This window comes from Balaenoptera acutorostrata, chromosome 10, assembly GCF_949987535.1.
Source record: "Balaenoptera acutorostrata chromosome 10, mBalAcu1.1, whole genome shotgun sequence".
Lineage (NCBI taxonomy): Eukaryota > Metazoa > Chordata > Mammalia > Artiodactyla > Balaenopteridae > Balaenoptera > Balaenoptera acutorostrata.
In genome coordinates this window covers 69,403,653-69,475,025 of record NC_080073.1, presented here as the reverse complement: position 1 = coordinate 69,475,025, position 71,373 = coordinate 69,403,653, and the positions used below count along the sequence as shown (strand labels likewise).

Here is a 71,373-nt window from a genome sequence, read left to right as displayed (position 1 = left end):
CTGTATTCCCTAGACCACCAGGTACAACACCCAACACATGGTATTTTAAAAATTATTGTTAAACTCTATCAATATAATTGTATATGCTAATACACAAAATGTCCAGTTCTAGATTCAGCGTAAGATAGTATACCTCCACAGAGAGGCAAAAAGCTAGATGCTATTTTTACATATTTATAAGGCCCGAACAGGTTAATGTATATTCTTGACATCACAGATTTATTTCTATGTTAATTCACTTTCAGAAAGCATGTATATCCATAATATACATGGTGAGAAAGTAATTTTATTCATATGTTTGGACATAAAAAATATCATTATGCAGTGTAATAATCCCAGTTGACAGTCAGAATCTTTTTTTTTTTTTTTAAAAACAGATATATTAAGAAAGAATTCAAGAAAAGCAACAACCAAGCCCTGATTGGGCTCCTCTGTTTTGCCGGGTGGCACTGATTTATACCAGCTGTGTACAGTCATTTGTGAGTTCATTTCATGATCAATGCCTGGCCGAGTCTGCTTTTATACATTATGAAAGGTCATCTCAACATTTGCATTTGTGCAAGCAGGCCTGCTAAAGAACTCTGCCTCTGCTTTGCAGGCAACTGAGAAAGCAGTTCATCTTTTTTTTTTTTTTCCCCTGTTTTATTTACATACTGAATATTTTTTTTACCCTGTGATGACAGCGCAGGTATTGATCTCTGGAGAGACACCGAGGTTCTACTATACACCATTTCAAAAGCTTAAATGGGGTTATTTTAGATGTCGGTGCAAATCATTCCCCAAAATAAGAAAGGACATTTTTATTCTGTTTGGGTAACTCTGAGATTTTTCTAAAGAGATTTAACCTAGAAGGCGTGAAAGTCAATCAGGGAATGCTGCTCTTCACTATCTTTGCCAAGAGTGGGGCCCCAAGGTCAGGCCAGCCTCCAGCCAGCCCACAAGCTGTGGGTAAATCGTGCGCTTCTCGGGCAGAGCTGAGCCCCTACACTTCCCACACGCCCCTACACTTCCTACACGCCCACGATGAACACAGAGAGAAAATGGCTCCATTCTTTGGAACCACAGACCATTGAGAGAACTTCGTGGGATGGCTTTTTTTCTTCCTTTTGAGAGAAAAGGTAAGTATTAAAAAAGAGAAGACACTAGTCATAAAAGATCAAGACAATGAAACAAAGGAATAAATATAGAATCTGAAACAGAGAACCTAACAAATGGAAAAGAAAAAGTAGTCATTTTAAAGAAAATACAAACCACCTCCCCCGGAATGAAGAATGGAATTGCAACTCAAAAAAGCACACCTTGGGAATTCCCTGGCGGTCCAGTGGTTAGGACTCGGCGCTTTTGCTGCAGGGGCCCGGGTTCAATCTCTGGTCGGAGAACTAAGATCCCCCAAGCCACGCGCAGTGTGGCCAAAAAAAAAAAAAAAAAAGCAGACACCTTTTTCCAGGAAAACTGATAAAGAACAAGAAAGAAAGAATTCTTCAGGCACACAGATGAAGAAGAAGAAGGAGGAAAGGAGAAGAAGGAGAGGAAGAAGAAAGGGGGGGGAGGGGAGGAAGAATAAGAAAGAAAAAAAGAAAGGCACCTTCATTTTAAAGGGGAAACTTGGGCTGGCCTGTCTTGTCCCTACCAACAGTCAATGCTGCCAAATGACAATGGAGAAATGCCTCCAAAGTTCTGAGCAAAAGGAAATGTGATGCAAGAATACTTTACTCAGCCAAGTCATATTCAAGCATAAAGACCACAGAAACATTCTCAAACACAGAAAACACAGCGTCGATGAGCCATCCTTGAAAAACTTAGTGATGCTTCAGCCAACTGAGAGTTTAAAAACAACTCAGGAATGAAGAAGTGATGGTAAAAGTACTGGTGATGAGTCACAAATCATTTTAAATATAAAATGAAGGCTAAATAACTGAGAATTATGGTTTCAGAGCAGAACGAAACGCAATAGACCCTGATAATGTCAATGTAGTTATAATTCACACAAATTGGGAAGTAGAGGAAGAGATAAGGTTGGAAAAAGAGCAGGCTATTTCCTTATCTTCAGAACCTTGAACCATGCCATCCAAAAAGGAAACCTTATTAAGAACAGCTGTAGTTTCTCAATGTTTCTCATCATCTTAACTTCACAGAGATCTTTTAGGAATTAATATTTTTTTTGTGGGAAAGAAATGTCTACTTCACTTTCTTTTTCTTCTGTTACCTTCACATAAAATTGATGTAGTGTTTTTATTCTTTAAATGGCATGACTGGGCCCATTTTAATAAAAGCATTTCTATCTAGCCTTCTAACTAGAAATACCCTCGAGATACCTAGAATTCTGTTCACCTGAAGTCAGTAGTTATCGCTGGGTGGAGGTTTTCATAAGATCACTCAAACTGTCTTCAATTCTTTATAAGATGAATCATTTTTACAGAAATAATAAAGTCATTATTATGAAAAATAAGATTGGTGAAATATCTATCTTCAACATGGTACCTAGAGGCTTGTCAGTCTGATTTATTAAGAAAGCCTAAAGTACATGTGTCATGTTGAAGGAATGTGCCCTAATACAATGGAATTCAAACTGAGCAAAAGGACATATTGGAGTGCAAAAATATTATCATGGGATAGGAATTATAACTTCTAATTTAAAACAACCTGGATGCAACTAGATCTGCAGAGTCAACGCAATCTCAATCAAAATTCCAGCAAGTTATTTTGTGAATTTTGACAAACTGATTCTGAAGTTTACGAAAGGCAAAGGACCCAGAATAGCCAACTCAATATTGGAGAAGAATAAAGTCAGACAACTGACACTACTGGACCTCAAGACTTACTATAAAGCTACAGTAATCAAAACAATGTGGTATTGGAAAAAGAAGAGACAAAGTATCAACAGAGCAGAGTAGGGAGCCCAGAAATAGATCCACATAAATATGGCAAATTGATCTTTGAGGAAGGAGCAAAGGCAATACAATGAAGCAAAGATAGTATTTTCAACAAATGGTGCTGAAACAACTGGACACCCACATGCAAAAAAATGAATCTAGACCCAGACCTTATACCCTTCATAAAAATTAACTCAAAATGGGTTATGGACCTAAATGTAAAATGCAAAACTATAAAACTCCTAGAAGATAACATAGGTGAAAACCTAGGTGACCTTGGGTATGGGGATGACTTTTTGGATACAACACTAGAGTCATGATCCATGACAGAAACAATTGATAGGCTGGACTTCATTAAAATTTTGAATTTCTGCACTATGAAAGATAATGTCAAGAGAATGAGAAAACAAGCCACCAACTGGGAGAAAATATTTACAAAACATACGTTTGATCAAGGACTATTATCCAAAATATACATAGTCTTAAAACTCAACAATAAAAAAATGAACTACCTGGTTACAAAATGGGCCAAGGTCTGAACAGACACCTCACTGAAGAAGATACACAGATGGCAAGTAAGCATATGAAAAGATGTTCAACATCATACGTTATAGGGAATTGCAAATTAAAACAATGAGGTATCACTGTACAACTATTAGACTGGCCAAAATCCAGAACGCTGACAACACCTACTGCTGGTGAGGATGAAGAGCACAGGAACTCGCATTCATTACCAGTGGAAATGCAAAATGGTACAGCCGTTTTATAAGAGCTTGGCAGTTTCTTACAAAACTAAACATTACTCTTCTCATACGACCCAGCAATTGTGCTGTTTGGGTATTTACCCAAAGGACTTGAAAACTTATGTCCCCACAAAAAGCTGCACATGGATGTTCATAGAAGCTTTACTCATAATTGCCAAAACTTAGAAGCAACCAAGGAGGTGAATGGATAAACTGTGGTACATTCAATGGAATATCATTCAGCGCTAAAAAGAAATGAGCTTTCAAGCTATGCAAAGACACGGAGAAAACTCAAATGCATATTTCTAAGTGAAAGAAGCCAATCTGAAAAGGCTACATATTGTGTGATTGATGTCAACTATATGACACTCCGGAAAAGGCAGAACTATGGAGACAGTAAAAAGATCAGTGGTGGCCAGGGGTTAACAGGGAGGGAGGGTTGAAGTGGCAGAGCACAGAGTATTTTTTAGGGCAGTGAAACTATTCTATATGATATTATATTCTGTATGATACTATAATGATGGATACATGTCAGTATACATTTGTCCAAACCCACAGAATGTAGAACACCAAGCGTGACCCCTAATGCAAATGGACTATGGATTCTGGGTGATGATGTGTCAGTGTAGGTTCACTGACTGTGACAGATGTACCACTGTGGTGCAGGAAGTCAATGGTGGGGAAGCTGTGCCTGTGTGGGACCGGGGGTGTACAGGAACTCTCTGAACTTTTTGTTCAGTTTTGCTATGAACCTAAAACTGCTCTAAACACACACACACACACACACACACACACACACACACACACAAAACACACACATAGCCTGGATGCTTCCAGGAATTATGGATGGTCCAGTAGAGGTGGGACACGGGAGATGAGGAGGGGAGGCAAAGGCAAGAAGTGGAATGAGGCTGGAGCGGCCAGCCAGCACTTCTTGTCTTGTGGGTAAGGGAGAGCCACTGAGGAGTGCTGAGCATGGAAGTGAAGTGACACGTGCTTTAGAAAGACCACTGCGGCAGCTAAGTGGACGGTGAATTGGGATGGTAGGATGTGCATGAGAAACAAATGAGGTGGGGGGTGGGGGGGTGGGAGGGAGGTACAAGAGGGAGGGGATATAGGTAGACATACAGCTGATTCACTTCATTGTACAGCAGAAACTAACACAACATGGTAAAGCAATTATACTCCAATTTAAAAAAAACTGGAAAAAAAATAGTCATGAATTCACAGCCAAAAAAAAAAAAAAAAGAGAAACATATTAGGCAATTACTGGCAAAGCCTAGGAGTGAAACAGCAAGATTCTAAACTGAGGCAGCAGCCAGGGGGTTGGACATGTGACAAGGAGGCAAACGCTCCAGAGCTTGGTCCTGACCAGAAGTAGAGGTGCTTTAGGAGACAGCTGATGGAGATGAGCTCCCGACACTTGGATTTACAGGACTAGAGCTCAGGTGAGAAGTGGGCCGGGCACGGAGGTTGCCCATGGGTGGAAGGTAAAGCACAGAGTTGAGATCTCTCCCAGGGAGAAAGAAAAGAGGAGGACCCAAGGGCAGACTGGTAGGGGAGACCAGTGTTTCAGAGACAGGCAGAAGATCCTACAGAGGAGACAAGCGGAAAGAGGAGGTTCAGGAGGGGAGTAGTGAGTTTCACAGAAGCCGAGGGAGGGAGGTGTTTTCCACAGGTCAGTGTCAAGGGCTATAGAGGGATTGAGAAAGAAGAGGACTGAAAACAGGCAACTCTGCCACCTTTTTACATGGAATCAAGCTTTACTTTTATTTATTTATTTATCTATCTATTTATGTTGAAGTGCAGTTTTCAAGCAGGTAAATGAATAGCACTGTGGAATGCGATAAGTTTTGAAGAACCTACATTAGACTTGGAGCAAACAAGAAGGAATATACATTTTGTAAAAACAAGTATTTTAAAAATTAACTCCAGACTTCTTGATTTATAATCCAGATAATCATTTAACAGGATGTGATTTACTAACAAGACAATGGTTGAATTCATACCATGGAATATTAGCCATTAAAAAGAATGGATTAGAGAGCTATGCCAGCTGACTTGAAGAGAACTCTGTGGAGTATTGAGTAAGAAAAGCAAGAAACATCAAGTGCCTGTAATATGATCCCAATATTGGCAAAGCAATGACAAAAATCTTATGATTTCTGATTGTGATTAGAGAACAAGGAAGAAAGTGTGGAAAGATACATGGCAGGGTATGGCTGTGTATATATTACATTTACCTGACCAGGGAAGGGGGAGGGATAAGGTGGAGGAGAGGGAGAAGGGTGCAGCAAGTAATAAAAGAAAATAAAACAGGACACTAAACACTATATAAGAAATGGACATATTTATGCATTTATATAAAACTGTGCATATATTAAAAAGAAATTATAAAAAAATGAACACACAAAAATGACAAATCAAATCTCGATTGAGTTGAGTGCTGAGAGTGGCCCTAATCTTGTGGCAGCGGGGGTGAGCCAGCAAGGGGGCCTGGCTGTCCTCCTGCAAGGACCAAGGACATCCACGGAGGAGGTGACACTGTGAGGGCACCTGGGCCGTGTGCAGAAGGAAAAAGGCGTTGAGGGTCTCATTTGAATTTTGGGCAAAGTGCAAGAACAGGGGAGAGTATTAACAGGAGGACTCAGATTTGAGAACTCATGGGAACAGGAGATCAGAGGTCATTGTGAGCAAAGGGTTAGAACAGGGATAACAGAAGAATCTGTGAATGCAAGCAAGTACAAAGCCAGGCGTAGGTGTTAGAAGGACCAAGGCCCATGTGGACAGGTAACCCGGAGGCCCACAGAAGAACCTCGAGGCCTGCCTCATGAGTAGGATGTGGCTACAAGTCTCCGAGTTAGTTACGGGCGAGAAGAAAACTGGAAACAAAGAATGACATCAAGTACAGGAAAGTTCTTATCAACCAACATACACACTTTTAATTGCAAAAAGTAAAAATTTTTGTTACATAAAACTTTAATTTACATACATTCTTTACAAGTTTGCAGTACATTAAGTTACGGTCAACATTCCACACTGAACACAGAGTTAAGAGCTTAGACCATTTGGAGCACTCGTGGCGGGACATGTGTCCCCCTTCCTTTGCTCACTGGGACCACCCAGGCCCACCACCCTGGTTCCCTGAAGACGAGCTGCAGCCGTCCTGGCTCCGGTCCCTGATGGCGGCGGGGAAGAGGCTGAGCACAGTTCCTGCTTCCCTTTGCCTCTCCAGTGTTCTCCCCCAGCTTAGGCGTCTGTTACTGACCTTTCCCCAGGAGGGAGGGGGAGGAAGAGACCACAGCCAGCACTTTTCTGAGGGTGAAACTATGGAGAGAAGTTTGGAGGGAAAGTCACCTATGATGAGGCTGGGGCTTCTCTGGGAATGCCACAGGTCTGTCAGTTTCCATCACCAATTCTCATAGGTTAAGTGAGAGTTTGTTCCTTGTAAGGTTGGAAGTGCTCTGAGGGGCTGAAGTTTGAAGGGTGGGACACTGCTGACCTCACCTACCCCACAGAGCTGTTGTTAGGAATAATGAGGACAATTATGCCTGGCACAAAGCAGGTGTCCCGACACTCCAATTTCTGTCTGAAACTCTAAATTGGTTTCCCTCCTCAGCACGGGTGCTTGCAGCTGTGGCTCACTCTTGGATTGATGCGGGCTGACGGGCAGACTTCAGCTGCATCAAGACAGGAGGAATGGCCTGTGGGCAGCCCCACCACGTCTGGACAGTTCCAGGCCTCCGCTTGCAGTTACGTTAACATTTCTTCTCTCTACTATTCTGAAGAGGGCTGGACATTTCACAGTCTCGAGAGAGGGAGAAATGACTGATTTAGCTCTAATGCTTAAATTATGCAGGGCAGGGAAACCAGACACTAAGGGACCTGGACCATAGACGAGCTGGCTGGAGGGTTTCTCACCAAGGCCAGCACTTAAAGCCACGTCGCGCCCTGTGGGTGGACTCGGATGTGGTGCACAAGGGAGACTGCCCGTCCATCTTCTCTGAGATGCTTTTGCAGAAGAAGCTGCTGGAGATATGGGGAGGCTGATGGCGACACAGCATGTTCCCAGAGCCTCCCATTTTTCATTTGTGACAGGGCTCTCTCCATAAGCGCCTGACCTTCATAGCCTCCTGGCTCAGACATGTGTCTGCCCTGGACCCAATATCCGCAGGTCCAGACGTGGAGAGACTCTCAAACCAAAATGCTATTTTAGAGCACATCTCTGTCACTCCCGTCCTTCAACCAATTTTAGTGGGTGAAAAAGTTTAAAAATGAAAGTTAATGAGTGTGGAACTTGTAACTCAGGAGAGTTTTTCTTCCATTGATAGGAGAACTCAAAAGCCTAAGAGAGTCCTGTTTAATAATTGATTCTCAAAAGGTAGACAAGAGCGTCTTTCTCCTTGCAACCAGACTTCACTTTCCCCTACGACCTGGCCTTCTGCTGGACAAGGATTACATGAGAAGCAAACACCTGCTTTGAGGTTTTGAATTTTCACTATGGAAGGCACTGGTTAATGAGCAAAATATCACTAGACTGTATTAAAATGTTTGAAGCCATCACCTGCAGCTGAGGAACTATTTTGTTTTAAAATAATTGTTCCTACGCTGAGGTCTATGCTGGGTTTTGGAAAAAGGGAATAGAAAACCGAGAAATCAAAAACAAGTGATGTAAACTCCAAGGGGACCCAAAACCGGAATTGGGCAGAGTCCTTCTTCTGGTCACACATCTGGAACTTGTGGTGATGGGAAGATGGCTGGACATTGTTGTGTTCCAGCCACATTCACTCTTAGAGAGTTTTCAGATGGGGAGGGAAAAAGTGAAAGGCTTTTTATAAAAGTCATCTGTTAGATTCTCCCCATTTCTGGCCAAAACAGTTTTGAAAACAAACCCTGAAGAGTTCCCGGCTTGCTGACCCTGCCCCTAGGTTCTCCTACCTGGCTGGGCACACTTGAGTCAATTAAACCCACAGCTTAATTCCTGGGCACCATACTTGCTGTAGCAGGAAAATAATGCGGAACCATTATTGGTGGAACCAGCCATCCACCGGACAGTAATGAACTGTCCTCAGCCCCAGTTTCTTTACTTGTAAAATGAGGATCTAATACCTGCTTTACAGGACTGACAAAAGATCAGAGATCATGTATATCGAGACACTTTTTTTTTTTAATTAATTATTATTATTTTTTTTTGGCTGTGTTGGGTCTTCGTTGCTGCGCACGGGCTGTCTCTAGTTGTAGCGAGCAGAGGCTACTCTTCTTTGTGGTGCGCGGGCTTCTCATTGCGGTGGCTTCTCCTTGTTGCGGAGCACGGGCTCTAGGCGCGTGGGCTCAGTAGTTGTGGCGCACGGGCTCAGTAGTTGTGGCACACGGGCTCAGTAGTTGTGGTGCACGGGCTTAGTTGCTCTGCGGCATGTGGGATCTTCCTGGACCAGGGCTCAAACCCATGTCCCCTGCACTGGCAGGCGGATTCTTAACCACTGCGCCACCAGGGAACCCCTCGAGACACTCAAGCTGGAATGGACTGGACAAATGTTACTATTTCTTTCTCTCAGAAAATGACCCCAAATTTGTCCACTTCATAGCCGTTTTGTATTTTGCCAAAGAGGCAGATTCTGTTTTCATAAACCAGTTATTTCACTCTCTCCCTTCCTCAAAGAAATTGAGAGTGGGGAGAGGATAAGTTCTACCTCTCTTCATAAGCCAGGACAGGTGTAGTGTCTGTTCAACACCTGACTTCTGGGGACCTCAGGACACCTCGATATAATACTTCAAACTGGTGCCAAAGCAGCCTTTCTCCCCTGAGAGCTGAATTCTGGGGACACGAGCCTCTGCTCTGGGAAGGGACAAGAAAGGGAACCAACAAGAAAGAGAACCTAACCCATGTGCGGAGGTCACCGCCATGTGACCTCTTAGTAAACAACTCAAATTCACGAGAGCAAGTCCCTCCGTTTATAGCAAGCTCTGTGATTTTGCTCTTACTGTGGTGGTAGAGATGGGGAGTTATGTGGTCCCACCAGCCCCCCGACCCTGTTTCCTCATCTTTATGACCCTTTTCCCACACCGGGAAATGTGGAGGGACTTTTGCTGCTTCAATGGAGGAGCTGAGAGCTAGGTGAGCAGGGGAGATCCTGCGGCACCCTCACACAAAGACTTGGATAACTAGAAAGGAATTGGCCGGCAACCCATTGATCACTGACTGGTCAGTGGTAGATTCTGCTTTTCAGAATTACCTTGAGAAGAAGGTGAATTACTTCTCAGTATCCAGTAATTAAAAGCGGAAAACCTCTTTGGAGAACTTCTCCCCTAACATAAATCTATATTCAATTCTGAACTGGACAGATTTTTAAATGATTTTTAAAAGTCTCTACTTATCTGCTGCCATACCATTCTTTGTTGAACTGTAGACAGCTCAGGGAACCTCCCAGAGGATGCCTCAGAACACCAACACATACAAGCGTTTTTCAGTTTTGAGCTGAAGAGGGTATTTTATGAACATTTAAGGTATAAAGGGCTGGAGTAAAATGGAAAGGGCTGGAGTAAAATGGGAAAGGAACACAGGGTAATTCATAAAAACAGAAATTTCCATCAACAGAACAGCTGCTTTGCTCCTAAGGAACCCTCTCTTCTGTTAACCCAGAGGACCTAAGTTAAGAAAAACGCTGAGAGGCCTCTAAAGAACTTGTTTACGTATAAACCTTCCCCATATGCAGCCGGGGTGAGGACACTGAAACGGCTCGAAAAGCTTGCACAAAGCTGGCCTCCAAATGATCTCTCTGATCTAAAACCTCTTATACTGTAACTGCTTAGCAGCATGACTTTCATATGGACACAAAGTTTTGTTTTTCCTGTATCAATTCACACAAGGCCTGATTCTTTTAAGGAAAAATTCCCTCAGGTACAATTCATCCTAGTTTCACTCAAGCCCGTGGAGGAGGCTCTGAGCTTTTCCACTCTGAACTCTGTGAACCCTCCTTGTCCTTTACAAGCCCACACACAGGCCACTCAAGCACCTGATGACCCTCACTGCTGCTCGTGAGATGTGTAGAGAAAAAGGGCCTGGGGACAAGGTGCAGGGGTGCCTCCAAGGATGAAGAAGACCCCATAAGGAGTCACACCCACCCTCTTCCCTCACCACTGTCTGCCTCTGGTCTGTAACTCGACACAGACACCTCCAGTATCTGTTTGATTTCTGCAGTTCAGAACCAGGGCTGCAGTGTGGTTTGCTTTTTCTTCAACTCGGCAATGGCACGATCAGAAGCCAGATTTTTAACAGAGTCGATAAAGGAATAATAATGGGAAAAAGGAAACAAGAAAAGAGTGTCCTTATTTACACACTTAAGACACACTAAAAGCACTTGGGGAAAACAATGAGCATAGTGAATCATCCAATCAAAAGAACATAATTTTATATTTTCACAAAAAATAAAAACACCTCACCTTGGCTCCCAGTACAGAGAGAAATCATTTCAAGACAGAGGGTCACACAGTCGTACGCCCAGCTGGCCAACACTTTGGGTCTGGAGTTCCTTCCCCAACCACATTACAACATCAGCTTGACACGTCTGTAAAACATCTTTCCTGCAGAATGCTGGACACTAAAGATCAAACCCGGGGAGGCACCGTCTTCCCCTCCGAAGACATTTGATAAAAGCAACATAGTTGACAAGAGCAGTGCTGCCTCAGCAGTAAAGGGCGCTGGCCCATCCAAGGGAGGGGGACCAGGAGCCCAACTTCTGAGAAGCCATCCAGATAGGCAAGGGAGAAGGGGAGGGAGGGGAGAGGCATAAGAACTGATAGACTGGAGACAAGTATTACCTTAGGAATTACCATTTCAATTACAATCAGACTCCGACCTGGCATCGCTGATACTCCAAGAGCCATGGACACTGGGAAAGAAGTGCACTTCTTGAGTGCAGTTTGAGTGAACCTTTTTCACTGGTTCTAGATTCCACTCTGCTTGGGAAACTGCAATGACTTCTTTAATCATCCATGGCTTTCCAAAAAAAGTACAGGGTGGTGTGACCAGGAAGAGAGGACAGGCAGGCCCACCTGGTAGAGGATGGCTCTAAAGTCAGGACCTGGTGACTGCCCTCTCGTGGCCAGGGAGCCAGCAGAGGGGATCATGTCATGCCAGTGAGGGAAGGTATCAACCGTGCCCCCTGCCTGAAGGGCAGCCTCAAGGTTTCGGTGCCAAAAGGCCTGGAAGAGGCCAGTCTCTCACAGATGGGTATGGGCAAAGTCCTGGCCAAGCAGCTGGGCTGGAAGAGTTGGGAGGGCTGGGCTCTGGCCTTTGCCTCCAGCACACAACTGGCTCACACACGCATGCACAGGGCAGGTAACTAAGCAACCAACCCCTGGAAAGTGGTTTCATCGTTTTTTGTTTTTATTTTCCCCCTTTCGATCCGGTCTTCAGCTCTCAAACCTGTTCCTTTAGTTCTGCTTCCTACAGTTCTGAGAGGGTGGTTCCATCACAAATGACCAAAGGCTGGACCCCTCTGGCTATAACGTAGACCTTCCAGTGGGTGGCGCCAGCACAGCCTTGAAGGGAGACACGAACAAGGAAAGCAGGTGAATGTCAGGCCTACCCGTGGGCACGAGCAAGGCAGGTCTGCCAGAGCTGCCCTCAGATTCACCTACAGACTCAGAGGCGATGCTTGCTCTGGAGGTCTTTTAGCTCTTCCTGGCATAAGTATCCCCAGTTATTATCAGTCCTCTCTGTAACCTGACATCCAATGGGAGCCACTATGAACCAAAGTGCTTCATCACCAGCCCTCACCTGGGTAATTGTGAATCACCATTCAGCAGGTTTACAAAAGCAGGATGCTCTAGATAAGGCTGATATGGGACATCAATTCTCAGGTCTCATTTTTTTCAGCAAGAAGACAGGACGGGTTCTGAGGGGCACCAGGACCCCCTATCCAATTCTCCTGAGGTTATACATAATATGGTCTCATTACAGAACATCCAGATTAACCCAAACCAGTATTTCCTAAATTGTATTCTGCAGACAGTAGCATCCCATAAAACAGTCCAAGGAAAAAGGGTTCCCTGGTCAAGTAAGTTTGAAAAACACTGGATTTCTCCAAGGCTTTTCAGAGCCTTTTGTACACTAATGTATACTATGTTTCGACAAGACAGGCATTTCCCAAAGTCAATGACTCAAAAGCCCTATTTGCCAAGGGTCTTTCCAAGGGGCTCCTGTTAGCCCCCTAGGGTCATGAGTGATCTGAAGAATCGATTAGGAAACACTGACCTATATCATCTGAGCGATAGGAATAGGCTAGGAAGGTAAAGTTAAACAATTTTAACACTTCAATAACTTCCTGATGGAAAAATTTCTAGAGAATGATATATACTACCCACCTTTAAACTGGGAGCGCTGAACGGATGTGCCCTCTACTTGGTGACTCCAGAAGGGTTACTACCAGCCGTGACTGTACCATCATGGCAGGTGTGTGGGCTCACCAGCATCAGCCTCTGATGCCTGACACCCACGTCATTCTTGAAAACTCCGCCCGTCACAGGTTTTCTGGTGATCCCCTTCCCCTCAGCTTTCACAGGATAATGCTTATTTTGTCAAAAAACACAGAACCTGCTTGTCACAGTGCTATTCTTAAGGGTCTCTTAGGTTCAGGAGCTGCCACCTGTCCTACAGCCACTAAATTAGTCTCCTCCACTGTCAGGGTCTGCTTTCCTGCCCTCATTTTTCACTGTGGCAGCTGCGGCCACTGCTTCTATTTCTGCCGCTGCTTCAAGTGCCCACCGTCCTCCTCCGCCCTCTCCACCTCCACTCTTCTCCTGACTTGCCCGCTTCCCCTTGCTCTGGTTGGTCTCCATCAGTTCTCGACGTTCCTGTCATGTGCTGGCCTTCATGGACACTGCCGACCACACGGCTCCTTTCCCTCTGGTCAGCAATCTGCCGGTCACAGCACGACAAGCATCAGGCTCTGGATTTTAAGCTGTTCTGGACTAGCCGCAGCAGCCTTTGAGGCGTAAAGCTTCTTTGATCACTGCCACTCACCCATCTTTTTTTCTTTTTCCCTAATTATATAATTGGCATTCTGGATGCTTCTGGGAGCCAAAAACATGGGATTTGGATAACTAAAGTGTCTCTGTAGTTGTCTGAACTGTCAGGCATTTGTAGAACGTAAGACAGAAACTTTTTCAAGCACAACTACACACTCCAAACCCAGAATGCCATACGGACTTGTGCGGCGTCACTCCACTAAAGGAAGACGGTTTTGGAATAATTTCCACATAAGAATCCTCTTTTCTGCAGTAATTCTCAAGGGCCAGGGCAGCTGTGCTCCATTATCGGTTAATGCTTAATTTGTGCATTATTTTTATTTTTTCATTTTTAAATTGAAATAAAAGTTATGTAACTTGGTTGGGTTAAAGTTTGGCAGTTTGCAGTCTGCATCCGACCTCCAAATGAGGTGAGAGGTTTCTAGGGATTGGGATCTTCCAAATAGATAAAATTAAAAGAAATCAACTGGAAAACCAGTCTGGGCTCTGCCAGGAACTCCAGGGCTCCTCTAGGTTTTGTGAGGCAAGAAAAACAAGGAGGGCGATGGTGATGCTTGCTGATTTATGTGCTTCTGCCAAGAAAATTCCACTGTCAAACTGACGGCTACTGACAGCAGTTGATTCAAGGCTGTTTCTTTGGAACGGAGTTTTAGAATATCAGGTACAGAACAAGTCACAGTGGGAAACCATGGAGCCAAGGGTGAGTGACGACTGTGAGGCTGTGACCTGGCTGTGGGACCCACACGGAAGGTAGTATTTCCTCGGGTGGCTGCTGCCCTTACATACTGCCTGCACTGTTTTATTAGCAAAACGGGCACAGAAAGGGTTTCCTCAAATCTGAACTGTACCGCCTCTGGCCTGACTCAGTGAAAGGAGTCACTTAACACTGATGCTTTGCCTAACTGATGGTGGGGCCTTGAGGGGGTCACCTCTCCTCTCTGGATCTCAATCTCCTTATCCGTAAAATAAAGGATCACTATAAATACTCCCCATAATAATTCTTTCTAAACTGAAATCTCTAAAGCCAATGGAGGGAATTCCCTGGCAGTCCAGTGGTTAGGACTCCATGCTCTCACTGCTGAGGAACTGGGTTCGATCCCTGGTCGGGGAACTAAAATCCCACAAGCCACGTGGTGTGGCCAAACTAAAAAATAAATAAAGCCAATGGACACATACATTCTAAATGTGCATATAAGACATTTCTCTCTGCTACATTTTCTCATTACTTCTCATTACATCTAAGCATAAATATTGACCTTTTTAATAAAAGAATGCTATTTTTGACTCTACTTAATGAATCTTTGTGAAGGCAATATTTAATTTTTAGAATGTTTTTTGAGTTAAAAAGTAAAAAGACCCTCCAGTGACCTTGCCTGCCGGGGGCTCCACCTACCAATATCCCCTGGCTCTAGTGGCATCGCCATGGACTGGCAATGTCTTCGGCACTGGAAGGGAGGGATAAGTTGCAACATGGCCTCGCCGCTGCCAATGGTAAACAGGTCATGCATCCTATGCATCTGGAGGAAAAGACATGGGGGAAGAAAAGGAAGGAAAGGAAAACAAAATAAAACCCCGGAGCATGGGACAGTAATACATAAAAACTCTTACACATATGGCTCTGAGCTTCCTCTCAGCCTAAGCAAAGAGGAAAACAGTACCAAGAACACAATTCACAGTTACGTCCAAAAGACAAAAACAAACTAGTTTCTCCTAAGTATGGCATCTCCTGGTACTGAGACCAGGGTAAGATTTCTTCTGTGGTTTTTCCTAAAGAGACATCGTGTAGTTTTGTGGGCAGCATCCTCAATGACAGCCCTGTAGCAGAAACGGCACGAGCTTCATAATTCACAACTATTTCTAGCCACAGTTTCAAAGTAGGTCAAAGGCAAAATATCTAATTGTATTTTAACAAAAGTCTAGCAGAGGCCAACACGTGGTGATCTAAATGGGCAATCTTCTGAGGGTCTGGTTTGACCCAGATAGATAGTTTGCATATCCTTTGGACAACGGTCCATGGAACATTATCACTTACTGTTAGGCTTCTGACAGCAGCAAGTTCAAGTTTATACTTTTTGGCAAGACTCAAGTGAGCAGATATATGATGCTACTGATTAAAAACTATTGACAGTAAGATCAGCCTCTGATTTTGAAAGCTAAGGAGATAACCAGGATATACAGCTACACAGGTAACTACTGCACTGCTGAGGGCATAATACTGCTACCAACAGGCATTAAGTGCAACCTGCTGTATACCAGGTAGAGCTGTGAACCCTGGGGTTGGGGAGGGGCAGGGAGTAGAGATAAAGGGAGAGGTTGGTCTTGCTCAGGCTTCTCTTCCTGTCTAGATGGTGAGAGAAAACCCCTAGGGTCTCCCCTTCCCTCCCCTCTTCCCCTTCCTCCCAGCCCCTGCCCTCTAGGGAAACTCTTTATATGCCCTTATAAAGCAGGGGTAAGAAGTCTGACTCCCTGGGCCACGTCCTGGTTTTTCCTTCACCGCTTGGGTCCTCTAGAGCCTTGGGATGTGGCCCTATCTTCTCCTGCTCCCCAACCCTGGTCTCTCGGTTGCTCCCACAGGCCCTGGCCATGACTCTGTGTCCGTGGAAATGCTAGAGCCATTTCAACTGCTGCTATAGTGACAGAAGGAGGACTAGTGTCTTGCGCTGGCCTGTGACTGACTGGTAGTAACACTGGCAGAAGCCCTGACATATGCAGTCTTGAAAAAATCCCAGAAGACAAAAATAAGCAGATGTATCTCTGTTTCATATAGGCCTGAGAGGGGGTGGAACCATGTTCCTCCACATTCAGGATGAGGAGAAACTGACAACAGGATGGAGTGGGCCAGCCCTAGGCAACAGCGTGGGGTGGGTAAAGTGCGCCTTGGAGCCCCTCACCTCTTCCCCCAGGGCCTCTCAACAATCAGCCCCCACTGCTTATCTTCTATCCCAAGGCTGCCTCTTGGATTCTGGGCCCACAGACATGTGACTTTACCGGGTCCAGGGCACAGGGATGTGGACCAAGGGCGGAGTAACAAGGCTGTGGAGGAAGGACAGCCTGGGCCAGGGTGGGGAACAGATGCTCTAAGAAATCAGACTCTCAGGATTTTTGCCTATTTGGGCCACTCCCCTTCCCAAAACATCCTTGAGAACTGCAACAAGATGACTCTGACAGGCGTCTGTGTAACTGTGTATTTACCCCTTTGGCTGGGCTCCTTGGTGTCCCTGTTAAGCAGACTGGTGAAATTAACTTAAGATTCAAGTGGGAAAACCCAAGATAAAGATCAAGGCCCTCACCCAGAATTACATCGTAATTATGAAGATGAAATCATACTAGGGCCCCGAGTTCTAGCCGAAGACAGCAGGATAAGCTTCTTTAAAATCTGAGGCAACAGCCCAGCTCCTCCACCCTACAGCTGGCAGACAGAAGTTCTTACTTCTAGATGAAATGATTGTTTTTAAAGGCTTTGAAATTCCTTTAACACGATTCAGCAAACTGGAGCCAAACAATAGTGTCAGGAGGTGAAAGACACAACCCAGAGTTGGTAGGGGTCACAGCTCAGCAAATTTAATTTTTTAATAAAGGAAAATTCATCCTTTTAATTATTCCAAACCAATCCAGGCTCAAAAACCTTCTTCAGGAATGAGACTCAAAAAAAGAGCAATTCAGAGAAAAGTAAACAGACACAAACACTGAACAGCTCTGCCCAGTCCGCTGGCCCCAGAGACGATAAATGTGGGCTCTGGGTACTTGGCCACAGACTGAGGTGAGAACCACTGCCACACACGCTGGGCTGCCTGTCTCAGGCACAGGCTTGTCAACCCTTTTGTTCCCAAACCTCTCCATGCTCCCAATCTTTTTGCTTTCCCGGTTCTCTATCTGAAGTTTCTCATTTGTTTTTTTCTGGGGAAAGCCAACCTGGGAGTGGAGGGTGAGGAGAGACCTCTTATTAACTTGCTGTGTCCTTGGGCAAATGATTTAATCTCTCTGGGGCTCAGTTTCCTTCTCTATAAAATGAGTAAGCTGGACTATTCATTTACATACTATTCATTCATAGTCTGCCTGCTTTCTACTTGGAGGTAGGGAAGTCAGACAAACGGGATGCTCAGGACCCTTCAAATTTTAGGATTTTACTTCCTTTAATATAGAAAAGTAACTTGCCCCCAGGTGTTAAGGGCAGGAAATACATCTGCAAGGTCACCAGACTTTCTGTAAGCATGTCTTCAGTAAAAAGTCAGGTCTGTTGGCAAGCAGCAGGAGGAGAGAACTTTAGATTATGTGGGTGACCCCTCAATTCACCCCCTAAGTTGACATGCAGGGAAGGCTTTGATTATGACATCAGCCCAGGTACCAAATGAGAAAAATTCTAAAGCCAAGTCCTCTCAAAATTTCCTACCTTACTCCCCACAATAGGTTCTGGTTGAAGAAGGAAGCACTTTTTCAAGGAGGCTTCTTTTGGAAACGGCAGGTAGGTGAACACAGGAAAAAGCTCATGTAAAAGGTGTGATCTGTTCAGAGGTCTTCTCCTGTAAAATGTGTAAAAGAGAAAAATGTAGTTAAACTGGGCAAGCCAGCCTAACTCTGTGACTAACAGAGAGCTCGGCAAGGGTGGGAAAACTGTGGGCGGTGGGTGAAGAGGGAAAAATGTCAGGACGATATCTGAAGTATTAGGTCCATGAAGAACAGTCATGCCAAATCAATAAATAGTAAAACGTACACACACACACAAACTCTACTGCCATGATCTGTCTGTGTGGGTGGGGTGTTTATAAAATCCAGCTAAAACAACATATAGAGGGAGAAGAGAAACACTCCATTCATTCTCTCTTGGCAAAGAGACTGAAGTAACAGCAGACAGGGCAAGAGAGAAGAAGGGAGGAGGAGGAGGAGGCAAAAATCGAGAACATTCTGAGGTGGAGCAGCATGAAGTAGGAAGCCTGTATCAGCTTGTTACACCGAGTATTTGATCATGTAAATAAACGACAAATTTAAAGAAAGGCAGAAGCACAGAAATCATCCGACAAAAGGCCTGAAAAAGCAGTTTTAATTCTCTTTGGAATGGTTCTAGAAGTAAACTGGCCTTCCTTTTCTTTCTAGAAAGCAACTTTCACCTGAAGAAACAGACCATGTCTTCTATAGGACACAGCAAGGAACAAGGAGATAGACCTGGGTTTCAATCCTGGCTGGGTGACCTTAAGCAAGGTACTTAACCTCTCTGATTCCCACTTTTCTGATCTGAAAAACGACAGTGATAATTCCTACTTCCCAGAGCTATTATGAGCATCACCAATGAGTAACAGATACTAAGCACCAAGGCACACAGCCTGGCTGCCAAGAAATAACTCTCCCTTTTATTCTTTGTGCTCTCTCTGCAGTCCTCAATGCTCAGGACCCACTCAGCATGAACACAAATGCTAAACACATACTTAGAAGTAAATTACGAGTCTATTAGGCAATCTCGGTGTCCACCACAGTGGTGCCCCTCTTGACACACCTCTTTGGACTCACCCACTTTCTCTCTCATCAAGTTTGCAACAGTGCATTCCTGAGTATCATTTGACTTGAAGGGTGTATTGTAAAGTGCCTGCACAGTGCTGGGCATAGCAGCGTCTTGGCAGTAATTATCCATAGTACCGTTCTGACATTTGGTCTGCCCCCTCTCTGCACACATGCACGCTGAGTGGCCCTTTCCACACTCACCATGGGTAAGGAAACGGGAACCACCGTTCAGGAAAGCAGCGCCACCACTTGGTGAAAAACCCTTCGGTGAAGCCTTCTGTCACCTCAGGGTACTGGCACAAAAAACGCTGAAGCCCCTCAGATGACAGGGGTTGTCCGGTCTTGGCAAGGCAGAAAACAAAAGTGCAACAAGACAACACGGAATTACTAATCACGAATGTCACAGCGCTTGATGCTTCCTAGCCATTAAATGGGTAGTCGATCAGTGGAAGAATCTGCCTTCTTGCTCACCTTGATCACCAGAGGATGGAGTCTCTCAAATTTCCTTGGGGTATCTTCCAGGAGCATCACCTTGAGGGGTAATTTCTGGGCACAGCCGGTGCAGTTGGCAGGGATGGGGTCCGACTCATTCTGCTCACAGTCATTTGTCCACCAGGGGTCAAAGTCTGAGAGAGGAAGGGATACGGAGAAAGCAGACAGAGCAGGTAAATCTAGTCGCCACAGCAATGGAAGCAGAAAGACGTAAGAATAATTTTAAAAGCTAACAGTGATAAGCGCATGTGACCTCTGAAAAGGTACATATCAAATACATTAACCCCAGAGAAGGGAACAGAGGGCTTAGGGGACAGAGGTGGAAAGGAGAGATACTTTTCTCTGTATACTCTTCTAGGCTTTGTGGAAAATATTTTTTTAACACATAGAAGTATCTCCTAAGTCAAATCAACAACTGAAGTCAAACAGTTTGAGGAGCTATATTCGGAGACATGGGGTTGGAAATGCAGTTCTTCCACTGTTTTCTAACCTGCAACCCATAGGTCTGACCTGGCTACAGCACATGGGGGAGGGGCAGGCAGGAAGGGTGGTCCCATCGTCAATGATGAGCCCCTCTGCATGCATGTCTTCTGACACCCTAGGCCCTGGGTTCACAAGTACAAGTGGAGGCCAGAATGGCTCTGGGAAGGAAAACTGAGAAAAGGGCACAGACAGAAGGGATGGAAAGGAGAGACAGGACTTTTTAGGGGCCCATCTTTGGAGTAGAGTGAACTGCATCTGCCCGTTAGCACTCTGTCCGAGCTCAGGGTGGGTAGGGGCTACTAACCATAGCTTCTAGCCCCAAGGATTGCAGGTTGGTCAGAACTAGGAGAATGCCCCACCCAGACCCTGATGTGAGAGCTTGCTGGCTCCCCACACCTTTCTCTGGTCCTTCTCTGAGGGGTTGGCTCTGTTTCTATGCAGCTCTTCTCAGTTTCTCTGCGTTCCTTCCCTCTGAGACTATTCTGTTCATAATATTACATTATTTCTTGTTTGCTTTCTGTTCCGTTCTGGGTTTCACCTGTGTTCTCTGAAATAGATGTTTCTTTCTTTTTTTTTTTTTTAAGATGAATCTTCCCCCAATATTTTATTATGAAAGATTTCCAGAATACAGTAAAGCTAAAAGAATTTTACAGTAGATATCAGTATATCCACTACCTAGGTTCTACCATTAACATTTTACTGTGCTAGTTTTATCATATATCTATCACTGTTACTTTATTGCTTACAGAAGGGATTTAGAGAGACAAGTAGTAGCTTTCCAACCAACAACTTCCCGTACTGAGTCACACATAAAAGTTAAAGTATAGTAGACAGTACTGTATTGGTCAAGAAAGAGTTGTAACTGTTCACATGTGTTTCAAACAAGTGGGGCTTTTCAAATACCTCAACTAACAAATCACCATCTCCCTTTAGTTCATTTAAATGTTCCTATTTTTACTCATTTGATTAGTAGTAAAAGAACTGAGGTATTTAATGTTAAATTGCTTTATATTAAATCATTACATATAATTGAGTTTGTGATTGACTTTATTCACAACTAATCCTAAGGGACCAGATACAACACAACCATATAGCACTTTAATTTTAGTATTTGAAGGATACATGCTGGGAGGCTAATGTAACATAGCAGGTCTTTTGAGTGGCCATTGTTGACTGCCCAGAATCCCAACAACTCAGTTTTGTTGAATCTGCTATAGTTAATAGAGAACATTTCATGTAAAAAAATATGCTAGAGAATTGAGATAGATGTTTCTGATAAACTCTAGTTTGAATCCAAAATGTTTCACCAGATGGTTTCTGATTAAAACCCAATGGAGGGGCTTCCCTGGTGGCGGTGGTTGAGAGTCTGCCTGCCAATGCAGGGGACATGGGTTCGAGCCCTGGTCTGGGAGGATCCCACATGCCGTGGAGCAACTAGACCCGTGAGCCACAACTGCTGGGCCTGCGCGTCTGGAGCCTGTGCTCTGCAACAAGAGAGGCCGCGACAGTGAGAGGGCCGCGACAGTGAGAGGGCCGTGACAGTGAGAGGCCCGCGCACCGCAATGAAGAGTGGTTCCCACTCGCCGCAACTAGAGAAAGCCCTCGCACAGAAACGAAGACCCAACACAGCCAAAAACAAACAAACAAACAAACAAACAAAACAACCCAATGGAAACCCAATCAGGAGAGAGCCTACAACAAAAGACAACAACCAAATGTGGCCGAAATGAAGTCAGTTCTTTAAACCAATAAACACACGTGGAAACCGACTCTTAAGCACAAAACATTTTCTGTAGTCAGCAGAAGGCAGCAGTCGTGCAGTACAAGAAATCCTCATCGGGGGAGGGCTGTGTTTGTTCTCAGCACGTCTCCTGAGCATCCTCCATCTCCTGCAGACAGAGCCTGTGTTTCCCTGAGGCAGCTGCCACCCACTGTTCTCATCCAGGGGACTACGCACACCTTGGCACACACAGTGTTCACCGTGACCCTCCAGGGGCAGCAGAAAACCCTTTCGTGGAACCTGTTTCAGTGGCACACTGAGGCTGCAGTTACGCTTTTTTTTCCAGTGGCATACTCAGGCTGCAATTAAATTTTTCTTTTTCCCTTCTGGAATATTTTCAAATGTTCCTTATTAGAGGTCAAATATGATGAATTCTTGCCAAAATACAAGAACTCCGGGTAATGGACATACAATGAGGCATAAATAATCATAACAACATGTTACAATTATACAGCATTTCCGTTTCCAAAGTACTTGTGAGGGAGGGGGTAGGAAGGGGAAAGAAAACTAACGTGCTCAGCGCCAAGCCCAATACGAGTCATTTTTGCAGGTAATATATCGTTTACTCTTTACCACATAATTACTGAGGAGGCATTGCTATTCTCATTTTACAGATGAGCAAACTGAGACTGAGAGGCAAGAGGAATTACCGAGGCACCTGGGTGCGGTGGGAAGAGCACAGAGGATGCGGTGGGGCGGGGATAAGAGGACAGAGGCTGCTGAGGAAGACTGTGATGAGGACTTCTAGGGCTTCCTTCTAGGAAGGTTATTCTGGATTGTGACTAGGGTGTCCTGGAAGAGAAAGGCTGGGAAGAGGAAGACCCGGTTATACTTTGTTTTTGTCCTTTTTGGGGGAGGGAGGGGTTGTACTGTGATGAGAAGTGAAGTACGAGAGTCTTTTTTCTTTTTTTTTTAATTTTTTTTTTTGGCCGCAATGTGCAGCATGTGGGATCTTAGTTCCCCAACCAGGGATCGAACCCACACGCCCCTGCACTGGAAGCACGGAGTCTTAACCACTGGACCGCCAGGGAAGTCCCTATAACGAGAGTTTTAACTGAGGCAGTGGGCTTGGGAAGAAAGGGGTGATTCCAGAGGCAGTGATGACACAATCTATGGCTCTAAGCAGCGCTATGGAGAATGTCTGTGCAGGCTGAGATGGCGCAAGAGCTCCTCATCTAAAGGAGACACTGGAGAGCTGCATATATTTATCATCACATTTTTCTGTAGTAATGTGTCATATTCCAAATGAATCAATTAATGATGACAATCTTCCCAGGAGATAAGAGTAAAGTGTCAGGAGAAATTCTTCTAATTTATACAAAGGTGCTTCATGGGCTAATAGCAGGCAGTTCTGAACCTAAGGGTATCAAGAGATTATTTTAACTGTAATTTATTTTAGTTTTATTCTGAGCTTTAGATATTCTTGAGATTAACAGGTAGAGATATGTGAAAAGCAGGTGGAGGAAGAAAACCCAAAGAAAATCAAGAAAGGAAGAGAAAACAATAACAGATAATTTAACAATGTGGCAGAACACAAGATAGAGATCTCTAGACATGTAAACATCAATAGTGTTCTGACACTGCTGACCATAATCATTTAAAAATGGAAATGGAAAATGATCTCATTCATAAAAACTGGCAATAAATTTAACAAGAAAGGTAAAACTATAAAATTTTACTGAAGGATATAAAATAAGACCTAAATAAACATATCATACCATGATCCTCGATGGGAAGACTAAATATCATAAAGATGTCAAGTCTATTCAAAAAATACATATATGAACCTTAATACAACTTGGACAGAATCCCACCAGAGTCTCTTATTGGTGAAGGTGGGGATGGGGTGGGGTTGTGACGATGGCATTCTGAAGTTCATTTAGAAGAGAAAATGTGTGAGAATAGCAACAGGCAACAACCCGCCCCCTGACAAATTAACTCTGGGAAATATTTAAGTGCCAGAAGGCATGCTGGGGTAATACAAATGAATCACGAAGTATGGTCACTGCTTAGAATCTACAGCAGATACTCCTCTCAGGCACAGATACAGTCAGAGGCTATATTAAGAGCCTCATGTGACAGACACTGGGCAGACTGTGGACCTGAGGACCCTCACCTCTGACTGCTCATGGGTCACTGGAGAGCTCGAGCCTCTCTTTGTGCCACGCATGAGGAGGGCAGGACTAGAGGGAAAGGGCATTGCTTTGCTCTCTCTGTGTAGATAATATGAACAAGTAATTCACAAAAAATAAATACAAATGGCCTAAAAGAAACACATGAAAAGACATCCAACTCCACTAAAAGGTGACTTAAAGTGAGATACCACTTTTCAGTTTCTTGACTGGCAAAACAATGGCAACATCCAGTGTTGATGATCTACATATGCTGTTAATGTTAGTTAATGAAAGTTACACATTGGTGTAAGTTTATGTAGATAATTTGTTAGTATTTATTAAAATGTAAAATGTGCATGCTCTTTGACCCAGCTATTCTGCTTCCGAGAATCTACCTTACAGAAATAATAGTATATGTATATAAAAGTGTGTGTATATGAATGTCCCAAGTCTTTTTTTTTTTTATAATAGTAAAAAATCTAGAAACTGTTCAATTATGGAATACTCACAGAATGGAATAATATAAAATCCTGAAAAATGTGTATACTGGGTTGAATAGCGTCCCCCTTAAAATTCAAGTCCTTCTGGAACCTCAGAAGATGACCATATTTGAAAATAGGGTCCTTGCAGATGTAATTAAACATGAGGTGATACTGAAGTAGGGTTGGTCCTAAATTCAATCTAAATGGTGTCCTTATTAGAAGAGGAGAGGACGCAAAATGACGCACAATGACGCACAGTGGGAAGATGGCCCTGCAGAGATGGGGACTGGAGTTATGATACCACAGCTAAGGAATGCCAAGGATTGATGGCAACCACCAGAACCTGGAAGAGACAAAGAAGGATTCTTCCCTAGAGCCTTTGAGAAGAAGAGCCCTAAAACACCTTGATTTTGGACTTCTAGCCTCCAAAACTGTGAGAAAATTAATTTCTATTGTTTTAACCCACCTGGCCTTTGGTACTTTGTTACGACAGCCTTGGAAACTAATACAATGTGTCTAGCCAAAAATATGGACATAAGCCCTTTCTTGCATGTGTGAATCAAAAACTATTTTATATTTATAGATATTAAATATAGCTATCTGTACAGCCATGGAAAAATTCAGAAAGATGTACATCAAATTATTACCAGTGGTTGCTTGGGTGGAAGAGTTAGAGGGATAGAGGTGAGAAAATTCACTTCATTAAAAGTATATTTTTAAAAATCAAAAATCTCATACCTCTTTTTTTGTCTTCGTATGTAAGCATTTTTTTTTTTTGGGCTGTGCCGCGCGACATGTGGGATCCTAGTTCCCTGCTAGGGATTGAACCCTCACCCCCTGCATTGGAAGCACAGAGTCTTAACCACTGGACCGCCAGGGAAGTTCCTGTATGTAAATGTTTTATGTATTTTCCAAATAAAAATGTCTTTGGAGAGAATTCCCTGGTGGTCCAGTGGTTAGGACTCCACATTTTAACTGCCGAGGGCCCGGGTTCAATTCCTGGTCAGGGAACTAAGATCCTGCAAGCCGCGCAGCATGGCGGGGGAGAGGGGCGGAATAGATATATGTATATGTATAACTGAATCACTTTGCTGTACACCTGAAACTAACACAACATTGTTAACAACTATGCTTCAATATAAACTAAATTTAAAAAAAAAAAAGGTCTTTGGAGACCATGAAAACTCAAGCTGAGATTGTTAACTTTTAATGTAGAGTTCAGTCATCTTGGAAGGCAGGCTCCTGGAGAGGTACCTGACAGGAGAAGAGACACTGTGGCTAGGCTGGCGGCCAGCCAAGGAAGAGGGGAGTGATGAGGAAAAAGGATCACTGGAAAGGGGTAGTTTATACCATCCATCTGAATTAGGGGAGCACACTGCAAGAGGAAGAGCTACTTTTGATTTCTCTGCAGGCTTCGTCCTCAAGGTGGATAAAGAATGTGCTCATATTTGGTCTGAGGGACTGAGGAATGGCCAGGCAGTGAGTAGGGGGCAGTGTACAGTTGGGGCTCTTTCTCCCCTTCTCACAGAATTTCCAAAAACAAGAAGTGCCCCGACTTCAACTTGGCCTCCATAAAGGTTTTATCTGACGTGTGCACTATACAACTGGCTGAAGCCAACATACCACAGAGTGATCAAAGTCCCATGCTAGAAAACAGCCAGTAGCACACAGCAGACCATCCCATGCCACCCCAGGCCACAACTTTTCTTCAATTACCTAACATGCTGCATCTCACTTCTCTGCAGCCCTCCTCTGCTTCTATCCACTCCTCCAGCACCAGACAGAAAGGCCAGTGGAAGTTGCATAGCGACTTCCTAACTTTCTTTTGATTTCCAAGGCTTCTTTATGAAAGATATCCTTCTTATACTAGCTATTTCATACTAAAAAAATGTGTGACAAAGAAGTAAAACTCCACGTCTAAGAGTTCAATAAAACGCCATGGTCTGTATTCCAAATTCTCACCGTGATTATGGAATCATTTTGCTGTCTGAGGTGTCAAAAACGGTCTTGCAGACAAAACACAGCCTTGAAGTTAAGAAAGGCAGAAACTGTAACTGCCCAGCCTTCTCTGCAAGTTGGGCACTCTGCAGAACAATGGTGAGCCAAGCCTGTCAGGAGGCTTCCTGGTGCCTGAGAGTTGTTTACAAAGAAAACGCACTCAGGCTGGCTCGCTGTGGACAACCATAACATACTCCGGAATTCTAAGTGGAGAGAGTCCTTTTACACAGACTATTAATCTGGTGAAAAGCAAAAAGCAAAAAATTAAAAAATAAAAAACAGATTTCTTTCCAGGACCAAAAAAACCTCCCTCTGGGTAAAAAGGATAGAGAAGAAGTAAGGCACAAAGCCAAGACTAGCTCCGCAAGAGCAGGGGGACTGTTTTGTTCACTGCTCTGTTGAGAACAGTTCCTGGTGTACAGCAGGGTCTGAATACACACTCACTGAATGAATGAATGAATGAAACCTTGACTTTTCAGAAGCTTTAACAATAGGATTAAGTCCATGGGGAGAAAAATCAAACAAGTAATCTGAACTTGGAGAAACCTCAAAATAAGGATTAAATAAATATAACCTCATGATTTCTTAGATTTCTCATATGAGAAACGTATCCAAGAAAACCCTGCAGAAGTCCACGACAGTCTCTGTGACTTTCGCTGGTACGTGCTCAGTATGTAATCAGGCTACTCTCCAGCAGCTTGTTTTGCTTAGCACTTCTAGCATCCTGGGCATGAGGCAGGAGTGAAGTCTTGACCTTGGCCAGGCCCCCTGCATGGGTGGTAACAGGCCCAGAGCCACTTTCGTACACCGTAGGGATGGAAGGAACCCAAGAAGTCATCTCGCCAACAGCTTTGCCTTCAGGAAGCAACATGTTTGAACCATTCCAAACCAGAGAGTCCATCTATTTTTGTAAGTTCTCCTTGTATAAAAATTTGTCTCTAAATGTGAGACTTTTGGCAAGTTAGTCAACCCCCTTGCTCATCAACTTCCTCATCTTTGAAATGGACATAAAAATATTAACGACCTTACGTGACTGCTGTGAAGACTGAGGAATACACGGCACAGTATACGGCACAGTGCCAAGTATACGGTAAGTGCCCGACAGAGCTGTTATCACTTTACTCTTTTATTTGTAAATAAACAGGTCCTAGCATTTCACTTTGAGCACTGGCCTGGACTCTAATTCTGATTAGGTCCTTACCTTAGTTCTAAGTCAGTGAATGGTCTGCTATTCCCCAAACTCCTTGATATTGGTAGATCCACTTTAACCTTCCCTTGAAAGTTCATGGGTACATAAAGTTCCAATTATGCAGTACAGATACAGAGATGCAGCTTCTCATTGTATGTGAGAACTGTCCCAGGCCTCCTCAGTATATATGGATGTTACAATTACAAATTATAAATGCCCCAAGTAAACAAAATAGTTGGGCCTAACATTCTGGAACCTGGCTTGAATGAGGGCAGAGGCAGCAGGCAGTAAATGTAATATGCTAGACTAGAGTAAAGAAACTAAGGTTCAAGTGCTAGTCTGTCACGTTTAGCTGGGTAAGCAAGCTATTTCACCTCTCCTGGTTTCAATTTCCTCTTTACAAAACAGGGGTATGGGGCTTCCCTGGTGGCGCAGTGGTTGAGAATCTGCCTGCCAATGCAGGGGACACGGGTTCGAGCCCTGGTCTGGGAAGATCCCACATGCCGCGGGGCTACTAGGCCCGTGAGCCACAACTACTGAGCCTGCGTGTCTGGAGCCTGTGCTCCGCAACAAGAGAGGCCGCGATAGTGAGAGGCCTGCGCACTGCGATGAAGAGCAGCCCCCGCTTGCCACAACTAGAGAAAGCCCTCGCACAGAAACGAAGACCCAACACAGCCAAAAATAAATAAATAATTAAATAAATTTAAAAAACAAAAACAAAAACAGGGGTATGTACCAGATCAACTCTATAAAGTTCCTTTTGAGCTCTAAGACTCAATGATTCCACGGAAGGGTGAAAGCCAAGAGGGTGGCTGGCAGGGTCAAAGCAGATATAAAGATATGAGGCCAGGGGCGGGGGTGGGTAAGAACTAAGAATGTGAATGTGAAGAGAAAACTGCAGGTTAATAAGAGAAAGGACTTAGTCAAACAGTAAGTCAAACCTTACCTATAAGGGTGCAGACTGGGAGGATGAACTGGGCTGAATGCCTAGAAAAGGCATTCAGGAAAATTCTAAAGGGCCAATGGCTTGGAGGACCGTTTATTTTTCGACGTGCAGTACCAGCCAGAAAGAACCTTATTTCTTCGGGGACTAGGGAGCTGAGAGAAAAGGCATCTGGTGACCTGAAAGAAAGTGTTGAACTCCAAAATCAAACTTAAAGCCAGACTCTTCAGCTATACCATGTAGCTACAAACTACTCATATCAGAGGTTAAGAGCTCAGACTCTCAAGATGGGCGGCCTAGGTTCAAATCATGGTTCCATGACTAACTAGCCTTATTAGATCAGGCAAGTGAGCTAATCTCACTCTACTTCAGTGTCTTCATCTGTAAAACAGACATAAAACCAGAACCTACTGCATAGGGATATTGTAAAGATCAAATGAACCAATATATGGAAAGCCCTTTGAACAGGGCCTGGCATCTGTTAAGTACTAAATAAGTCAGCTTATTTATTTTCTGCTGCAGAGTGGGATGTTCACTGCAGAGTCACTTCATTCACTCCATGAAGAGGAGTTAGGGGCAGGGTATCCTACCCAAGGCTGAAACTTAGAAAAACAACAACTTCTGTTGCCTTTTGTTCCCTGGTTAGAGTCAAGCGGAAAACCCACCAGTGGTCAGGAAGAAACCTAGCAGCACTGGAGGTGGTGAATCTGGTAGGTCACTGCTGCTCCCTGCAAGGAGTGTCAGATGATCCCCGGGAGCATTAGGACAGCCCTTAAGGAAACAATATGGTGGAGGGCTTTCCCATGGGAGCTACAGTCACTTTACATTCTCCCTCGACATTTACTTTAAAGGTATTGCTAAGTAGTCCTAACTGAAAGGCAGCTGCTTTTGGGTACCATGACAATAGGAATGATTTATATATTTTTTACTTTTCTGGCCCTCTTTCAGGTCCAGCAGTTTGCCCTTCTTATACCTAGTTCTCCCCAATATGTTTCTATTCACCACTTACATTATTATGCATTCTTAGGTTTCCTTCCAAGTGCTATGCAAAATGCTGTTAGTTTTACATGTCTACAGCTTCCCAGAATTATCACACATAGGAAAATAGGGTGCAGTATCTCCATTTACAAGTAAAAGCAGCACTTCAATAGAATCAACAACATTAAAGACCTAAAACCACACCCTTCCAATGCTCTCTCTTTACAAGTGAGCTCTAAGGACTCATTTTTATTTCCATCTGCAAGGCAAAATATTCATTTGGAGTGGCCAAACAACCTGGCTTGTTGACAAGACACCTATGTTTCTTGACTTTTTAAACTCCGATACACAGAATGAGCAATCACTGTCCATTGACTATTATTGCTTAGCTCAACAGTCTGTGGAGATGTACTTTATAAGATGGGGAGAAAGAAAGTAAATGCCATCAACCTGGTCCTAAAAATTGTTGACTTCATCTCATGTGCCAAAGAGTAGAAAATGACTTTAGGGAGGCTGTGAGGGGAAGACAGGAAAGGAGGCTGATGCATCCAAGGAAGCAGCACAGGCTGGCCTGACTGACACGTTTCTCTGGCTCTTTCCCCTACATGCTCTGGACCTTCCTGAGAGGAGTTGGAAACTTCATTTTTTTGAGCTTTGTTGCTTCAAAAACAACCTCCCTAGTAAATACAAGAAAGTTATATATCTGGAATTTAAAAGTTTAAATACATAAGTTGATTTTTTTTAAAAACTTACGAGGCTGGGTTTTCGTTTTCCAATGTTCCCTTCTTCTGATTTTGATATAATTCTGGAAACCTTTCCATGATTTCCTCAAGTGTACAAAAATAGCTTTCAAAGGAGACCCAAACGAGGTGATGATTTTTATGACTGATTAGGTCTTGGCTTAAAAAGTAGCATTATGATTATAAAGCTTAGTTTCAACTGCTAAATTTTTTTTGAAAACAACACTGAAGAGAAAACATACTTCCTCAACAGTTATGCTGAAGCCTAAAGGTTTCAGAACACAGTTACACAAAACGTTCTATAATCCATTTGTGATATTAACTTACATATTCCTTCATACAGGCAAATAAGATAAAGACTAAGATAAAACAATAAGAAATGAATAAAATAAAATCCCGAGATAATATCCCTTTATTCTTTCTCAAAAGTAAATTTCGAATCTTACCACATTACACTATTCTCAAAAGGAACTCCTCAAATGGTCTATTGGACCAGGAATTCCTATGCTACTATTGATGCATTGTTACTAAATTTAAGTGCTTCTTAAATTCAACTTATTGGCAAAATTGTACACTTAGGAGCACTACATAGTGAACTGTGAAACAGAGAGAAAAGACTCGATTGAAAGAGAGGGATATACCCAGACAAAAACCTAGCCAACAGGCTAAGGACTATTAGAGGATATGGACTCAGATGCTTTCAATAAACCAATAGCTATTTATTAAAATATCTATTATGGATAGGGATCACAGGAGAGAAAATAGTAGAGTAGGATACACTCAAATCCCTCCTATGAGCAAAAACACTCATCCCCATCACGTGTGTTTTATAATCAGGGGGCTTGAATTTGGCTCCACCCGGTGTGTTTCTCTGACAAGCTTCTTCATCCTCTGAGCCTCAGTTTCTCAATCTGCAAAATGGGGTAATAAAACCCATCCCATAGAGTTTCACTGAGGATTGAACTAAATGAAGCAACACAGGGAAAGTGTCTCTCATTAGATGTCAGTAAATGTTATTTCCTTTCTCATGATATACTGCTAAGAAAGCCGTAACTAATAAGTAACAAATGCAGTATTCTACCTGGAAAGGGTCTGTCTGCATCACCCCCATGCAGAGGAACTCCCTTATTTTCTGGCATATACTTCTTGGTAATGGGCAAAGACATCAGCCGGATGTGATGGATGAGTGAGCGCCAGGTATGAGCTCCAGAAAGCACTGGTTCAGGTGGTAATGGGCTGAAAGGTTGAATCACAAAGTAGGCAGTGAGCAAGATTAATCCCAGGGTTACGAGGACCTACAAGGAAAGACAGGAAATGGATTAATAATTGTCACAGCTAACAAAATACTTTTAGGCCAAGGAAAAAAAACAGGCATCTTCTACTATTTCCAGTGTGCTTTAAGAACTAATCCATTTACATAAACAAGCCACTGACATTCACTTCTGAAAGCATTTAAAGCTTGAGAACTGTGAGGACTGCAAGGCTTACCAAGTTTTTATCATACAGACCAGGGGCTATGTTCATCATTTAAAAATATACACAGATACAGTTAATGACAAATACACAGCTTTCATCTAGAACATTTAACAAAGTAGTCAAATTTGTTAATAACACATCGCAACAAAGAGTAAAGGCCAATTTATTCATAGAAAAACCAAGGTTCAGTGGTGGAATCAGTCAACAGTAATATTTGGGGAGAATGTTGAAGAGTTTGTGCTCTAAGCTATTTCCAAGTCAGAACACATTTTTACCTTGTACACAGCTAGAAGGAGGGGATACTGGGGTGGCCCCCTCTGAGGTTCATTCTTTTCCAGCAGCTGTCTGATAAATTTTTCAATTGCTTTCTCTGACATGCCACACTGATGGCCCGTCTGTCTTACCAAATCAACAGTCTCTGAAAGTTTGTCATAAATGCTGAGCTCATTAGCAGCAAGATCCATGTCTTCTAATACAAAATCCCTGAGAGAGAAAGAAAATGAATGCAAAAAGAAAGATGGTTTCTTTAAAGTACTTCCTCCACAAAGTTACTTCCTTTAGAACAGTGCTTTTTGACCAGCTTTTTGACCACCTGTGGGGAAGGACCAATTCCTCTGTAAAACACAATGAATACATTGAGACAATGTCAAGATGCAATACAAGTATTTAAGTGCTTTTTAATTGTGGGCTAGTAATAAATGGTTCACAGGCCAGCACTGGTTCCCAAACACTTTGAGGAATACCTGTCCAGAGCACAATAAATCCCTAATGGGACTCAGAAACACTAGTGCCATCCAAAATGATTTCTGAAACCAATCACAGGAGATCCACTACCGGTAATTTACTAAAATAAAAAAAAATGGAATATGGAAAGCGTTGTTGATCAATTATTTCTTTCCTTTCACATCAGATGAACCTTTTAGCAACACAAGGGGAGGAACTTATCACTGAAGGCAAGATTTACTGAGGAACACACTGATATGCTTTATTCCTGACAGAGCAAGAATTTCAGACAACACAAAACCATGGCATGGCAGCGCTTCAGACTTAGCAGGTTGCAGTCCTCATGCTTTTCTGTAAACACAATCTTAGACAATAAAGGGCATTCTGTTTGTATTTTACATACTTAAAGGCCTAAGATCTATAACTCATTTCAAAATTCAATTTGCATTCTCATGGTTATTTTAAAGCCAGATTGTTTCACAGTAGCCATAGAATTGAAGGCAAAAACTAAAGGCAAAATAGAATTCTCTCTGTATCATGTTTCACAGTGGCCACAGAATAAAAGACAAAAACTAAAGGCAAAATAGAATTCTCTCTGTATCATTTGCAAAATGAAATAAAAAAGTTATTTTTAAAAAGTGCTTGTGCTACGGAACAATGTTTTTCTTCATTTATAGGAGGAAAAGCAGTGCTTGGGATCTACGCTCTCTTCTGTTGGTTGGGTTTTCTTGTTGTTGTTATTTTCTTGTTTTTACATTGCAGAGGGTCCTCTTATTTCACATAGTTCATCCCCAAGGTGTTGCTAAGATCAAAAAGCACTGACATGGTACAACTATTTCTTCAGTAAGGAGATGCTGCCCCCTGTAGAACAGAGGACAACAGTCATGAAGCTCCAGCAGAAGAAGAGGTCTGCACTGCCACAAACCAGCACACATCCCGGCACAGCTCCTCTTCTAACAATGCCTCCTCTAAAGACTCCTTCCCTTTGGTCCTCTTTCTGACTATTAACCTTTTACTTCACTAGTTCTTAACTGTGCCTGCACATTAGAATCACCTAGAGTGCTTTTAATGAATGCTTATACCAGGGCCCCAACCCAAGACCAACTAAATCAGAATCAGACTTCTAATGGTGGATTAACAGGCAGGTAATCTAGACTTTGGGGATTGGGGGAGGGAGGGAGGAACCCCACATTAAAGGGGACACATCCTTTCTCCAAACTCTCTGCCGTTGCTCAAACTGTTTTTTTAAGACCACAAAGGCCTTCATTTCAAGGTTCAGGTAAAAGGATGGTGAAAACTCTTATTTTAAAATGTGTAGTTTTGTGAATTTCCTGGCGGTCCAGTGGTTGGGACTCAGTGCTTTCACTGCCAAGGGCCCAGGTTCAATCCCTGGTCGGGGAACTAAGATCCCACAAGCTGTGTGATGTGGCCAATTAAAATAAAATGTGTATTTTCCACAAATGGTGCTGGGACAACTGCATATCCACATGCAAAAGAATGAAGTTGGATGCTTCCTTATACCACAGACAAAAACTAACTCAAAAATTAACTTAAACTTAAGAGTTAAACTATAAAACTCTTAGAAGAAAACAAAGGGGGAAATTTTTATAACACTGGATTAGGCAATGGCTTCTTAGATATGACACCAAAAGCACAAGTAGCAAAAGAAAAATAAATTGGATTACATCAAAATTAACAATTTTTGTGCTTCAGATGATACCATCAAGAAAGTAAAACAACAACCTACAGAATGGGGGGGCAATATTTACAAATCATATATCTGATAAGGGACAGGTATTCAGAGTTCAAAAAGTATTCTTACAACTCAATTATAAAAAGACAAATACCCAATTAAAAATGGGCAAAGTATTTGAATAGATATTTCTCCACAGAAGATATACAAATGGCCAACAAACTCATGAAAAGATGTTTAACATCATTAGCCATCAAGGAAGTGTAAATCAAAACCACAATGAGATACCACTTCTCACCCACTGGGGTGACTATAATCAAGAAGTCAGATAATAACAAGTGCTGGCAGTGGAACTCTTGTACACTGTGGCTGGGAATGTAAAATGATGCAGCTGCTTTGGAAAACAGTTTGGCAGTTCCTCAAAAACTCAAACGTAGAGTTACCAGATGACCCAGGAATTCCACTTGTATGTACCCACGATAATTTAAAACAAATATCCACACAAAAACTTGTACGTGAATGTTTAAGCAGCATTATTCATAATAGCTCAAAAATGGAAGCAACCCAAATGTCCATAAATGGATACACAAAACGGATATTAATAATATCCATACAATATATCAATAATATTCATACCATGGAATATTATTGGACAATAAAAAGGAATAAAGTACTGATACATGCTACAACATGGATGAACCTTGAAAACATTATGCTAAGTGAAGGAAGACAGTCACAAAAGACTACGTATTACATGACTGCATTTATAAGAAAAGTCAAGGATAGGCAAATCTATAGAGACAGAAAATAGATTAATTAGGGGTTGCCTAGGGGAGGGGGTGGGGAGGAATGGGGAGTGACTGTTAATATAGGGTTTCTTCCTGGAGTGACAAAAATGTTCAAAACAAATTGTGGTGATGGTTGCACAACTTTGTGAATATACAAAAACCAATGAACTGTACATTTTATAATGAATTTCATGGTGAATTTCATGGCATAGAAATTATATCTCAATAAAGATGTTGTAAAATGTGTACTTATAGAATCTGAACTTACTCCATTGTGGCATTTATTACATTCATTGCTATGATTTTGGCTAAGTCACTTGGTCTACTTCCTCATCCAAAAGAGGATTGAACCAGAAAATTTTTCAAGTTTCCTCTAGCTCTAAAATTCTAGGAGTATATGAATATTTCAGGAAGTAGAAAAAAATTCAATACATTAGAAGTTAAAGCCTTATGTCCAACTGTATTCCTATATTACCATTTCTTGTTATGCCATCTGATATGCCAGGTGTTGTGCTAAGCACTGCAGAAACATTATCTCAGTAAATCATCACAGCAATCCCATAAGGTAAGTGTGATTAATCCCGTTTCACAGATGTGGAGACTAAGGCTCAGAAAGGTTTCATAACTCGCCAGGATGTGAACACAAGTGTGCCTGACTTCAGGGCTGGTGCTTTTAATCTTTATGCACGCTGCCTCCCTTACCAAGTATGTTCCTATTCTGAGCAGGCAGTTCCGAAACCACAACACCGTGTCCCTTGATTATCACAAATGAGTGGTTGAAAACTGGAAAGTGATCGACTACAATGATTCCTGGAAAAAGAATAAAGCAATAACTTATTACAATATTTTTACATCTTGCTTTTGTGACCAGTGATTCCAGAGACACAGCATTTTCCTGTTTAAATGAACAAAGATATTCCAAGCAAGCAAGCAAGCTACAATAAATTATCCAACAATACCCAGTCAAAATCCATTAAAACTCAGTAGAGGACCAGAAAAGGAAAGCAGTGGGAATTCTAGAAAAAAATTCCAGTAAAAAACTTTAAAGTTTTGAGAGATGGGGGCACCTGTAGGTATCCTCAGGGAGAAGAGAACGTCACATTGGTGTGCACTTAGGGGCACCGTTAAGGGGAAAGAAGTGCAGGTGAGGCTAAAAGGAGAACCAACTATCATCGGTTTTGAAGACTGTTTCACAATCTTTGTAAACCTCTGCCCACTTCTGAAACACATAAAAATCTCATTAAACTCCCAGTTTGTGTTGCAAATAGGGTTTTTTTTTAATTCAAGTACACAATGATAATATGATATTGAATACATACATTTTTTGCAAGCTGTACATCCTTCTTCTCCGAGATTCTGACACATTTCTCAAGTTATCAGAAGGGTAGTTACTAATAATTTAGTGAAGTTTCCAAGAGCACGTGGAGGTCTTGATAATAAGCCTTCCTTTTGCCTTTGGTAAGATCAGTGGTTCTCAACTGCGGGCAACTCTGCCCCTGAGGGGATATTTGGAAAGTCTGGAGACATTTGTGATTGTCACACTTGAGGATACTACTGGCATCTAGTGGCTATGATGTTAATTAAACGACAAAAAAATCTTGTCCCTTTAGGTCAGATTATAGAGCGGCTCCCTTGCTGCGATCTGCTGAAAGTCAACCCTCAACACGACAGTTTGTATTAAGAACAAAAACAAAAAACTTGTCCCTTAAAGAAAAACACAGTCATGGCTAAGCATCAAGTATACTCATTTAGACTGAGTGAAATCAGCTGAAGCTTGATGGCAATCCCTTTACCTCCAGAAAGAAGGTCCAACTCTGGCAGAAATGAGCTTTGCCACAGAGGGAAGTTCCGATGAGTGAGCTTGACTCTTAACAGTGGCTTATACCTGCAAGGGCACAGGCAGAATCACTTGCAGAGTTGCAAAAATCAAGGTATCATGCACCACCTTGGATATACTGAATTGCCAGAACCTTGGGAATGGGACCCAGGTGCAGAAGATTTCAAACCTCTTCCCTGCTGATTACAGACACACCCCCCAATTAGGAGACATTGCTGTGGAACAGTGGAATCTCAACTGGGGTGATTCTGCTCCAGAATCATAGCTATTAAAATGAATAATTCTCTAACATCACCTAATATCTAGCCCACAGTCAAATTTCCCCAAAGGTCCAAAAAAAGAAAGAAAGAAAGAAAGAAAGAAAGGCAAGCCATGTAGCTTTTTAGAAGTCTAGGATCCAACCAATGATCACATTATCACAGTGAGCTGTCATGTCTCTTTGGTCTACTTAAATCTACAATAGATGCTGGTGTGGTTTTTTTTTTTTTTTTCTTTCTGGCCTTTTATGACATTGATATATTTGAAGCAGGAATCCCCACATCTTTAAACATATTTCTACTTATTCCTATCTTCACCACTTCTAGTTTCTACCATTAAAAAAAAAAAATCCTTCCTCTTCAGATTTCCAGAGCTCATACTCTTCCTCCCTTCAGAGCCAAGCTCCCTTAAAAAAAAAAAAAAAAAAAAGGTATCACTTCACCTTCTTGTTTCTCAGGTCACCATTCGTTTCTGACCCCCTCATGCCACTGATACTGCTCCCACTAAGGTCACCAAAGGCTTTCTACACATGCCAAGTCCAAAGGACGTTTTTTCAGTTAACACCTTATCTGACCTCTCTGCAGCAGCTGCCATTGCTACCCATTATCTCCCTCAAGGGCTCTCAAACCTTGGCATAATTCTTTTGTTCTCTTCTGAGTCTATGTCCCGGAATGTTGGTATTCATCACGGTTGTCCTTGACCGTCTCATTCCCTCCATGGCTTTAACCACCAGCTATTAGTGATTTCCAAATCTCTTCTCCAGTCTAGAACTCTCTCCAAAACTCAAGACCCATCTATCTAACTACCTACCAGACACCCCGGCCCAAATTTCCTATAGTCCCCTATATGTAATGTGTTCCTAACTGACTTATTATTTTTCCCCTGCAAACCATTTCTCCTACTATATTCCTTTTCTTAATTAATGGAAACACCAGTTCTCCAAATTTAAAACCTCTCCTCCTGCTTCTTCATCCCCACTGATGAACCAATCACCAAATCCTCAATTCTACATCCTGTATAGCTCTTACATTCATCACCTCCTCTTCAGCTCTACATGAGCGGCAGTCAAGGCCCTCGACATCTCTCCCACAGACCATCACAAAGATATACTTAATCTCTATATTTCCAATCCTCTTTCTCCTTTCTGATCCATCCTCTACAAGTTATTTTTCTAAAACACAAATTGATGCACATTGCTCATCTATTTAAAGCACCCTCCTTGACTTCCCATGCCCTGCTAGGGAACAATTTAGCATGGTGGTTAAGAACACAGGCACCGGAGTTAGAAAAAGATGAATGCAAATACTGGACTCTCCATCTACTGCGTGGCCATGAGTCACTGTTTACCCTCTTTAAGCCTCAGAGTTTTCATTTATAAAATGAGGATAATTGTGTCTTTCCAACCATGTTGTTAAAGGATTATAAGGTGATGTATCGAAAACATTTGTCTCAATACCCAAATTAAATACTTAATAATTATTATAAGATGAAGTCCAAATTACTTAGCATGGCCCTTTATGATCTGGTTACTGCCTACCTGTTCAGTCTCATTTCCCGTTCCTCCCTCACAGTCTTCATTGCCATACTATTTCACATCTTTTTGCTTTTGTACACATAATTTCCTTTGCTTACAAAACGTAGCCCCCAGTGCTTTGTCCAATGACTGAACGCTATCCCAACCTTCATTTTTGCCCTATGAACCTTAAACACAACTCTATCATTTTGTATTACATCTATTTCCTTGTCTTCCTCTCACACTAAATTGTTTCTTGAAAGCAGAGATAAGTGGAGAAAATAACAACACAAATAACAGACATGGAAATTCACCTCAGAGACATGGAACTTTATCAGTGTCTGTTGAACAAATTTATAGAAAGGACCTAGAGTGATCATTCTGTTCTCAAACTAATTTGATGTAACTCATGGTTCATTTATTTTACTTTTTCTTCTTATTTTTTAAAAATACATCAGCCTAATGAGAGGTTAGGTGAGCAAGTTTGGAACTTTACACTTGGATATTTTTTGTGGAGTTTTAGAGCAGCTGTGGAAGAATAGGGATTCAAACTGGGTCTTGAAAATTGTTTTGGTCCAAAGCAGAAAGGGCAAAAGGGCCTGTGGTATTCAAGCTGGGCGACGTGAACTTCAGTCAAAACTTCAATGTAGCAAAGCTAAATTTGGTTAAGGCATGTTGTTCCTTAGAGGGAAACTGTGATAACTCAAACTCAAATAAGCAAGCTTATTAAGGGAGAGATGCCCAAAGAACATTTCACCATGGGAACAACTAAATGAGCAAACAGAAAAAGCCAGAATAATAAGTATCTGGGAATAGTCTCTATTATAAGAAGACGACCAGATACTTTAAAAGAAGTATACTGGCGAATACCAAGGCTATGCAGGCTCTTAGACGAGAAAAAGTGTGGCTTGCAGAGTTAATGGTCTTAAAATAGTACGCGCAACACGAGGCAGGCAAATTTCCTTGTTCTAAAAGGAGATTACAAACAGCTCATTTACTTGGGTCAATAAACCAAGTCATATTCCTTTCTAAAATCCGAGATGCCATGTTTATCATATACCAAGATCACACTTTAAAAAAAATTCCCTCCCTAACAATGATTAGAAAAAGATGTTTCGTAGGGGGGCGGGGAATCTACTCTCAACCTACCAAAAAGAAAAAAAATTAGAAATCTGTCAAAAGGGCAGTGAAATCTAGACTTCGCTAGCACCGCTGTGTTGGACACTGCTGTGACGCCCGCGAAACAAGTTCAATTAGGGTCGAACTCGCTTTGCTCTCCCCGGCAGAGCCAAGGAAAAAAAGAGAAGTCACAAGGGAATCGACCCCAGGGGAGTTGCTGGAGGATGCTGTCAGTCTGCAAAACGCCAAAGGCTCAGAAAAGGGGTCAGCGCAGGGGCAGGAGTGGCAGTGGCCCCGAAAGGTGGGCTGCGCGAGGATGTCATAGACGGGTGCGGTGACGAGGCTGTCACGAAGCTGCCTCCCCCCTCCCGGCCTCGTGCCCCAGTCACTCACATGCGGGGCCCGCGCCCCCTCGGGCTCCTCCCGCCTCGGGGACAGTAAACCGCCGGGCGTGGAGTATAGGCCGACAACTTCCTGCTTCCGGGCGCACAACCCGGAAGCAACTCCTACGCCAAAGGCGAGGCTGCGCTCTTTCTTCCCGCCCCACGCTTCCGCCAGAAACCGACAGCACAAAGACTCGGAGCGCTCGGGAACTCTCGCGAGATCTGGAGAGAACGGGTTCTTGCTCCCCCTGGCGTCGTTTCTTCTTCCTCGGTCCTCTTCAGTTCTTGCCAGGGTTTCTCCTCTTCGTGGGCTACAGCAGACTTCATAGCTGAACTGATTCATTCAATGAGCGTTTGTTGAGCCTCCTACTACGTGCCAGGCAGCGTGTTAGGCATTAAGGGGTGGGAGTGGGAGGGATAACGTAAATGGTGGGCAGGCCCTTACCCTTGGGATCTAAAAGAAAGGCAGTAAATAATAATATTTTCTTTATATAATATATCTTATATCATATATTATATATATAATATATCTTTATATAATAATATCTTTCTAAAAGAAAAGCAGTAATAAAGAATTGATAACAAAAAATTAATTAAAATAAAAAAAATAATAAAAGAAAGGCAGGCAAACAAATCACTCAGATTTACACACAGCCCACTCATTAATGTTAATTGAGAGTTTACTCTTTGCCAGACATTACAAAGGACTTTATATTCGCGAAAATGCTTCAACAACCTCCATTTACCCTCATACCAACCAAGCTGAAGTTTATGAAAAGGTTAAATTGCTCGAGATTACACTGGAAGCTCCCTCTGTTCAGGTTCTGGTCTGGAACAGGCCCTGTGTGAATGTTGAACTGAACTGAATTAGGACATGGTCCCTAACATGGGCTGTTAACAATCTTCTTGGTGAGAAGAAAATCTGAGACAAGCAGTTAGACAACAGTGGAAGGTGGCACCGAATTAAAGACCAAGAAGAGAGAAGGGGAGAGAGTCTACTGTAGACAGGAAGAGTAGAGAGGTTTTCTGAAGGAGCTGGAACAAGGACATGGGCGAAGTTTGGGAAAGCATTGCAAGGAAAAAGACTAGCTTGGGCAGAGGTCTGCAAGTGGGAATGCTGGTGCCACATTTAAGGCTTGGATAATAAGATAATAGGAAATAAGGCTGGAGAAGTCAGTGAGTGGTCAATGATGAAGGGCCTTCAAGCCCAGGCCAAGTGATTTGGGACTTTAATGGGCAAAGGGAAACCATTTAATACTTTATGGCAATATCTTGTAGTATTTCGGGAGGAGGGCTTTGGCTGCTGTGTGTAAGATGTATTAGTGGGGGGAAGCCAAAAGGCAGGGAATCCAGCAAAGGGGATTCTGAAATAATCCTGGTGTTAAAGGTCTGAAACAGCAGTGGGAATGGGAAGGAAGGGATACAATTTGGGGATCTTTGGAAAAAAGAACTGACACGTCTTGATGTGTCACTTATAGGGAGCAGAGAGAAAGAGGATGATCTTCAGGTTTCCCGCTCAAAAAATGATGTTTCTGTAAAAGTTTATAATTTTGTTTTTAATAAGGGACATTTATTCAGAAGACACATTAAGCTTAGATACAGAATAAATGAAGTAAGTATTATACAAGCTACAATTTAATAATAGTGGATTTAGAAAAGGAATCCACGCCTCTTTGTCAACTCTGTCCTGAAGTCACTGACACCTCATGTTCTCTTGGGGACAAAAAGGCCAACAAATACTGAGCCTCTTGAGGAAGGATTTGGAATGAGCCAGCAAGACACTGTCTTATTCTTGCGTTAAACCCCAATACATCCTCACTGTACCCTAAGCCTCCCAAGATATACAGTAAGAAACTACATAAAGTCCAAAGAAAGGAAACTCAGATAACAGACAGAAAGGACCAACGATGAAAACTTTTCCATCCAGCTCGAGGGTCATAACACAAAACTGCAGGAGGTGTAAAATTAATTATACCTTACATTAGCACAGCACTCATCAGTCTAAAACGTTATTTTCTGTCCATTAGTCATTCAGTGAAACCTGAGCATCCTATGTTCAGTCCTCTGCGAGGCGGGCACCAAGATGAAGGAGGCACAGTTATTCTCTTAAGGAGCTCACTGTCTACTTTGACCTTTACAACCTTGTATACCCTTATTCCTGCTTGGCAATTAAGGAAACTAGGATTGAACTGTGGTCAAGAGCACAGGCTCACAGCTGTGGTACTTTGAGCAAATTATTTAATCTCTGTAAGCCTCAGTTTCCTCAAAGTAAAAAGGGGATAGTGATATCTACCTCCTGTGGGTTTGAAGATTAAGTGTTGTCAAAAGTTCAGAAATAAGCTACAAGGATATATTGCATAGCACAGGGAATAGAGCCAATATTTTATAATAACTATAAATGGAGTAAAACTTTTAAATATTGTGAATCACTAGGCTATACACCTGAAACTTACAAAATATTGTAAATCGACTGTACCTCAGTTTAAAAAAAATTTTTTTTTAATTTTTGGCTGTGTTGGGTCTTCATTGCTGCACACGGGCTTTCTCTAGTTGCGGCAAGAGGGGGCTACTCTTCGTTGCAGTGCGCGGGCTTCTCATTGCTGTGGCTTCTCTTGTTGCGGAGCATGGGCTCTAGGCGCAGGGGTTTCAGTAGTTGTGACACGTGGGCCTAGTTGCTCTGTGGCATGTGGGATCTTCACAGACAAGGGATCGAACCCGTGTCCCCTGAGTTGGCAGGCGGATTCTTAACCACTGTGCCAGCAGGGAAGTCCCTGTACCTCAGTTTTTAAAAAAGTTCAGAAATAGCAGAAGTAAAACACTGGATCACTGGAATAGTAGTTAGTAAAAGTTTATTGCACACACACACACACACACACACACACAAAACAGTTTGCAAACTGGGGGCACTCAGAACATGGAAAGAGGCTCAAAGGTATATTTTTATAAAGCAGCTTATACAGTGAGAAGGCAGTGATTGTTTATTCTTCACAATGGTTGGTTATACTATTAAGAGTTTTCCTAGTGATAGGGAATGGGTTAAAAGTGGTTACCTCACATTAATTTTGGGGAAGTTTAAGTTTTGTTTATGATTTTCAGAGGCATTAACAAAAAGTGGCCCAAGTTAAGTTTTGCTTGTTTTACAGAATGAGCTAAATTAAGTTTTACTTATATGACTAAACTGATTTGTCTGCTCAGAGAATTTCCAAGTCTGGGCTCCATTTGTGTTTGATTTTTAACAATGTGAAAGTACACAATAGTCCTTAGCTGGATGCCAGGCACAAAGTAAGCATTCATTTAGCCATCATTAAGCGGTGTCCAGAGCATTTACAATATGTTTATTTACCCCATTTCTTTTTTGTCCTCCCTCCAAACCTCGTCACATTGCCTCTACTTTGCTTCTCTTTGATCCTGAGCAAACTCTAATAACCTTGGGGCATCATCTATCCCAGCCACAGTCACTCTAAGCCTTGCTCTAGCCCTGATCTATTTGATCTTCATTCTCCTGTCTCTCCCTTTCCTTATCTCTCATTTTCTTCCCTGTCCTTCCCTCTCCCGTCTCTCCAGACTCTGCCTTTGGAGTCTAGAAGCTCTGATTTGCTGTATGGCTATGGACAAATAAGTCATTTAACTGCTGAGTCTCAGTTTTCACATCTGAAAAATGGGAATAATAACATCTACTTTATAGGATTGTTTTGCGGAGTAGATTATAATGTTCAAGTGCTCTGTAAATATACAGCGCCTTACAAGCGTTAGTTACTGGCGTCTCTCATCTCCATTCCCTTCCACTCTTCCTCTCCTTAGATTGTGGGACTAGGGAATTCTTCCAAATTAAAGGTTAGGATTTAACGCCAATAGAAGTGCAGATTTGCTGGTTGGTCACGCCTTCCCCGCCTAAAAGACAATCAGAGCGTCCGGAGAGTGGCGCGGTATCTCTCCACTTGGAGACCACCTTTTATAGAGCTCGCACTTTTCTCCGTCCTTACGGACAGCTTGCTTTCGCCTTGCACCCCAGATTCTCGTCCTTGGAGGTGGGGGTCCTTCCCCTTCCTTGTCTCAAGCCCCCAAATTTTAGCATCGCTAGAGTTGAATGGCGGGAACCGGAAGTGTGTGCAGCGGCGGCGGGTCCCCGGCGAATCGGGTCCCAGGCGAATCGCCGGAAGTAGCAATTGCTACGGGAGGTTTCCGCCAGCTTCGCTATGGCGGCGATCCCTCCAGACTCCTGGCAGCCGCCCAACGTATACTTGGAGACCAGGTGAGGGCCCGGCCTCTGGGGCTGCGCTGGCGGAGGCGACGCGGAGCCCAGGCTTAGCCGCGGGGCTGGATTCCCGGCGCGCTCCTTCGGGAGGCCGACCTCCTCGTGGAGCCGCGGTCGTGGCGGCAGCCTGAGGGCTGAGTGGGGACCGCCACTGCCCGCGTCCGAGCTCCGCACCGACTCGCGCTGAGACTTTAGCGACAGAGGCCCGATTGCCTTCCTCTCACCCCTCCGTTCGTTCATCCTTTCATTCAACTAACGTGTATTGAATCTACAGGCCGGGGACGTAGGATCTGAGGGTCAGAGGTGGATAAAACACAGCCTTGCCTTTAGAAGCTTACAGTATAGTGAAGGAGACAGATTTGTAAATATTAAGGTTGTAAGTAGCACAGTTGTATAAATAGAGTTTTAGGAGAACACAGGAAGAAGCACATTTATTCTCTCCTATCAAAGAGTGGTAATATTGAGCACCAAACAGCTAGTGCCATGCCCCTGATGTGTAGCATCGCATTTAGTTTAATCCTCTTAGCAACTCAGATCATGTAGGTACAATTCCAGCTTCTCTCCAGTTTTAGCAGGAGAAATGTCAAAATTTACAGAGTAAATGGCTTGATTAAACCCATGTAGCTAGTAAGTAGGGGAACCTCATTTGGAGCCTGGTCTGTCTGCCTTATGTGCTAGGTTCTTTAGCCCCATTCATTCCATTGCTTCCTTGGAAAAAGTTAGAAGTGATCTTTCCAAAGTAGGACAAATAACCTTAAGTAACTTCTTACTACTACAACAGTATAAAATTGAAATTTTGTAGTCTGACCTTCATCCTGGCCTTTGCCTACCTCTCTCCCTACATCTGCTGTTTTCACACCAGCAGCCAAGGTCCAGCCATCGTCTTTCCATCTTTCTATTCTTGCCCATGCTGCTTTTCCATCAGAGCACAGTTCTCTCAGATGCTGCTCTTGCCCCTTGGCCATTTCCCCCACCTTCTTAATGAGAAAATTCTACTTTTTCTGGCCTCAACTTGAAAGTATGTTATTTCTGAACTCACCTGTTAGTTTTTTTAATTACAGCATAAATCAAAATTTAAATCCAAGCAGTTGTAGAAGTGTATAGAATAAGAAGTGAAAGCCACTCCTCTCTGTAAAAACACCATTAATAGTTTGTTGGATGACCATCCAGATCTTTTTCTCTGTACACATAGGCATCTCTTTTATGTTCTATTTTTAAACAATAATAAGATTGTATGACCATATTGTATATATATATTTTTTCTGTAATTTGCTTTTCTTTCGCACACTAGTACATGCAGCCTTCCGTAGTGTGGATATTTCATATTTTAGTCATTCCGTCTTTGAAGACTTAAATTGCTTCTCATATTTTTTTTTGTTAGGACAAATACTGGCATAAACATCCTTGCACATATTGTATCCTTAAGCATTTTTGTAAGTTTCTCCATAGACTAGAAACTTAGAAGTTGAAATTGCTGTCAAAAGGTATGCACATTTCAAATTTGTATAGGTATTTTCTGGTTGCCATTCCAAAAAGTTATTCCCTGTATTTTACAAACATCCACCAGAATGTTGCTCCGTGAGAGGAAAAGCACTTAGAACTGTATCTTGCACAGAGTAGTTGTTAATCCGTGTTGAATGTTAGGAGTGTGAAGAATGAATTGCCAGTAGAAAGGCTTTTAGAAAACTATGTTCTAGCACATACTACATTTGTTAATAGAGTGCTTACACTGTGCTTGGCACTGGGTATTCAGGCTATACAGAGTTGACTCAGCTCACACATTCTTGGAGCTTAAAGTCTAGGTGAGTGATGAAATGGAGGGGAAGGCACCTGTCCTAAGTCTTACTTCTTCCTTTTCCTTAGCACTACTTCAAGGGGAAAAGTACTCATCACATTGGGCAGGTGTGAAGCTTTGAAGTAATCAGATTTTGCCTTTGTTGTACCCTTCCTAAATACACACAAACTGTACCTTTTTTTTTTCCCATTAAATTTTTTAATGAATAGGTAGTAATTTACATAGCTCAAAAATACAAAAGCTTAGGGCTTCCCTGGTGGCGCAGTGGTTGAGAGTCTGCCTGCCAATGCAGGGGACACGGGTTCGAGCCCTGGCCTGGGAGGATCCCGCATGCCGCGGAGCAATTGGGCCCGTGAGCCACAATTACTGAGCCTGCGCTTCTGGAACCTGTGCTCCGCAACAAGAGAGGCCGCGATAATGAGAGGCCCGCGCACCGCGATGAAGAGCGGCCCCCACTTGCCGCAACTAGAGAAAGCCCTCGCACAGAAACGAAGACCTAACACAGCCAAAAATAAATAAATAAATAAATAAATAAATAAATAAATAAATAAACCCAAAGTTTAAAAAAAAAAAAAAATACAAAAGCTTAAAAAAGATATTCACTGAAAACCTTCCTGTCTCCCATTTACCCACTTTCCACCCCCACCCAGAAACTTATGTATGTATAAATAAATTTGAATTCCCAATATTTTAATGTCCAACTTAAAAAAAATTACAAATTAAGTGTAAGATTTTTTTCCCCTAATTCAGGGGTTGGTTATATTGGTTATATTGGTATAGTGATTTCTTGTGTACAAGGTGTTAGAATTTTTAGTTGTCCATGGTCATTTTGCTTAAAAGAAGTACCAGAAGCCCCTGCATGTTTTACTCAAAGGAGGTATCTGTGTTTATGTTATTTGCATTGTGTTGTTTTCCTATGCTGAGCATGAAATCTGATATTTATCATAATTTCATGATTTATAAGCTTGAAAAGGAAGTCATGGAGCAGTCCCATAATGTTTCTGTCTGCTGTGACCTTGTTCTTGACTGGAGCTCTACTGTCCTCTCCCCCTGCAGCATGGGGATCATCGTGCTGGAGCTATACTGGAAGCATGCTCCAAAGACTTGTAAGAACTTTGCTGAATTGGCTCGTCGAGGTTACTACAATGGCACCAAATTCCACAGAATCATCAAAGACTTTATGATCCAGGGAGGTGACCCAACAGGGACAGGTACAGTTAAGTCAACGTTAGTTTCTGAAGCCTCATCCTGTTATAACTGGGTAGAAGGTAGTCAGGGCTCTCTTCCACATACCAGGGACTAGGTTAGTTGATTCTGGTGACTACTCCTGCCCTTGCTAGCACACCCCCTTCCCCAAACACACACAAGTGGAATTGACCAGAAACCAATCTTGACTCCCGGACTTTATAGAGTTTCTCATAACTTCTGTGTATTGCTTTCTAAGAGCAAATAATGTTTGCCTGAATTATAGTACTGCATAGAGTAGTCTGGATAATCAGGAGTAAAGAAGGACATTTGCAGTGTTTTGAGGAAAAGAAAATAGTGAGTTCTTAGATTGATTCATTCATTTAACAAATACTGAGCACCTGCCTTGTGTCATATATTTTTATGAGCTCTGGGATATGGCTGTGCCTAGACGAAAAAAAAGAAAACCCAAACTTCCTGCTCTCAATAAAGCAGGAAAAGGATGTGGGGATGGGACTTTAGTAGAAAGGTCAGGGAAGTTCTGTCTGAAAGATGTGATTGGAACAGAGATCTGAAGGAAGTGAAGGAATGAACCTTGTGACTGAGAGAAGAACATTCCCATGGAGGGAAGAGTAGACCCAGAGGCTGTGAGGCAGGAGCCTACATAGGAGATCATGTAGGACCTTGTAGGGCATAGTAGAGACTTTGGGTTTTATTCTGAATAAGATGGGAGCCATTAGAAGGTTTTGAGCAAAGGAGTGACATGATCTGACTTATTCTTTAAAAAGATCACTCTGGGAATTCCCTGGCGGTCCAGTGGTTAGGGGTCTGTGCTTCCACTGCAGGGGGCACGGGTTCAATCGCTGGTCGTCAGGGAACTAAGATCCCACATGCTGTGTGGCACAGCCAAAAAAAAAAGATCACTCTGACTGCTGTTTGGAGACTAGATGATGTGGGGCAAGAGTGAGAGCTGGGAGCCAGTTAGAAAGCTGCTGTAGTCATCCAGTCTAGATATATGTGGTTGGACTAGCCTGATAGTAGAGAAGGTGGTGAGAAGTGACTGGATTCAGGTTACATTTTGATAGAAATGGAGCCAGTGGGATTTGCTGAGGTTGGAAGCCGGGAAGGACAGGCGTGTGAGAGAAAGAGATTGGAAAGAGAGTGGAAATGTTGATTAATGGGATATGAGTGTGGAGTTCATGGAAAGGTTTGAGATGTAGGTATGAATTTGGGAGTTATCATCGTTTAGTTGGGATTTATTAGTGAAATTGGTAGATGCCAACATTTATAAGTTTCAAGGGCCCTTGCTTCCCAGTCTGCATTTTCTCTCTGCTAATTCCTATTCCTGCTCTTTTGCCTTTAAATAAGCTTGGTTCTCTCTGTGGCAGTTTTTTCTCAGTCTTTTTCTTCCTTGTCATTCTCAGTTGTCCTTTATTTATCCTTTATGACGAAGAGGCATTCTATTTTTTCAATATATATGGACACATTTCAAAATATAGAATATAGAGGAAAGTAGAAAAAAAGAACAAAAAAATCACTCATAAGAGGGAATTTCCTGATGGTCCAGTGGTTAGGACTCCCTGGTTGGGGAGCTAAAATCCCGCAAGCTGTGCGGCGTGGCCAAAGAAGAAAAGAAAAGAAAAAAAAAATCACTCATAAGTTTACCTCCTAAAGATTCCTAACCACCATTAGCTATTCCCCCAATGTCCCACCTCTCAGAAATGACAAACATTAACTTTTGGTGGCCATTATTCTAGACATCTTTCTTTTCAGATACCTAGTTAAAAGGATGGATAACTAGCTAGATGGAAATAATTTCAAGAGAATAGGCTATGTCATGCATGCTATTGTTTTTAAAACAAAAAGTATTTTATTTAATTTTGTATGTACTTAACAGAAAAATTGACTTCCTGCTATGAAAGATGAGGCAATTAGTACTTAAATTTCTACCCATTCTTATTGTTTAGGAAAAACTTAGTTTTACTTGCTTCCTGTGTTGGGAAAAACTCAGTTCTTCCCTCCTGGGTTTTTCCTTTACTTTCATATGCTCGCACAGAACACTTCACTGACACTTCTGGTCACCAAATGTATGGAATTTTTCCCCACAACAAGCAGCTCCCTGTGACACCAGCTGTGTTTGATTAATTTGCTAGAGCAGGTCCGAGAACTCAGGGAAACCTAAGTGCTTACTTACATTTACCAGTTTATTAAAGGATATTGTAAGGGATACAGATGAACAGAGATGCTTCAGGTGAGGTCTGGGAAGGTGCTGAGAATGGGAAATTCTATCCCCATTGAGTTGGGGTGCATCACCCTCCCAGGGTGGATATGTTCGTCTGCTTTGAAACTCTATAAACTCTGTGCTATTGGGATTTTATGGAGGCTTCCTCATGTAGGCATGATCAATTATTAGCTCCATTTCTAGCCTTTCTCCCCTCCTTCCCTCTCTGGAGAAGGGGGTGGGGCAGGCACTGAAAATTCCAAGCTTCTAATCATGACTTGGTCTTTCTGGTGACGAGCCCCCATCCAGGATTCCACCCAGAGTCACCTCATTAGAACAAAAGATGGTCCTAGTGCTCTAATCACTTAGGAATTTATAAGGGTTTCAGGAGCCCTGTGTCAGGGATAGGGTCAAAGACCAAATATTAGAACAAGAGACGCTCCTAGTGTTCTTACCACTTAGGAATTTACAAGGGTTTTAGAGGCTCTGTGCCAGGAACCAGGGGCATCTATATGTCTCTCTCTCTCTCTCTCTCTCTCTCTATATATATATGTATATATAGATACATCTTTTTTTCTGTTATCTCACACCTGTCCTCCCTCCCTTGCTCCCACTTTTTTGTTGTTAGTTTTATTTTTCCTTATCAGAGTTTACAGCATTTTCCATTCTGCACCCGTGAGTCCCTCAGTTACAGTGTGGATTCTACATTTCAGAGGGTTCAGTGCTCACCACTAGGCTTTTCTATTCACAAGTGGTAGAAGGCAGAATATATTGTTGAGTGGGTTTTTTTTTTTAGATTTTTTTTTAAAATTTTATTTATTTATTTATTTATGGCTGTGTTGGGTCCTCGCTTCTGTGCGAGGGCCCTCTCCAGCCGTGGCAAGTGGGGGCCACCCCCCATCACGGCGCGCGGGCCTCTCACCATCACGGCCTCTCCTGTTGCAGAGCACAGGCTCCAGACGTGCAGGCTCAGCAATTGTGGCTCACAGGCCCAGCCGCCCTGCGGCATGCGGGATCCTCCCAGACCAGGGCTCGAACCCATGTCCCCTGCATTGGCAGGCAGACTCCCAACCACTGCGCCACCAGGGAAGCCCTGTTGAGTGGTTTTTATTGCAAGGGCTGGAGGGTGTTATATTTTCAAACTCAATCATGTTTGAGAATTTCTGCCAGTTACGCTTATAGTTGAAAAAGATCATGACTTATTTACTATTCTTGGGCCAGACTAATTCTCTCAGATCTTTTTAGACAATTCTGCTCCATTGCCTTCTGGTTTTGAACATGGCTTTGGAGAATACTGAGGCTGGATTTACTCCTTCCTTCAGTTCAGGGAAATTTTTTTATTTGTATTTCTGAATATTTTCTCTGTTACACTTACCAGATTTTCTGTTTCAGGAAACTAGTTATTCTTTATTTCATTGCCTTTGCCTTCCATATCTGTCACATTTCTCCTGAGTAAGTGAGGTGATGTTTTTCGATTTTTTCCTGCATCCACTGAAATAATCTCAGACCTTTACTCTGCCTTATTCAGTTTTGAGCCCTGTCTATTCTGTTCTTTACTGCTCTAATTTATTTATTAGTGCTGTCTTGGTGTCATTTGGCTCTCAGTCTGTTTCCTCAGCTCTGCAATCTTTTCACCTTATTCTGTTGATTTGTTATCTTGTCTTTGAGCTCTTGTTTTCTTGGATTCTTATTTTTGTTGAAGCATCTGTAGCTGAGACAACCATGGAGAAGCCCTTCTTGGATTATATCTTCTCCCTTCTTTCTCTCCTTCCATTTGTTGTGTATGTTTGCATAGTCTCCGTGCCATTTCTTGTTGTCAAATCCACGCTTAACGTCGGAAGCTGCATTGACCTTACCTTTTATTTGCTTGGGTACAGTGTAAGTGGATTCTCTTTGCCACTCTCCCTACCTTTGTGGGACTAAGTGGATTCTCTTTGTCACTCTCCCTACCTTTGTGGGACCAGTCATCTTCCCCATCCCAAGTGCTAGGTTGCTTTCTTTCCATTTTATTCTAGCCTGCTGAGGGTGTGGGAGAGAACACCGGCTCAGCTCATGCTGAGTGAGCCCCTGTGGGAGGGCTGACTTCTGTTCTGTCTTCCGAGACTCCATGCCGGTGGTGTCCCTCTACCCCCACCCCAGACCCTGGGTAGCCCCTGAGTATAGCTGTAGCAGAGGAAAAAGAGCCTCATACCTTTTTTCGTTTTCAGCTGGGTTTCTATAACAGAAGACATATTAGCGAGAGAAAAGCATACAAATTTATTTAATATAAGTTCTGCATGACATTTCCTTTATAGGGAAATGAAGACCTGAAGAAGGGGTTACCTTGAGCGTTTTTAGGCTAGGTTTGATAAAGAGTGGAAAGTTGTGGGAAAATGTGAGTGGACAAAAGGGGTATGAGTATAAGCTCAGTGTAGTAAACTAGGGGAGACTTAGCAAGGCTTGTTCGTTCAGATTCCTCTTGGGTGTCCCTCTTTCATGAAAGTAGGGATGTTCCTTTCCTCCAGGTATACGGAGGGGACCTCTCACTTGAGAGTCTTATGACCCACTTCAGGGGAATGTCAGAAAGTCCTTCCTGCACCTGCCGTTTCTCACATTCCTTCAATTTGAAATACTCATTATGCCAGGGTGCCTTATTTTGGAGTAGCATGTCCTGATCCCTGTCATGGCCCTGTGTTCCTCCACCTAACTAAGGTGGTCGTTGCTATTACCCTGACCTGCCACTCCTGAGCGCCTGTGGTGTGTGGGCTTCTGTCTTCAAGGGCTTCTCCTTAACTTCTTCAGGGCTGTTCACCCACTCCCCTTGTTGGCTTCTCAAAATTGGAGGGTATTTGTGAGAATTCTCTGGGTGACACTCCTCCTTTCCTGATTACTACTTTTCAGGAGTACAGGCAGAAGAATCTCTTATTTCTTTCCCTGACTGACTCTTTTCAGAATCTTTGGAATAAGTTTGTCTCCCTTTTCTTATTTGGTTGTTGCTGATGAATTTTTGGCTTTGAAAACAATTGAATTTTTTGTGTTTGCCTCATCAGTTATTGGGGAAGGCTAAGTCTAATTCTGCTTCAGTCCACTTTCTTTATCTGAAAATGTCCTGTCAACACTTTGTTGTACTTCTTTCCTATCTTCTTCCTCTTTCTTGTTGTTATGAGATAAAATTTTAATTCATAACACCAGTGAACTGAGAGTTCTTGATTAGTGTACAAGAATTGGAAGTGACTCAGATGTGAGTGCTCTTGTCAGAGCTTCCCTGTATTTCTGTAATTAGTTCGCAATCCTTCATAATGTCACATTTCCATGATGTAATTTTAATGAAATTGAGTCACTCAAAAGATTTCCAAATAATTGCGTCCAGCCTCAAGTACAGTGAGTGGTTGAGCTAAGCCTTTTGGCAGGCTTATGGTGGAGGGCAAACAGGAGTTAGGCCCTCCTGGGTCATTAGTATGGACTGCTGGCTAACTAGGTAACATAATTTTTGCTGAACATCTCAGATGACCAGCATGTGGCATTCTGGGCTCTTCAGCAGGTCAATGTAGCTTTTCTATCCCCGATGTATCCTTTCTGTCCCTCAGTCCGGCTCCTCTGGAACTATACTTTCCATGGTCTTTCTTTTTTTTTTAATTAATTAATTTATTTTTGGCTGCATTGGGTCTTCGTTGCTGCATGCAGGCTTTTCTAGTTGCGGCGAGCAGGGGCTACTCTTCATTGTGGTGTGTGGGCTTCTCACTGTGGTGGCTTCTCCTGTTGTGGAGCACGGGCTCTAGGCGTGCGGGCTCAGTAGTTGTGGCACATGGGCTTAGTTGCTCCGCGGCATGTGGGATCTTCCCAGACAAGGGATCGAACCCGTGTCCCCTGCATTGGCAGGCGGATTCTTAACCACTGTGCCACCAGGGAAGTCCTCCAGGGTCTTTCTGATACACCTTTGCCAGATGTTTTCTCAATTCAGATGTCTTTGACCTCTTGCTTCATTTTAAACCATTTTTCTTCTTTTAACTTTCCTTTATTGTAATAACTCTATGCTGGCTCCTCTCTTAGCCTTCTGAATGTCTTTCCTCTGTTTTCTACTAACTTCTTCTCTTTCTCCTCTCCCTGTAAGACATGGCATCCTATCAAGCTCTTCCTTTCATGTTTCCAGCTCTGCATGTAGCCTCACGGTGCTCACCAGCTGCCGTGATTACAGTGATTAATTACGTGCTGATGATGCTGTGTGTCACCCTCACTCTGATTTCGTCTCACCTCTTAGTAGCTCCAGGAACACCTGAAATTTCACGTGTTGAACAGCAAGCTCTTGTTAATTTTATTCATTTGATGAATATTTGCTAAGAGTCTGTGGGGTATCCTGTACTATTCTAAGGCCTGTGAGGAGTATTTAAGCATTAGAAGCCAAGGCATTTTTCTCTTCCTTGCAGAGAACCCTGCCCTGCCAAGAAGACAGTGTATTCATTATAAGAAACAACTAGAAAGTAATAATATGATAAATATGCAAATGCATGGTGGTATGCTATGGATTATGTATAGAACATTTGTTGGGATAATTCATAATGAGAGAAAAAGTACAGTGGAATGGGGTTAGAATGGGATGGAGTAATATTTTGAGGTGGGCCTTGAAGGAAATGCAGGATTTTAACTTTTGAGAGGACAGGGAAGGGCATTTTATTGATAGATTTAGGAAGAAGAGTGAATACAGAATGGAGGCACAAGTGACACACATGTAAGGTGTGAAGGAGAACCCACCACCCCAGGTGTCACGTCTCATGCTGGACTGGCTCTGTGACGTGACCCAGCCACCTCTCCACGCCCAGGACAGATGCATAAAATGTGATTTCTGAGACCCCCGAACTGCATGCTTAGGGGAGAGTAAGGGAGGAGCAGTTTGGGGCAGAGTGCACAGAGTAGTAGGAGACAGCATGGGGGTTAAGATTGGGCCAGTTCATGGAGACTCCCAGACGGGAGTTCAGATTTGAATTAGCATCATTCGGGGACCATATTGGACTCTTGATAAGAAAAATGTGTGAGGACATTTAATCCAGCCGTGATATACGGCAAGGTAGTGTAGTGTGGGGGTGAACAGAGGGTCTTGGAGCCCGCTGGGCTTGGGGTTGAATCTTGGCTTCACACGAACACTTACTAAGTGTTATGTTAGACAACTTATGTGACCTTGCTGAGCCTTCTTATATATAAATGGGGAGTGTGGTTATATGTACCTCATGAGGGTTGTTGTGAGTAGTAAACGAGCAGATGTTTATAAAATGGTTAGCACAGGTTCAACACAAAATAGGAGCTCAAAAAAGTATGGGTGTTTATTGTTTATTTTGGTTGTTAATTCATTTAACAAATGTCTGTTGGACTCCAGGCATTATTGTAAGAGCTGGGGATACAATAATGAATAAGAAAGCCCTCATGGAACGCTCATTCTGGTGGGAGAGACAGTGAACAAATAAGTACGTAATACACTGTCAGGTTGTGCATGACAAATGATATGGAAAAAATGATGTACAAGGGGATAGAGCAGGGATTCTCAGCCTTGGCAGTACTGGCATTTTAAGCTGGATAATTCTTTGTCGTGGGGGCCGTCCTGTGTATTGTAGAATGTTTAGCTGCATCCCTGACCTCTACTCCCTAGATGCCAGTAGAAGTCCTCAGTGTGACAGCCAAAAATGTCTCCACGTGTTGTTCAGTGTCCCCAGGGGGCAGAGTCACCCCTGGTTGAGAACCACTGGGATAATGAGGGAGGTGCTACTTTGGATAGTGTGATTAGGGAAGACCTCTCTCATAAGAAGGCATTTGAGCAGAGCTCTGGATAAAATAAAGTAATGAACCATGAGAATGTCAGGGACAAGGACAATCCAGAGGGAACGGCAGTCAGAGGTCTTAGAACCAGAGTGTGCTCTGCAAGAAACAGCACAGAGGCCACTGTGGCTGGAGCAGGTGAGTGAGGGGGAGAGTGGCAGGAGGTATCAGAGAACCAGATCATGGAAAGTTTGTAAGTTGTGATGAAGACTTTGGACTTTGTCTGAAGTGTGATGAAATGTCACTGGAGGATTTTGAGCAGAGGACTGCCATGATGAGACTTGTTTTAAAAGGATCCCCTGACTTCCACATGCAGAATAGACTGGTGTGGAAAGCAGGAGGCAAGGCCAGAAGCAGGGAGATGAATTAGAAGCTTTCATTGTTGTCAAAGCTAAAGCTTATAGTTTGCACTATGGTGATAGGGTTTCTGTTGGTTCTGGTCCTCTGGGAAGCACATGCCAAGACAGAGTGAGAAATTCAAGAGATTTAATGGGGTAACACTTGTGAAAGGTAAAGGGGGGAGGGAGCAAGTGTTGGAAGGAGAAGTCTTCACATATCAGTGCAGGTCTAACATCTGTGAAAGGAGAGAGGGATGTGGAGAAGGAGCCAGTAGAGGAAAATGAAGAGCTGCCAGTAAGGTGGGATTTCAAGGAAGGTGACATCAACTGTCCGATGCTGCTGTTGGGTCAGGCAGGGTGAGGCCTGAGGATTGACCAGTGGATTTAATGACAACGTGGTGGTACCGATGACCTTGACAAGAGCAGTTTCAGGGAATGGTGAGGGCAAACATCTGAATGGAGAGCATTCAAGAGGCTGGAGAAGAAGTGGGGTGGGGTTTTTCTGGAAATTGATGCAGAGAAATGGGGAGATACTTGGAAGACAGTGTTGTCGTTTTTCCAAAATGTGAAATAGTAATACCATGTTTTTATGCTGATAGGAATGATCTATCAGAAAGAAAAACTGATACAGGAGAAGGGAAAATTGTAGCTGCAAAGTTCCTTAAAGGTGAATGGGATTGATTAGTATGTGGTGGTGGGATAGTCATTTGAACAATTTATTTATACAGTGTATTAATAATGGATGAAGCAAGGTAAACGGGTAGAGATATAGGAAGGAAAGTGGATTTGGTGATGAGAACCTGTGAAAGTTCTCTTCCTTTTTCTCAGTGAAATAAGAAACAGAGTTATCCACAAAGAGCAAGGAGCAGAGGGGGAATGGTGGAGGTTTGAAGACAGAGGAACTGGCGTAAACTTGGGCAGACCACCTCCCAAGGTGGACTGTTGGTCACAACCTACAGTCGTCTCTTGCAGAAAATGCTCAGATTATCTCAGTTAAAGGAGGTTCATCATCACTGATTCTACTGTGTTTGCTTCATGTTATATACTACATGGTTTCCATGCATTGTCTTACTTAATTCTCATAACAGTCCTTTGAGACATAAGTACTACTACTATTCCTATTTTTTGGACAAGGAAACTGGGGCTTAGAGAGGGTAAGTATATTGCTTAAGGTTACACAGCTAGTAAGTGGTGGAGTGGGAACCGAAATCCAGATCTCTCTGACCCCAAAGGCAAGTGAGGAAGAGAGGACTCTATCTTAAGAGCTAAAGCTTCTTGGAGAACTGTAGTATTGTTTGCTGTGTTAGATCTGGTATCTGGCATTTGCCCTGGTAATCCAATAGTAGCTCCACTAGTCAGTTCCCCCTTCCTACTGTTACTAACAAAGTGATTGTATCAATTTGGGATGCTTCTGGCTGCAAGTAACAGAAAACCACAGAGGCTTAAACAAAGAGAGCTTTTGTTTTTCTCACATAACAAAATGTCTGGAGGTAAGCAGTTGCAGGCATTGGTTCATCTGCCCAGCAGAGTTGTCAGGGACCCAGGCTTGCTGTGTCCTTCCACTCCACCATTCTCAGTGTGTTGGCCTTTGATCTCAAACTTGTCTTATGGTTGCCAGGTGGCTGCTGCTGCTCCTGACATCACCTCTGCTTTCAAAGAAGGAAGGTGAGGAAAGAGCTATGGGTGAAAGACAGGAGTGTGTTGTCCTTTTTTAATCAGGAAAGCTATAGCTTTCCTAGAAGCTCTACTCAATGTCTTCTGTTTATGTCAGTAAGTCAGAACTGGGTCATCTGGCTACCCCTAGCTGCAAACGGGACTGGTCAGTACCTGCCTTTTTTGTCTCTGAGGTTGAGGCAGGCCATGGAGAAGGGGTTGGAAATGCTCAGAGGACATCTGCGGTATCTGTTAGAGGCTCTCTTGCTGGAAGAGAGGCTTTGATTGGTTTGGTTAGTTGCCTTCTTGTGTCGAATGCCCCAGGCAGAGCTTTCACGTGGGCCTCCTAATGGCTAACTGGCTGACCTGTGGCTGCTTTAGGGCTGGATATTAATCCGTGATTCCATCAGCTGTGGCATGGGAGTGGTAGGCACAGGTAGCACCAAGTATGGTAATCTTTGTGTAAGAGACCACTCTCCATGTCTTAGATGCCACTCTAGTTCACCTTGAGAGGTTTCTACAGTCAGTGAGCAGAAGGAAGAAGCACATCAGAGCAGTCTTGGGGATATGACAGGTTTTTTGTTTTTGTGTTTTAAAGAAACAGAAAGCACAGATCATACAGAAAAAGATTAAGGAATTTCAACTGCAAAAAATTCTTTGCATGAGAAGATCCCATTAAAAGAGTGAAAAAAGTAAACTGGAAAAAAGTATTTGCAAAAGCATTAACTGACAAAGGATTAGTATCTAGAATAATCCTACTAATAAAACATATATAAATTTTAAAATGTGAAACCACTCGGTAGAAATGTGACTGTTGACAGAGGAGGGAAGCTAAATAGCCAGTAAACAGGAAATTACGCACAGCTTCAGGGAAACGCAGTTTAAAACACCACAAGAGATCTGACACCTTTCAGACCGACAAACGTTAGAAAAAGCCTGGCAAAAGGACCTCGAGCAGTAAGGGTGAGAGTGAGAGCACTGTGGGTGGGGCGCACATTGGGGCCACTTCTGGCAAGATAGTTGGGGAAATCTAGTACTGGTGAAATGCTGATACACTGTCAGCCTGCATATCCCCCATGAGGTATAGTCCCTGAGAGCTCCTGCACTTGTGTTTGGGAGACAGTATAGGAATGGTTATTGCAGCATGGTTTATGATAGCAAAAACATTGGAAAGATCCTAACTATCCATCACCATGAGAAAAGATTGTGTTGTAATCGTTCAGTGGAACGAATGCTACAGAGAGCTGCATGGAACAAAATGGATGAATATCACTTACAGTGGTGACCCAAAAAAAGCTAACTGCAGAAGAATATGTAGAGTATAATACCATTTATATAAACCTAAAAACATGCAAACAGCAGTACATTTGTTTAGGGATGCATACAATGTGTAGTAGAAAAGAAAATGCACGGAAATGACAAACTCCTGGTCAGAAAGAGTAGTGGTGACCTGAGAGGAAAATGAGATCCTTCACAGCAGTTGTTAGCTCTTGGGGGAGTGGTGGAGTTGGGGTAGGGAAACAGGGTGTGTGTGCCTGGGGTCTTCGACTGGATTGGCCACACTTTATTTCTTGAGGGGAGGCTGCACAGTTGTTTGTCATATTATTCTTTGTATCTTTTTATGTCTGAAATATTAAATACATTGAATAAATGTTTAAAGGAGAGGACAGAAGAGTGGAAGAACTTTGAGGGCACAGAGTTTGGAAAACAGGCCTGTGCCTGTCTCCCTTGTATCTGTACTAGAGGAGGCACACAGCACGTTTTTACCACAGAGCTTCCTAATTTTTGGCTTTATATGTGATCATTGACATCTGTTGCCTGCTCTGCACCGGAGAACTCTTTAATCACTCCCTGTCCATTTCTCCACTATTCTGCATGCCCAAAGGAATGTTTTGATTGGAATTATTTGTCTTTCTGACAATTTGCTGCAAACCCTACTGAGTTGAATTAGGTTATGAAAAGATAACATATTATGATTAAATGGTGCCTTCGAGGCCCAAACTACTTGCAATTGGTCAAACTATGCCTAGTGAGTGAAGTGGGGCTTCCATGCCCTTTCCTCTCATCTCCTTCTGATTGCTTAAACCCCCAGGCTTTATCTGTGACTCTTGACTGGCCTATCCTGTTTGTGGTGCCATTCATATGTTCGGTTTCAGTTCCTTGAGAGTGGGGCCCTGAGGTTCTGGCAGTCCTTGGCTTGCAGAGATCACACTTCCAAGGCTCAGCCTGTGGACAGACAGTGCACTGCTGAACTTCATCCTCTTCATGCTCATTCAAGCCCTGGAGGTAGGGCTTGACCTTAGTTTGTCCCCATAGCCCTCTTTCTCCTCTCTCATCTTCAGCCCTAGCACTTCTACTAACCAACCCCCACCCCAAGCTCAAGCAGGAACCTTGACTCCGTAGTCAGAGGGAACATACTGGTTATATAATTGCTGTTTGGAGGTATATTGGCATGTTGGAATTTTTGGAATGAATTTTTACATAGTTTGGTAGTTCAGTAATTTTCCAGAAGCATGGGTAGCCTGGGCCAGGTGGGAGGTTTCCCCAACTCTGTTAACATTCACCCCCATTCCTGTTTGCATGAGAACAGTGTTTTCTTCCTGAACCGGGGGCTGTGACAGGCTCCCTGTGGTGGAGCATCCTAAAAGACACAGCAAAGGATTTTTTACCATGGAAACACCTTAGCAGGGCCCAGGGGCCTCTGGGGGTGGACATGGTGCTTTAACATGCTACTTTCACAGCAGGCTGTAAAAGGAAGTGAGCTCCTTGCCTCTGGCCTGTTTCCTGGCTGCCAGGCAAGCAGAGTAAGCTGATAAATCTGCTGTTCACTTTGTTTCAGGCTGTTTTGTCTTGACTGGTCAACTTGGAGAAACCAAAGTAGTTCAACAAGACATATGGTTGACTAAATAATTGATTAAGAGAGTTATCTCCTATTAGGACATTTTTTCCTATGGAAAAATCTTATTTAACGTATCATTTTTCTCTAACAACAAAACCTGGGTGCCCAGAACAGCAAGGGTATGGACTCTTGTGGATATATGAATAACCTGTGATGTTGCTAGCAAATCATTCCCAGTGCCATGTTTCTTCATATTCTCCTTACAGCACACTGCTTCTCCTCCCAATGAATTCTCCCTACTGTAATGTTATTCTTTTCTGCCACATTGCCACTCAGCACTGTCCTTGTTTCTCCTTAAGCTAGTTATCTTTGACTTAAATGAATTTTATTTTCCTTCATCTAGGTTAAGGGTGACAAATAGGTTTCAATTCTTACGCCATCTCTGATCCATTAAAAATGGCTGCCTGGATTCCTGGGTTGGTAAGGATTCAGAGGCCAGTCTAAGCTCAGCAGGGAAGAATGCTGATTGATTAGCAATGTCTGTGATGGGCATAGGGTTAGGGCTTGGAGCACTCCTGTCTAAAGTACCCATAAAAATGTAAAAATTTAGGAAACCTCTTAACACATCAAACCATGAATGGTGGTTATTTGTAGATGGTTAGATTACAGGGGACTTTAATGTTCCTTTGATAATGATCTATGTTTTCTACATTTTGACAGTGAAAATGTATTACTTTCATAAGCAGGAAAAAAGCACTCAGTGTTATTTTGAAAAGAAACGTCTTACCTAAATGAAACCAGTGATTTGAATGTGCTGTGCCAGTGCTTGATTCTGCTGCTGGGCTGTGTAGTTGCAGTGTCCTTAGCACGGTGCTAGGCATGCTCACTGATTTTCCTTTCCTGTACTCCAAAAGTCATTTGACCCTGGACTGTAGTTCTTGGTGTGAGGTAGAATGTGGGCTGATTGGTTTCCTGTCTTCTAACTGGCAGGTCGAGGTGGTGCATCTATCTATGGCAAGCAGTTTGAAGATGAACTTCATCCAGACTTGAAATTCACAGGTAGGTATATGACCTGGCTGGACTGGGTACGAAGAGGGTGTGGATTTTAAAAGCTCACTCTTTTGGCTGTGATTCAAGGTGAATGCCTGACACCGTGGCCGGGTGCCATGTAGCTGCCCAGCTGCAGAGCCACAAAGAGCTCTGGCAGATTAGAGAAAGCGGCCTCAGGAGTCCCGAGCGATTCAGAGTGCCGAACTGAGTGATCTTGATTCTAACTACTTGTTGAATGTTGCTGTTATAAGCTTCCTCAAAGAAGCAGGAGACCTTCCTGAATTTTTGAGGGGAACTGAGAACATGGTCCAGAGCTTAGCAGGGATCATCATGGATAGAGGCTAGGGAGTAGGTGAAGACAAGGAAGATGAGGCCATCGGGTAGTGCAGATGTCAGCCCTTGTGCGAGGGCAGAGAGCCTGCCCTGAGGGGAGGTTTGTCTGGTCGGGTGGTTGGTCTGGCTTCTTTTTATCCCTAGGCTGGTGTTGCAGATCCAGGCTGGAGCTATGGGGGTTATTCATACTCTTTCCTCTCTTCCTTTTTCCCGCCAGGGGCTGGAATTCTCGCAATGGCCAATGCCGGGCCAGACACCAACGGCAGCCAGTTCTTTGTGACCCTGGCTCCCACCCAGTGGCTTGACGGCAAACACACCATTTTTGGCCGTGTGTGCCAGGGTATAGGAATGGTGAATCGAGTAGGAATGGTGGAAACAAACTCCCAGGACCGTCCTGTGGACGATGTGAAGATCATTAAGGCATACCCTTCTGGGTAGACTTGCTGCGCTCTTGGGCACACCCAGGTCTTCTGAGATGGCCCCAGTGAACCAGTTTCCAGGTGACCTAGAATGACACGTAACTCTAAACTGCATTTTGGTCTTGCAAATCTGAGGCGCTGAGGAGGCCTGGGGTCTTGGGTGAGTTAGAGATGGAAGTGTATTTTAATGGGATGCTTCTTTTCTCTTCCCCAGTGCCTGTGTTGACAGAGCATTTGCAGAAATGCCCATGCGTAATTGTTCACAGGTTACTGCTCACTGCAGATGACCCATACTGCTCCTTCTTGTGTGTATCTGCTCTATACACTTGGAATGAAATGAAGCCAACTCCGTCATTTCACAGTGCCTAACGAGCCTCTTCTTGCAGAAATTTATATTCTGGGCTACACTGCAGTCTTTGGTGGCTGACAGCCATAGAATTCAAAACCAAGTAGTGTCTATCAGCCTTCTTAACTGTGTGCGCCCCCTATTTCAGTCTCTTGCTTTTGTTCTTCCAGGGATTGTATGCATCTCTCTCTATATTTTCCCTCTCAAAACCAGAACATCAACACTGCTGTTTCCGACACTTAGACATCCCACGCAAAGCCACATTGAATTTTTGCCAAGTGAAAAATGCATCCAACAATCAAGTTTCTAAGAATGTGCCAAGTGGGGAATGATAATGTGTAATAATCAAGAAATGAATTTATTAAAAAGAAGCAGAAGCACTGACCATTTTTTCCCCAAGAAGGAGTAGAAATCTATAGTGAGCATACGGAAAGACTATGGATTCTCCTTAAAAAGCAGTATCCTCATAAAGCAGAAGCACCACTTAAGTTTTTTAACCTAAGACTTTAGAGAAACTAGATAAGAGATTTTATATATATTTTTTTAATCTTTCTGATTTTTTTAGGGAGGGGGCGGTGAGAGAAAGGAAGTTAATACCTATGGAATACATAGAGCTTCCAAAATAAAATGCCATTGATGGTTGAAATCACTGCTGTAGTTTGATTTTAAATATTGTATGAGGTTCTAACAGCCATTTGGATCTCTGAACCATTTCAAGTAGTATTGCAGGGCTGATATTCAAGTTGTCATATCATTTTAGGTTTTTGGATCTCTAGTAGACTTCTCCCATCCAAGAGTAGGTTTGACTTTAAAAAGTCAAACCTACCTTTAAAAAAGCAGTACCAAAGAAAGAAGTAAGTGATGTCGATTAGCATGTCTGAGTGAGGGGGAAGCCCCTGTAGATTAACCAAGTGGATGTGCTGAGAGACCTGAACCATTCCCTGAACTTGGAAGAGATATACCTGCATGTCCTCACAGGCCCAGAGGCAAAATGTGTTGTGGTGTTTGTTTTCTTAATTGGGTAGTTTCTTGATTGAAAAGGGGATTATAGCTTAACTGTTCATCCTTATCACTCTACATATTTTGGAAATGGTGATGGAATGGCCAAACAAGGTTCTGTTCCCCAGGCCTTCCCCATGTTCAGCCTCTTTCTCCATCTTTCTGTCTCTTTTCTCTCAAAAACAAAAAAGCAAAACCCATCAACAAACTACGTAAATGACTTTGTAACCTCCCAGACATGGTTTGGGGGTATAGAGTACTATTCTGGGAAAATAGAAATACATTTCTTTCAGCCTGGACTGGCTGGACATAATAGGACCCACCTCTAGGAGCAAAGAATAAGATACTCAACCACTGACCTTCCAGAATTAGAATCCTGAAAATCCCTGCTTTCACCCAGGTCATGAGAGTGGTGGAAACGTATTATCGCTACTTTGAGAAGTAAAGAAGGTTGTGATTACACTTGGGAAGAGAGCTACACAGGCACAGTTCCTTGTTTCTGGATAAGTATATCAAATGTATGCCGAGGTGATCACACATGCAACATATGCCAGTTTTCATAAAGGATGTGACCTCAGAGAGTAAAACTTGAACTGTTTCAGTTTCCAGTGATTCTGCCAGTTAGCCAGAGATGTAGAAATTCCTGACTCTGTGTAAAGGGAGCTTGTGTAAAAGGAATTCTGGTTGATCCCTTTGTCATACGAGTGTCCACACCCTCTCTGGAAAAGTACAGTTAGGACAAGTCTTGTGGAAGTGGGGTGTGCTAGGGCACAGATAGCTCATTTCACTCACAGCTCAAATAGATCAAGGTGAAGGTAGGTTATGCAGAGAACGCAGGATGAGTTTGTAACTTAGATGGAGATTAATGAAGATAGGTTGTGGGACTGTGAGAGCTAATCAAGGGACAGGAGATATATAGCTTTGGTGGGAAGGATAGGAGATTCCAGACTTTTTAGAGAAGGCTTGACGTTGGGAGTAGATAAGCCAACAAAAGAAGCCTTCCAACAAGTGCCCATGGGATGGGTTAGAAGTTTGGTACCCAGACTGGAAAGTGTGTGGCCCCCAAGGGTCCTAGCCCAGGGCTTCTCACTCTTTGCCACACTCAAGAATCACTGGGGAGCCTGCTAGAAAGCAGATCCGGATTCAGCATCCAGCTAGAGATTCTGCGTTTCTAACCAGCTCCCAGGAGATGGTGACTGCTGGTCCAGATACTACACTTTGAGCGGTGAGGGCCTAAAGGTTACGTTTGTCAACATGAAATTGGGGTGCGGAGTGGTTCCTAGAGCATGGAGCAATCAGGACAATAACCTTTTCTTCTGCCTCCTAGACCAGTAGTGGTCTTAGAAAACTGAAGGAATTCAAAGCTCTTGGCTTTGGCTGCTAAGATTGAGCTTTAAGAAACAATGCCCTTCCACCTTCCATTGCCATTTAGTACACCACGGACATCAGACCATGTGTGACACTAAGATCCTGTGAGGGCACCAGAGTGGGTGAGATGGTATGGTTCACTAGACATCACAGAAATTCAGGGGAGAGGTTATCAGCAATTATGACATTGAGGGTAAAGGGCTCTGGAACCAGACTGCCAGAGTTCAGAGCCCAGCTTTACCGCTTAGCAGCAGTGTGATGAACTATTAATAGTTTCTTAATCTCTCTGTGCCTTAGTTTCCTCAACTATAAAATGAGGATAATGGTCCTAACCTCATAAGGCTATTGTGAAGATTAAATGAGCCAGAGCAGGTACTTAGAACAGGGACCAGCATTTAGGAAACAGCTGTCCTTATTACCGGCGGCCCTTGAAGCCACCACATACTTCTCCTGCCTTTTCACACCAACATTTCAGCAGCCTGACCTTGCACACCTCTCCCTCCCGCTGGGCTAACCTCTGAGAGCAAAAGCCCTTGTCTTATTCCCCTCTGGGAGTTCTCTTAGCACCTTATGCAATTCTTTGAGGTTATTGCTGAATAAATCAAATTAAAAATTGTTCTCTGTCAGGAAAAGATTGAGATCCATTTGCAGAAATAATAGCATTACCCAAGTCTCCAAACCCAGGCTTTAGCTGGTATGGCAGCAGAGCCTTTCCACTAAGCCCTGTGGAAGTCCTCAGCTTGATTTATTTTTGGACTGTGTCTCCAGAATATGTCAAAATAGCTTTCCCTGCACAAGGGAAAACGATTCCTACCCTCAGATCCTCGAGCCAATCTGAGCTGTCAGCGTGGCCCTTTCTGGCACTACATTCTTGCAACGTGTGGAGGAGGAAACATTGAAGAGCACATTTGTTTAAGTGGCAGAGTTTACTGCCTACGAAGCACTTCGTGGCCTCAGAGCCCTGTTGCCTGTAGGGTAGATTACTATTTTTCAGGTAAATATCGGATAGGGATCTTCCAGCAACATTTTTTTAACAGATAAAAGAGGGGAGAAAAACAACAAAAAAAAGAAGCAAAGTGTAGGGGAAGAAAACGTGTTAGGGTCTCACTCTAAGGCTGGCTTGGTCTGATTTTGAAAAATGGGTCCTTATTTGTTCTTCCAAGTAGGTAATCCATGATCCCTAACTGTCTGAAACCACAGATGGCCAGTTTTGGGTCAGGTTTGTGGACAGTGAGATGTGAGGCTTTTGTGTGACCTTGGGCGAGTCACTTTACCTCTGAAACTTGGTTTTCTCATTCATCAAGCGAAGATCAGAACAAGGCCCCTATTAGCCCTAAATTTCTGAATCTAGGTCATTCTAAGAAGATTCCTTCAGCTGCCGAATTTCCGTTTAGAATGCTGTTTTGGAAATTTGCCACTAGAGGCCAGTGTGAATACAGTTTAGCCTTGCAGCTTCTTCAAAAGGCAGACGCCTACCGATGCCTTTTCATGATTCTAAGCCAGGCCTGGCACCCCTTGGGTGTGGAAAACCAGCAGCTGCTCAGACTGAGTGGGGCCAGAATTGAGACATCAGCCTGGCATTGAACAGGCCTGGGAAGGCTCTCTGTCGGCACAGGCCCGCCAGCCCTCTTTCCTGTCTACTGGACTAGATGGAGGAGAAGCCCCCCGTGCATGGTGAGGGTGGATGAGCCCCTGTGCCCGGGGCCTGGTTCTGTAGCATGCCTCGTTGTAAAGAGCCAGCTCCCTCTTAGCCACTTAATGTTGCACTTTACAGTTGAAGCCATTCATTCAGCAAGTAATCTTGGAGCCCCTCTTTTAGGCCCAGCAATAGCAAATATTTTCAGAGTCAACCAGAAGGAACCTTAGAGGACTTCCCTGGTGACGCAGTGCGTAAGAATCCGCCTGCCAGTGCAGGGGACACGGGTTCGAGCCCTGGTCTGGGAAGATCCCACATGCCGCGGAGCAGCTAAGCCCGTGCGCCACAACTACTGAGGCCACGTGCCACAACTGCTGAAGCCCGTGCGCCTAGAGCCTGTGCTCAGCAGCAAGAGAAGCCACCGCAATGAGAAGCCCCCGCACCGCAACAAAGAGTAGCCCCCACTCGCCACAACTAGAGAAAGCCCGCGCGCAGCAACAAAGACCCAATGCAGCAAAAATAAATAACTGGATAAATAAATTTATTTTAAAAAAAAAGTTATTATTGCCCTTTCTCTGTTCCATGGTCTGTGGAAGCTTCTTATATGTATTTTTCTCTTAATCCCCAAAGCCATCCTCTGAGGTTGGCATTATTATGCCCATTTGCAGATGAGCAGACTGAAGACCAAAGACAAGTAGCACTGAGCCTTGTACAAAGTGAATGAATGTATGGAGTAACAGGCCCAGTGTTGCAGGGCTAGTAAAAGGCAGGTCTAGGACTTGAACTTGAGAACCTCTGATCCCAAGTTTAGCCCTTTTATCTCTATCTTTGACATACAGAGGAGGAAGATGAGGTGCAGAAAAAGAGAATGATCTGGTGGCGGGGCAGGCGTTAGGACCCAAAACTCCTGCCTTGCAGGCTATCCATCCTAGAGCATCCTCAGCCCAAGCTGGCTGGGAGGCTCCAGCCTTAGCCATCTCCAAGACCCTTCTAAGCAGAGCCTGCACTAGGCCTGCCAAGGCACAGCAGGAGGGGGAGAAGGAGGGAGGGAGGAAAGGAGCACAAATGACCCTAATCAGTGTGTTTATTGGATCATAACGGTATTAGCCTCACCACTCAGCTAATCTCACAGACTCACTTTCCTCTTTGTGAGGATCTGGCCACAGCTCCATTAAAAGCTGCTGGCCCGAGTACCTGTGAGGAAGCTCTTGTACAGCAGAGGTGGTGGGGAAGGAGGGAGAAAGCAATATTTCTACTTCCTCGTTATGCTGACGGAGAAAATGGCCATTTCACATTAACTGTATAAGGAAAGCCCCCAAGGAAAGGGAATCCAAGGTTCACAACTGTCTTTGGAAACATTCAGCTCTAAGAGAAAATGTTCCCTTTGTGCGTCCCCTTTTTGAAAGCATTTGTGATACTTTTAAGAGAAAACAAGAGAAGGGAAGAAACTCATGTTTGGGGAACATACCACATGCCAGGTGCTTTACATGTATTATTCCATTTAATCCTCTGAAGGCCTGTAAACAAGACATCATAATGTCCATTTCATAGATGAATCCATTTCATGGATGAAGCTCCATGTCAGATGGCTGGGTCTTGGCAGAGCTGAGCTTCAGGCTTGGGGTCTGCTGTCTCCCTCGGTCATACCGGAAACTCCCACAGGAATGGTTTCCATACCATTCTTTGCCCCCTCCTCCAGCTCAGAAAATATGGAAGCTGGTTTTCGAGCCAGGTCATTGTGTAACCTTGGCAACTTCCTTGAGCCATAGTTTTTCCATCTATGGAATGAGAGGGCCAGACTTGGTTTCTCTGGTCTAAACCTGGGCAATTTTATGATGGTATTTTCTTGCAGCACATTCTCATCTAATTGGACTCTCATACCAATTTGGAGGGGATGGGCGTATGGGTATCATCATCCCCATTTTTTTTTTTTTTAATTTATTTATTTTTTGGCTGTGTTGGGTCTTCGTTTCTGTGCGAGGGCTTTCTCTAGTTGTGGTGAGCGGGGGCCACTCTTCATCGCGGTGCGCGGGCCTCTCACTGCCGCAGCCTCTCTTGTTGCGGAGCACAGGCTCCAGACGCGCAGGCTCAGTAGTTGTGGCTCACGGGCCCAGCTGCTCCGCGGCATGTGGGATCTTCCCAGACTAGGGCTCGAACCCGTGTCCCCTGCATTAGCAGGCAGACTCTCAACCACTGCGCCACCAGGGAAGCCCCATCCCCATTTTTTAAGCTAGGGGAACCTGAGAAGCAGAGATAGATAGAATGAGGGGTTCAAGGTCATAACATGAATGGTTGGGATGGAGACAACCCAGCACTGCCTCTTGCCCCCAGGCAGGCGGGCAGGCGGCCTCTGAGAGGCTGTCAGCAGCAGCTCCCAAAGCCTGACACCTGAGCCTCACCCTGGCTCCTGATAGAATTATCAGAGAACTGGGGAACACATACTTCCTGTAATCAGGGCAACTTTTCTTAGCCAGGGGTGGAGGAGGCAAGATGTGAAGTGTGTCTGATGAGCTCCTCTCTCAGTGCAGGGCCCAGAGTTAATAAAACTCAGGGAAATCACATCAGGCAGCTGGAGATGCAAGCAGACGGGCTCCAGGGGCAGGGCCACTGGGACTTCAGCTTCCACACAAAGCCAGGCTCGTGGCATTTTGTGCACGTTTCAGTTTTCTTCAGCAGCCAGGCAGGCAGATAGAAGCAGCTTGGCATGAAAATGAATTTAGAGCTTGGGGAAAAAAAAAAAGAATGTTTCACCCTTGGTGGCTTTTCAGACTGCCCAGTGCAGGTACAGCCAGGGGACATGCTAAGGAGCAGCAGTGTAGGGAAAATCTGAGGGCGGGGTGGGGTGAAATAGCCCCCCTCCTGACCCCATCAGCCTGAGGTGGGGAGGGGCACAGAGTCCTGAGGCCTAGGCAGACCCTCAAGCAACTGTGGCAGGGGAGCAATGGGAGGGATTTGGGGGAATAGACTCGATCAAGCCTTTCCAGTTGAAAGTCCAGCTGTTTCATCCCTCACCCAGGCCAATCAGGAAATCATCAAGTGTGTTGGTGGGAGGCTGGGACTTCAGGGAGGGACATAGGCTGCTTTTAAGCTTCTGAAGATTCAAATGCGAGGATTCATTCTCTAGTTCCCAAGATGCGCAAATAAGAGGAAATGGGCTGATTATCAAGTGGAGAGAGAGTTCAGGAGGCCCAAGAGCAGACTGGCTGACTGGGGGGTAATATATTCAAATGTAATTAAATCCAGCAAAAAGGAAGAGAGGGAGGCTGAGGCCTGGGAAAGGCTAGGCTGTGGAGGACCAAGATCCAAGACCAAGGCCTTCAGGGCACACCCCCTGCTAGGCAGGAGAAGAGAGAGGTATCTACCCAAGAGAAGTGTTTTGGAGGTTCAATGGAAGGAGAAACTTGGTGACCTTGGGTAAATCCAGGCCAGCTTCCTGGAAGAGATTGTACCTGAAAGAAGGGTAGAATGTGGGCCTGGTGGAGAGGAGATGGCAGGAAGAAAGGCCAGGGCAACCATGTGGCTGGTCCTGGTTGGGTGTAAAAGGCTGATGGTGGGGGTGGGGAGATGGAGGTTCACATTGGCCCTTATCGCAAAAGGCCCAGAGATGGCACACTTGCATTTATAAATAAAGTCAAGGGGACCCATCCCTTGAAGGAGCTGAAGTGAGAAAAGAAAAGATCTAGGAGTTGATTCTAATCTGAACTCCTGTTAGTTTTTACCTCCAGTTGCTGCTTATTGGCAAAACAACCTTGGGCCAATTTCTTTCCCTCTCTAGGACTCAGTCTTCAGATTTGTAAAATCGAAGTGGGTTGCATTATCTTAAAAGTCCTTTGTAGCACTGAGGTTTCCAATACCGCAACTAACAATACTGAGCTAAATACTGGGTTAAATGTGTGTGTGTGGCGGGGGGAGGGCGCATAGTGACACGCTGTGATGTCTATGCTGGACAGGGTGAAAAGTGGGAGGGACAAGACTCTGAGTACAGATCACATGGTGCTGGACTAGGCCCCATGGACATGCGAGGGGCTGTGTTGCAGACACTGAGTCACCTAGACAAGCCCTGAGTGAAGACTGGAACAAGAGAGCCTGGTGTCAGGCGAAGACAGGGGCTTTGGTCTCACACAGTCCTGGGTTTGCATCCTGTCTCTGCCACTTATCCGTGTGAGCTTGGGCAAGTGAAGGCCCATATTCTACAGATTCCTACAGCATAACTCAAAACGAGTGCTCCAACTCCACTGGACAGGGCTTCTGAGGAGACTGGGTCTCCCTCATCTCTCTATCCCTGGCAGTGAACTAGCCCAGCTCACTGCACAGAGGAGTAAAGTTTCATCAAACGAGACAATAGCATCATAGAGTTATTGTGAGGATTCAGTGTGTGATGGATGTTAAATTCTTATTGCTAAGCTTATTACATGGTAGGTTCTCAGTAAACAAAATAAATAGATAAGAATCCCTTCCCTTCTCCGTGCTACTGGTCAGGGAGCCCAGAGATTCTCAATCTGATAGTTGTCAATTCAACAACTGAATTCGTAATAGATGCTCAATAAATGCTTGCTCAATAAATGGAAGGCTAGATGTGAGATGTATGTGGTAGTGAAGACTTGGGCCATGTTTGGGACTGCTAGGTGGAAGCCAAGGGTCCTCATGAAGGAGTCAGTGTTTCAGAGGGGAGAGATGAACTTTTCATGTAGTCATATGATCACCTGAGCACCTATTATGTGCTAGGCACTGTCTTTGGAGCTGGGAGTGTAACCACGAACAAGGCAAGGTTCTTGCTTGCATAAAACTTGTATTCTAGTGGGGGAAACAGACAAGGACACTGCTCTGAGGAAAAAGAAAGGAGGGTCAGGGGGCTGAGAGTAACAAGGTACTGTGTTAGGTAGTGTGGCCAAGGAAAGCCCCCTGCAGGGGGGCATTTGGGCAGAGACCTGGGGGACCTGGGACAAGTGTTCTAGGCTGAAGGAACAGCAGGTACAAAGGCCCTGAGACAGGGGCCTGCAGGGCCAGTAAGGAGGCCAGTGTGGC

The 71,373-nt window shown here is 43.5% G+C and overlaps 2 protein-coding genes across 8 annotated transcripts; one reads left to right on the top strand and one right to left on the bottom strand.

Moving 5' to 3' along the window:
• Positions 1-11,003: 11,003 nt before the first annotated feature.
• C10H6orf89 (chromosome 10 C6orf89 homolog) lies at positions 11,004-40,277 on the bottom strand. 7 transcript variants are annotated; one of them, XM_007197949.2, is made up of 10 exons: positions 40,138-40,261; positions 36,811-36,902; positions 35,720-35,827; positions 32,089-32,296; positions 31,419-31,632; positions 19,610-19,764; positions 19,340-19,479; positions 18,036-18,165; positions 15,039-15,162; positions 11,004-12,157 (listed from the first exon to the last, which is right to left on the bottom strand). In XM_007197949.2, exons 4-10 carry the CDS (start codon positions 32,275-32,277, stop codon positions 12,063-12,065), a joined length of 1,047 nt encoding a protein of 348 aa, XP_007198011.1. In that variant the 5' UTR covers positions 32,278-32,296; positions 35,720-35,827; positions 36,811-36,902; positions 40,138-40,261; the 3' UTR covers positions 11,004-12,062. The 7 variants fall into 7 exon arrangements, with proteins under 7 accessions (XP_007198011.1, XP_007198013.1, XP_007198014.1 ...); XM_007197951.2 differs by lacking the exon at positions 36,811-36,902 and having other exon boundaries at positions 40,138-40,277; XM_007197952.3 differs by lacking the exon at positions 35,720-35,827.
• Positions 40,278-44,219: 3,942 nt separating this feature from the next.
• PPIL1 (peptidylprolyl isomerase like 1) lies at positions 44,220-62,994 on the top strand. The gene is made up of 4 exons (XM_007197954.3): positions 44,220-44,379; positions 47,234-47,388; positions 61,188-61,256; positions 61,798-62,994. Exons 1-4 carry the CDS (start codon positions 44,324-44,326, stop codon positions 62,016-62,018), a joined length of 501 nt encoding a protein of 166 aa, XP_007198016.1. The 5' UTR covers positions 44,220-44,323; the 3' UTR covers positions 62,019-62,994.
• Positions 62,995-71,373: the final 8,379 nt, after the last annotated feature.

Coding starts and splice junctions, on each gene's coding strand:
- C10H6orf89 (XM_007197947.3), bottom strand. CDS start 36,356: ATGTACAGCTTGCAAAAAAT. Junction 19,480..19,609: donor TCCATCCTCTGGTGATCAAG/GTGAGCAAGAAG, acceptor TGCCTTGCCAAG/ACCGGACAACCCCTGTCATC. Junction 15,163..18,035: donor AACCTATTGTGGGGAGTAAG/GTAGGAAATTTT, acceptor CTTTTCCTCCAG/ATGCATAGGATGCATGACCT.
- PPIL1 (XM_007197954.3), top strand. CDS start 44,324: ATGGCGGCGATCCCTCCAGACTCCTGGCAGCCGCCCAACGTATACTTG. Junction 44,380..47,233: donor AACGTATACTTGGAGACCAG/GTGAGGGCCCGG, acceptor CTCCCCCTGCAG/CATGGGGATCATCGTGCTGG. Junction 47,389..61,187: donor AGGTGACCCAACAGGGACAG/GTACAGTTAAGT, acceptor TCTAACTGGCAG/GTCGAGGTGGTGCATCTATC.